This window comes from Ixodes scapularis, unplaced genomic scaffold (assembly GCF_016920785.2).
Source record: "Ixodes scapularis isolate PalLabHiFi unplaced genomic scaffold, ASM1692078v2 PGA_scaffold3__209_contigs__length_174095766, whole genome shotgun sequence".
Lineage (NCBI taxonomy): Eukaryota > Metazoa > Arthropoda > Arachnida > Ixodida > Ixodidae > Ixodes > Ixodes scapularis.
The window spans coordinates 120,594,266-120,655,314 of NW_024609868.1; the positions used below are offsets into that span (position 1 = coordinate 120,594,266).

At 47.0% G+C, this 61,049-nt stretch overlaps 1 protein-coding gene across 2 annotated transcripts; it reads right to left on the bottom strand.

The window, feature by feature from the left end:
* Positions 1-36,283: 36,283 nt before the first annotated feature.
* Positions 36,284-59,649, bottom strand: LOC115329120. 2 transcript variants are annotated; one of them, XM_029990602.4, is made up of 5 exons: positions 59,502-59,649; positions 55,738-55,894; positions 48,279-48,626; positions 46,152-46,350; positions 36,284-36,853 (listed from the first exon to the last, which is right to left on the bottom strand). In XM_029990602.4, exons 1-5 carry the CDS (start codon positions 59,518-59,520, stop codon positions 36,698-36,700), a joined length of 879 nt encoding a protein of 292 aa, XP_029846462.4. In that variant the 5' UTR covers positions 59,521-59,649; the 3' UTR covers positions 36,284-36,697. The 2 variants fall into 2 exon arrangements, with proteins under 2 accessions (XP_029846462.4, XP_040357380.1); XM_040501446.2 differs by lacking the exon at positions 59,502-59,649 and having other exon boundaries at positions 55,738-56,047.
* Between the last annotated feature and the right edge of the window lie 1,400 nt (positions 59,650-61,049).

The following is a 61,049-nucleotide window of genomic DNA, read 5'->3' on the forward strand; positions in this document are numbered from 1 at the left end:
CCACATCAATGGTCCAAAGTAAGGCGCAGCCTGACCCCCTCTTACACAAATATATATCAATTGTGACGCCGGACCTGAATTGCCTTTTGTGGGGAAATGAGGGTTGTGGTCCCGCAGTGATTGCGCGAACGCGTATTGGGAGAGCTGCATGAAGGGCATCCTGGAATTATAAGGATGAAAGAACTCTCACGCAGCTATGTATGGTGGCCTGAGGTCGATGCGGATATGGAGTATCGCGTAAGGTCGTGTGACACCTGCCAACAGCAGCAGAGTCTTCCAGGTCCAGTTCCACCGCATCACTGGTCCTGGTCAACTCGTACGTGGCAAAGGCTGCACTTAGATATTGCGGGACCTTTCCAAGGCCGTCATTTTCTGGTGAGCGTCGACTGCCGCTCAAAGTGGCCCGAGGTTTTTTTGATGAACAGCGCATCGGCTGAAGCAACTATTGATTGAACTATGTGTCCGCCAGATGTTGTTGTCAGTGATAGTGGCCCCCAATATTGTTCTCAAGAATTTCAAATTTTCTTGCAAGAGAACGGTATGGGCACGTCAGGACCGCCCCCTATCATTCGTCAAGTAATGGGCTGGCTGAGCGCTTCATTCGCACCCTGAAGGAGGCCTTACGAAAACAAATGCCGGGCCGGCCTCTGTCCCGTCGACTAACAAGTTTCTTGTTAGCTTACGGGAACACACCGCACGCCAGAACCCTTCAGAGTCCTGTGGAGTTGCTGCTTGGGTGGTGGCTCACTACCCGTCTGGACAGACTGCAATCCTCTGCAGAGGAAACTGTTACCGGAAGCATGGACGTGCTACAGGTGAAGCACGGTGGCAAGCACCGACACTTCAAGTCTCGTGACAAGGTGTACGTCAAGGAGTTCCGGCCGGGTGAGGGGTGGTTGCACAGAGTCGTCATGGCTAGATCGCGTGACCACACCGCGGGGGACTTTCATGCAGCAGCGACACCAAGACCACCTGCGGTTGCGGGAGATCTCTACCCTAGAGGCGGAGGAAGGTGGTTTTCTTATGCCGAATGTCCTGCCATCATCGCCAACCCCAGTGCAAGGGGGCTCGTGAACGAGCTGCCTCCAGTTCGGACATCACACCGGCGGTAGAGGGGCTAGACATCGGATCAACTCCAGTGTCCGGTCCTATTCCAGCCCAGCCGCAAGACACACAGCGCCGGTATTCGAACGGCAAAGGCGTGAGCCTGATAGGTTTGCGCCTTAAAAAAGAAGAGAAAAAAACGATGGCTTTGTATTTTTCAGAACTGTAATTATTTCTCCTGTTTGTACCTTCGAACTTTTCATAACTTCAATTATTCTCGTGTTTTTGTTGAATTGTCATCTCGTGCTAATTTGGGAGCATTGTACTGGAATGCCGTCAAATGGTATTACTGTGCTGAACTAAGTGTGGGGGAGTGTTGAATGGATGATACAATAAGCGGGCAACAGCGAGCCCGCGCTCGTGCGTCTCGCGGCACTGCTCCTGGGAGCCATAGCTATCTGAGCCAGCGTACCGTTCGCACCACCCGCTACTGCCTGCCGCTCTCTCACACCCGTGGCTATGCGCCGTACTCCAGCAGTCCTGCAGTGAAGATCTTCCAGCGAAGAACCCCAACGGCCTGTTTCTCAAGATACTACACTGTTCTGTAGTCGTTACCATGGAATGAATTATTTGCGAGACGAAGTTTTCGTGATTATTTTCAAATCAATAAATTGGCGAAACGTAGGTCTCTAGGAAAACCAAGTTGTTTACCGTTGTCACGTGCCTGTGACGATTATTACGGGAGGAAGAAGAAAAGAAGCGGAAGGGAACGTGCGCGTTCCAGAGAATGGCGAGCGCGAGCAGAGAACGGCGGGCGCGAGAGGAGAAGCAGCAGTGAAAGCCAGGGTCGGGCCGCGACGCACGGCGACGACCAGGGGGGCTATGTTGCGCTTTTTGCACTCCCAGGAGACTAGGGAGAGGGAAGTGACGTCAACAAGACAGCAAACGCAGATTGGGTGTTGATTTCGTTTTCTTCTGTCAACATCCAATCTGCGTTTGCTGTGTCGTTGACGTCACTTCCCTCTTCCAAGTCTCCTGGGGGTGCAAAAAGCGCAACATAGCACTCCAGAGCTCGGAGGGAGGACCAGCCGCTACGGACGGCGACGCCTGCTACGAGGAACTCCAGGGGGAGTACGAGACACCGTCTTCCGCATCATCACATCAAGCGGCGACGCTCCGCAAGGCACCGAGGGGAAAGACTTGAACTTGAGGCAAGGACTGTAGCGGGAACGGGCTATGAGTGTATTGACGTGACTTTATCTGCCTTCAGTGTTTTGCTTTTCTTATTGCTAATTCTTTGCCTATTGTTTTGCTTCTGACACGTTCCTATCTTCCTTCTTGTAAATATACAATTTCATGTGTTTGATCCACTCATGGGCGTCGTTTCTCTCTTTTCCCGATTGACGATGACAACCGTACACACCGTTCCACGTAACTTCGAAGACGACAAAAGCTACGGCTTCTGCGACCCAATGCGCGCTATCAGAGCCAACTTCGTGTCCTCCTGGGGCTGTATTGCGTGTGGACCCGCCTCCCATGTCTTTGGTGTGTAAGAAAAAAACTCCCCTATGATGCAAAAATAATTTAGGTAGTCTTCAAAAAAACTTTCAGTAATGTTATTACGTAAAAATGATTAAAATCATCGACCAACATACCTAGAGGCAAGGACGAGAAATCATTTAAAACATTACTCTTAAATAATTATAATTTGTAATTGAATGCGATGAATTCAGCACACCAGTTTGGGCAACGGAAGCGTAACGATCCCAAAAATAGTCCCGCTTATCGACTTGCGGGCTTAGATCCCTAGGTCATTCGGATAAGTCGCTTAAGGGATTGAAAAAAAATGAAAGACGTTTACAATCACCTGTAATTCCAAATTAGAGCGCAGCTGTTGAGGAGGAAGAGGGAAGGGCACGGAAAGAAGGGTATGCCCCTCCTCTTCCTCCGTAACCTCCCCTTGTCCTCCTCTTCTCCTCCCTCTCCCCATCCTCCTCCTCCCCTTCCCTCCTTTCCCCTCCCTCCCTCCTCCCTCGTAACCATAGTGACCCTTGTGACGTCTTGTGTTGGCCACGTGAAGGTCGTGACCTTCGTCGTGACCTTCATGACGTCATTCATGATGTCACTCGTGACCCTAGTGACCTTTGTGAAGGTCGTGACCTTCACGTGGCCTTCACTGTGAAAGTAGTGACCTTCTTCGTGACCTTTATGACGCCATTCGAGACGTCACTCGTTACCCTAGTGACCCTCGTGACGTCACTCATGGACCGCGTGACGTCACACATGACGCCACGTGTAGCGTCATTATGGAAAACGTCCCATAATGCAACGCGCGGTTACGCCGACGCCGATGGCGACGCCGCTCAAGCCGGAAACGGGCGCCTAAGAGCTGCGCTCTAAAACTCAAAACTCGACGCTTACGTTTTATCAGATTATTCTGCTGAAGACGATAGCGTTTCCTGAATCACCGGTTCGCGAACGCTTGAATTTGTACATTTCGTTGTTGACGCGAAGTTCGTTGAATCCATATCTGGACTCGTTTTTGAGAAGCAGAAAAGCATCGTATTTGACTGTCGCTTCAGGCAGCTTTAGGTGGTGGAACTCATCCTGGACTCTCGGATTTACGCAGCAGCAGTCACGCTCGAAAACAAGTTGCAGCAAGTGAACGGCATCGGTGCACAAGAAATGTTAGTGCTCCGATGGGCCTGAAAAAACGATCCAGAGAAAATACGAAAGAAAGAAGAGAGATAGATATGAAGAGGGAGGTAAGGAACGATATTGCGATTAGAAAGAAGACAGAGATGGAGAGAAGAATGTCAACAATATCTACATGCAGTCTTGTTAATAGGGTTCAGTCAAAACCTCAGCGAATCCAGAGGCTGCTCGTCACGCACCAAGAGGACCCCCTATTTGTTCCACGCAGTCATAGCCGCCCCCGCTTTGTCTAACTTCAATGGGCTATACTGCCCCTTCCTAGTCAAAAAAATAAACAGACTTTTCAAAACAAATATTTTTTTTTGTTTTTGTTTTGCCAAACTTTGAGGTGAGCGACACCCCCAGGAGCCCTAAACTCGTCAAACAAAAAGTTGGAGCCGAAAGTCCGCGGAGAGCGCTGATTGGACTTCGGCGACAAAAACGCGAAGTCATCGTCGTGGTTGTCCAATCAGTGCGCTCAGTCAACTTCGGCCCCAACTTAGTGTTTGACGAGCTTAGGGCCCCTCATGGTGTCTGCGAGCCAAGTTCGAGCTTGCGTTTGACAAAGGAGGACCTATTACCGTGTTTGCCGGGTGATCTTTTGCTTTCAAAGCGATGTCAGAAAGCAGATGTCATTTTTGTCGCGGGATTGCCCGACCGCATGAACCACAGCGTCCAAAAAATCCCCGCTTTTTAGACTTCTAATGTAATAATAATAATAATAACTTTATTCATCACCACAGATACATGTCGTGAATGGGAGGCCAGAGAAAAAGCTGCATGAACGCAGCTTGACGAAGCTCCGGACCCCCCATTTCAGCAGCTGCGACACGACACATAAATGTATTTACAATGAACATTTCATTTTTTGTGCATTTATATATGATCATAAGTAACACATGTACGATCAAGATTTAAGAAAAAAACAATTCGAGGATATTATTCTTCGAAAGCTGAATAACATCTATATTCCGAATAAAATAATCATTTAATAACATAGGTAACGTGCATGCTCATTTTCTGCTTACCATAATTGGTTCTGCATTTGGGAATCTGCCAAGGCTGGCGATGTCTAGATGAGTAATAGTAACTTTTTTCTTTTAAATCAGCGAGTTCAAAAATTATATCGTTAGGTCCATGTGCCGCATACTTATACGAGAGTGTCAGTCGATAATCATGCATTTGATGTATGTTAAGAATTTTGTAAATTTTAAGCAATGGTTGTGTTGGATGTATGTAAAGAACGTTTGCAATTATTCTTACGACCTTTTTCTGGAGTAAATGTATAGCATTTAAATTTGACATGGATGTATTGCCCCACACCAAGTTACAATAGCATAAATGGGAATAGAATAATGAATTGTATAGCACCCTTTTTACAGTCGTGGGAAGAACATGTCTATGTTTATTCATAATTCCTACTACCTTTCCAAGTTTAGCACAAAGACATTTAATGTGATCATTCCATAGCAAGGTTTCAGAAAAAATAATTCCAAGCATTTTTATACTGTGTACAAACTCAATACTTAAAGATCCAAAGTTGAGGGGTGTGGAAAGTCTCTCACCCGAACTACGAGGTCGGAACATGACTGCTTTTGTTTTTGACACATTAATGTTTAAGCAATTTAATTCTGACCATGCCTTCAACTTTAAAAGAAATGCATTGGCTTTATTTCTTAGGCTCTGCTCACAACTGTTTGAAAACAATATGCTAGTGTCATCTGCATAGATGATATATTTGCAGTTTGGATCAATGTTTACTAAGTGATTAATATGTAGTATAAAAAGAAGGGGCCCTAAGATACTTCCTTGTGGAACTCCTGACGATATGTTTGAAAGGGTTGATTTTTGGTCATTAATTACCACAAACTGAGAGCGATATTGTAAATATGATTTTATAAGTGCAAGCGGAAGATCTTGAATACCGTAAGCAAAGAGTTTATCTAGCAAAATAGTGTGATTAATGCAATCAAAAGCTTTGCTGAAATCTATAAATATTCCAAGCGTCAGTTTCTTTTCTTCGAAGTTTCTAAGTATACATTCTTTCTGAACTAATAACGCTGCTTCTGTAGACCGATTTCTCCGGAAGCCAAATTGATAGTCTGTTATAAGAGAATGTTTGTCACAAAAATTTACAATCCGCGAGTGAATTATTTTTTCTAAACCTTTCGAAAATACTGGAAGTATAGATATGGGACGATAATTCCCTAATTTGTTTTTGTTTCCAGTTTTAAACAAAGCTATAACTTTCGCAACTTGCATGCTCTGCGGAAAAGTACCAGATGATAGGGCGAGGTTGTATATAAAAGTTAGGCATGGGGCAATGATATCAATTACGTATTTTACTGGTCTAATTTGTAGATCGTCTGCATCACGGCTCCGACTATAATTGATACACATGATAGAGGAAAAGACCTCACTTTCATCCGTTGGGAATATAAAGGGCGATTCTGGAGTTGATAAGATATTTTTTGACGCTTCTGGGTTTATAGTAACTGCTGCCTATATTAACAAAAAATTGTTGAATACATTTGCAAGATTCGATCTATTAAGAACTTCACCATTATGTTCTATATTTTCAATCGGATTTAATCTGCACGAGGTATTAAAAACGCTCTTTATACGTTCCCATAGTATATCGGCCTTTTTTAGGCAGTCGGCATCAAAAATACTGGAATTATAATTCTTTTTAGTTCTTTTATTTTCCGTGGTTAATTTATTTCTGTAGTCTCTAAATTGGGCTAACACTATTTCATCCCGAGTCGCAAGGAATAAATGATAAAGTTCGTATTTCCTACGTATTTTTTTTTTAAGAGTGCCGATGTCATCCAAGGCTTCCGTCCTTTTCGAGCAAGTTTTACGGTTTTATTTGGAAAACAGTCAAAATATATATGTTTAAACTTTTCTATGAACTTGTTATAGGCACTATGCGCGTTACCAGTATGGAATACATATTCCCAACTTGTGTTAATTAGCTTATTTCGAAACATGTCTAGTGTGGCTGGTGTAATGTTTTGGAATGTTATTGTAGTTGTGTCTTGCTTACGTGGTTCACGTGTTGTGTTGACTAGCATAAATATGGGCAAATGGTCACTTATATCTGAAGCTATTACACCAGCCTTGACCTTTTCCTTTTCATAGTTTGTAATAAACAAATCAATTAATGTTGATGTAGAAGCTGTAATGCCAGTCGGGTAAGTTATAACATTCGAGAAGCTATTTGCCGTTAACAACAACATTAATTCAGCAGTGCTGGGGGTTTCCTCTAAAAGATTAATATTTAAATCTCCGCCTAAAAAGATATAATACTTGCATTCGTTTGCATAACATAATAACCTGTCTAGAAAAGCAAAAAACTTCGCGACATTGCCACTTGGTGGGCGATATACAACCGAAAAAATGTTAAGATTATGTTTTACGCACAGTACTTCGTAATCATCTGTAACCAAGGTATAGTCTTCAATAATTTCACAGTCATGGTTTGCTACTAGCATGGCGACACCACCCCCACGCCCGGATGCCCGGTTATGATAAAAATGTTGATAGTGGGGAAGAATAAAAAAATCTGCTTCGTCTTGGTACCAGGTTTCAGTGAACATTATCACGTCAAACGTGCATTGAAATGATTGAAAAAGAAACATGAGATCGTCAGACTTAGATCTAGCCGATCTAACATTCAAGTGGAACAGTTTCAAAAGGTGACACTTCTTTTTATTTACATCCTTACGGATATCCTCTGGTAAAAACAAGTCAGCTACAGCCATTTCGAATGATTAAAATGCAGTCATACCATATCCGTGAATTTTTACTTTTAACAAATCTTTAGGAGATCGTCTTCGTGTTCAATCGACACAAAGTCGGTAGTTTCTGATTTGCGGGCTAGGATCTTCCCATTCCTTACCCATGCAAATTTCCAGCCAGCATCGCGTTTTTTGGCAATAGTCTTACCAAGCAATTTTTTCAAAGTTGGGCACAAATGTTCGTTTATAAAAACGGGTGAGTCTGCGGAAAGTTCCAGGTCTTCGTTCGTGATTCGTTTTGATCGGGCCTTTGCAAGCACCCTGTCGCGCTTTTCCCTGCGCATGAATTGCACGACAATGCTTTGCTTTCCGCGTTCTCGTGTGCGGACTCGATGACAGATTTCGACGTCCGCCGTATCAATCGGTTCGCCAACTGCTTCTCCGAGCTGACGCAGCGTTTCGTTCAGATTTTCGTTGGCGATTACTGGTACTCCTTTAATTTCAAGGTTGTACGCGCGTGAGTGTTGCTTGCATTGTACAATGCTCATTTGGCTTGTTTTCATTTCTTTTTCAAGTGCTAGACACCTAGCTTTCAGCTCTTCGTTTTCTTTTTTTAGTTCGTTATCAACCGTAGCTCCACTTTCAAGCTTCCTCTTGATACCTTCGAATTCGGCATTTATGAAATCCATACTGGACTTCATTTCCCGTATATCGGTACGGAGTTCACGAATTTCGTTACGGAAGTCTCTCTCTAGTGTCTCTCTCATCAATTTCCATTCGTTTTTCATTTCATCTCTAAGCTCCGCAAAAAGTTTCGTAAGGTCTTTCGTCATTGTTACAATGCACGCCTTGTTATAGAAAACACACAAGTGGCAGCAGCGACGGCAGTTTTGCGAAGACACAAAGATAAATCTCCGAAGTAAAATACGAACCTGCAAAGGAGCGTTGTCTTAGGAAGACGTGCCAGGTGCCGTCGCGGCTGCCAAATGATGCGTGTTGAAAGAACTCTTCTTCTTATAGCGCCAACGGCGGTGGGTGATACTGTAGAGCCAGCCAATCCAGGCGACGCAAACTTCCAAGCCGGGATGCCGTGTAGCCGCGGAAGAGAAGCAGCACTGCCGTGTAGCCGCGGAAGAGAAGCAGCACTGTCGTCCACCGGTGACTTGCAGAACCTGCTGCTACCCAGGCAGTCGATGATCGCAGGGTAGCGGAATAATCTCGATAGATGCCGTCCAAGCAATCTGCAAAAGAGCGTTGTCTTAGGAAGACGTGCCAGGTGCCGTCGCGGCTGCCAAATGATGCGTGTTGAAAGAACTCTTCTTCTTATAGCGCCAACGGTGGTGGGCGATACTGTAGAGCCAGCCAATCCAGGCGACGCAAACTTCCAAGCCGGGATGCCGTGTAGCCGCGGAAGAGAAGCAGCACTGCCGTGTAGCCGCGGAAGAGAAGCAGCACTGTCGTCCACCGGTGACTTGCAGAACCTGCTGCTACCCAGGCAGTCGATGATCGCAGGGTAGCGGAATAATCTCGATAGATGCCGTCCAAGCAATCTGCAAAGGAGCGTTGTCTTAGGAAGACGTGCCAGGTGCCGTCGCGGCTGCCAAATGATGCGTGTTGAAAGAACTCTTCTTCTTATAGCGCCAACGGCGGTGGGTGATACTGTAGAGCCAGCCAATCCAGGCGACGCAAACTTCCAAGCCGGGATGCCGTGTAGCCGCGGAAGAGAAGCAGCACTGCCGTGTAGCCGCGGAAGAGAAGCAGCACTGCCGTGTAGCCGCGGAAGAGAAGCAGCACTTTCGTCCACCGGTGACTTGCAAAACCTGCTGCTACCCAGGCAGTCGATGATCGCAGGGTAGCGGAATAATCTCGATAGATGCCGTCCAAGCAATCTGCAAAAGAGCGTTGTCTTAGGAAGACGTGCCAGGTGCCGTCGCGGCTGCCAAATGATGCGTGTTGAAAGAACTCTTCTTCTTATAGCGCCAACGGTGGTGGGCGATACTGTAGAGCCAGCCAATCCAGGCGACGCAAACTTCCAAGCCGGGATGCCGTGTAGCCGCGGAAGAGAAGCAGCACTGCCGTGTAGCCGCGGAAGAGAAGCAGCACTGCCGTGTAGCCGCGGAAGAGAAGCAGCACTTTCGTCCACCGGTGACTTGCAGAACCTGCTGCTACCCAGGCAGTCGATGATCGCAGGGTAGCGGAATAATCTCGATAGATGCCGTCCAAGCAATCTGCAAAAGAGCGTTGTCTTAGGAAGACGTGCCAGGTGCCGTCGCGGCTGCCAAATGATGCGTGTTGAAAGAACTCTTCTTCTTATAGCGCCAACGGCGGTGGGTGATACTGTAGAGCCAGCCAATCCAGGCGACGCAAACTTCCAAGCCGGGATGCCGTGTAGCCGCGGAAGAGAAGCAGCACTGCCGTGTAGCCGCGGAAGAGAAGCAGCACTGCCGTGTAGCCGCGGAAGAGAAGCAGCACTTTCGTCCACCGGTGACTTGCAGAACCTGCTGCTACCCAGGCAGTCGATGATCGCAGGGTAGCGGAATAATCTCGATAGATGCCGTCCAAGCAATCTGCAAAAGAGCGTTGTCTTAGGAAGACGTGCCAGGTGCCGTCGCGGCTGCCAAATGATGCGTGTTGAAAGAACTCTTCTTCTTATAGCGCCAACGGTGGTGGGCGATACTGTAGAGCCAGCCAATCCAGGCGACGCAAACTTCCAAGCCGGGATGCCGTGTAGCCGCGGAAGAGAAGCAGCACTGCCGTGTAGCCGCGGAAGAGAAGCAGCACTGTCGTCCACCGGTGACTTGCAGAACCTGCTGCTACCCAGGCAGTCGATGATCGCAGGGTAGCGGAATAATCTCGATAGATGCCGTCCAAGCAATCTGCAAAGGAGCGTTGTCTTAGGAAGACGTGCCAGGTGCCGTCGCGGCTGCCAAATGATGCGTGTTGAAAGAACTCTTCTTCTTATAGCGCCAACGGCGGTGGGTGATACTGTAGAGCCAGCCAATCCAGGCGACGCAAACTTCCAAGCCGGGATGCCGTGTAGCCGCGGAAGAGAAGCAGCACTGCCGTGTAGCCGCGGAAGAGAAGCAGCACTGCCGTGTAGCCGCGGAAGAGAAGCAGCACTTTCGTCCACCGGTGACTTGCAAAACCTGCTGCTACCCAGGCAGTCGATGATCGCAGGGTAGCGGAATAATCTCGATAGATGCCGTCCAAGCAATCTGCAAAAGAGCGTTGTCTTAGGAAGACGTGCCAGGTGCCGTCGCGGCTGCCAAATGATGCGTGTTGAAAGAACTCTTCTTCTTATAGCGCCAACGGCGGTGGGTGATACTGTAGAGCCAGCCAATCCAGGCGACGCAAACTTCCAAGCCGGGATGCCGTGTAGCCGCGGAAGAGAAGCAGCACTGCCGTGTAGCCGCGGAAGAGAAGCAGCACTGCCGTGTAGCCGCGGAAGAGAAGCAGCACTTTCGTCCACCGGTGACTTGCAAAACCTGCTGCTACCCAGGCAGTCGATGATCGCAGGGTAGCGGAATAATCTCGATAGATGCCGTCCAAGCAATCTGCAAAAGAGCGTTGTCTTAGGAAGACGTGCCAGGTGCCGTCGCGGCTGCCAAATGATGCGTGTTGAAAGAACTCTTCTTCTTATAGCGCCAACGGCGGTGGGTGATACTGTAGAGCCAGCCAATCCAGGCGACGCAAACTTCCAAGCCGGGATGCCGTGTAGCCGCGGAAGAGAAGCAGCACTGCCGTGTAGCCGCGGAAGAGAAGCAGCACTTTCGTCCACCGGTGACTTGCAAAACCTGCTGCTACCCAGGCAGTCGATGATCGCAGGGTAGCGGAATAATCTCGATAGATGCCGTCCAAGCAATCTGCAAAAGAGCGTTGTCTTAGGAAGACGTGCCAGGTGCCGTCGCGGCTGCCAAATGATGCGTGTTGAAAGAACTCTTCTTCTTATAGCGCCAACGGCGGTGGGTGATACTGTAGAGCCAGCCAATCCAGGCGACGCAAACTTCCAAGCCGGGATGCCGTGTAGCCGCGGAAGAGAAGCAGCACTGCCGTGTAGCCGCGGAAGAGAAGCAGCACTTTCGTCCACCGGTGACTTGCAAAACCTGCTGCTACCCAGGCAGTCGATGATCGCAGGGTAGCGGAATAATCTCGATAGATGCCGTCCAAGCAATCTGCAAAGGAGCGTTGTCTTAGGAAGACGTGCCAGGTGCCGTCGCGGCTGCCAAATGATGCGTGTTGAAAGAACTCTTCTTCTTATAGCGCCAACGGCGGTGGGTGATACTGTAGAGCCAGCCAATCCAGGCGACGCAAACTTCCAAGCCGGGATGCCGTGTAGCCGCGGAAGAGAAGCAGCACTGCCGTGTAGCCGCGGAAGAGAAGCAGCACTTTCGTCCACCGGTGACTTGCAAAACCTGCTGCTACCCAGGCAGTCGATGATCGCAGGGTAGCGGAATAATCTCGATAGATGCCGTCCAAGCAATCTGCAAAAGAGCGTTGTCTTAGGAAGACGTGCCAGGTGCCGTCGCGGCTGCCAAATGATGCGTGTTGAAAGAACTCTTCTTCTTATAGCGCCAACGGCGGTGGGTGATACTGTAGAGCCAGCCAATCCAGGCGACGCAAACTTCCAAGCCGGGATGCCGTGTAGCCGCGGAAGAGAAGCAGCACTGCCGTGTAGCCGCGGAAGAGAAGCAGCACTGCCGTGTAGCCGCGGAAGAGAAGCAGCACTTTCGTCCACCGGTGACTTGCAAAACCTGCTGCTACCCAGGCAGTCGATGATCGCAGGGTAGCGGAATAATCTCGATAGATGCCGTCCAAGCAATCTGCAAAAGAGCGTTGTCTTAGGAAGACGTGCCAGGTGCCGTCGCGGCTGCCAAATGATGCGTGTTGAAAGAACTCTTCTTCTTATAGCGCCAACGGCGGTGGGTGATACTGTAGAGCCAGCCAATCCAGGCGACGCAAACTTCCAAGCCGGGATGCCGTGTAGCCGCGGAAGAGAAGCAGCACTGCCGTGTAGCCGCGGAAGAGAAGCAGCACTTTCGTCCACCGGTGACTTGCAAAACCTGCTGCTACCCAGGCAGTCGATGATCGCAGGGTAGCGGAATAATCTCGATAGATGCCGTCCAAGCAATCTGCAAAAGAGCGTTGTCTTAGGAAGACGTGCCAGGTGCCGTCGCGGCTGCCAAATGATGCGTGTTGAAAGAACTCTTCTTCTTATAGCGCCAACGGCGGTGGGTGATACTGTAGAGCCAGCCAATCCAGGCGACGCAAACTTCCAAGCCGGGATGCCGTGTAGCCGCGGAAGAGAAGCAGCACTGCCGTGTAGCCGCGGAAGAGAAGCAGCACTTTCGTCCACCGGTGACTTGCAAAACCTGCTGCTACCCAGGCAGTCGATGATCGCAGGGTAGCGGAATAATCTCGATAGATGCCGTCCAAGCAATCTGCAAAGGAGCGTTGTCTTAGGAAGACGTGCCAGGTGCCGTCGCGGCTGCCAAATGATGCGTGTTGAAAGAACTCTTCTTCTTATAGCGCCAACGGCGGTGGGTGATACTGTAGAGCCAGCCAATCCAGGCGACGCAAACTTCCAAGCCGGGATGCCGTGTAGCCGCGGAAGAGAAGCAGCACTGCCGTGTAGCCGCGGAAGAGAAGCAGCACTTTCGTCCACCGGTGACTTGCAAAACCTGCTGCTACCCAGGCAGTCGATGATCGCAGGGTAGCGGAATAATCTCGATAGATGCCGTCCAAGCAATCTGCAAAAGAGCGTTGTCTTAGGAAGACGTGCCAGGTGCCGTCGCGGCTGCCAAATGATGCGTGTTGAAAGAACTCTTCTTCTTATAGCGCCAACGGCGGTGGGTGATACTGTAGAGCCAGCCAATCCAGGCGACGCAAACTTCCAAGCCGGGATGCCGTGTAGCCGCGGAAGAGAAGCAGCACTGCCGTGTAGCCGCGGAAGAGAAGCAGCACTTTCGTCCACCGGTGACTTGCAAAACCTGCTGCTACCCAGGCAGTCGATGATCGCAGGGTAGCGGAATAATCTCGATAGATGCCGTCCAAGCAATCTGCAAAAGAGCGTTGTCTTAGGAAGACGTGCCAGGTGCCGTCGCGGCTGCCAAATGATGCGTGTTGAAAGAACTCTTCTTCTTATAGCGCCAACGGCGGTGGGCGATACTGTAGAGTAGGCCAATCCAGGCGACGCAAACTTCCAAGCCGGGATGCCGTGTAGCCGCGGAAGAGAAGCAGCACTGCCGTGTAGCCGCGGAAGAGAAGCAGCACTTTCGTCCACCGGTGACTTGCAAAACCTGCTGCTACCCAGGCAGTCGATGATCGCAGGGTAGCGGAATAATCTCGATAGATGCCGTCCAAGCAATCTGCAAAAGAGCGTTGTCTTAGGAAGACGTGCCAGGTGCCGTCGCGGCTGCCAAATGATGCGTGTTGAAAGAACTCTTCTTCTTATAGCGCCAACGGTGGTGGGCGATACTGTAGAGTAGGCCAATCCAGGCGACGCAAACTTCCAAGCCGGGATGCCGTGTAGCCGCGGAAGAGAAGCAGCACTGCCGTGTAGCCGCGGAAGAGAAGCAGCACTTTCGTCCACCGGTGACTTGCAAAACCTGCTGCTACCCAGGCAGTCGATGATCGCAGGGTAGCGGAATAATCTCGATAGATGCCGTCCAAGCAATCTGCAAAAGAGCGTTGTCTTAGGAAGACGTGCCAGGTGCCGTCGCGGCTGCCAAATGATGCGTGAGTCGCGAACCGTTATGTGCATAACGGTTCGCGACTCGAACATACAGTGTGGACGTATTCCACAGTGACACAAGATTTATTTCATTTAATGAAGCTAGCAGAGTGAAACTGGCCCCCTCCTTCTTAGGAGGCAATTTCTCGGCCTTTTTTCTACGTTGTCGGTAGAGTTCGGCACGAGTACGGGCCAGCCTGTGGGCTCTGGCTTCACGCCCACATTCAAGAAGCGTTCCGGCCGGGCATGGGCTTTGCATTTAAGTCTCTAAGCGGCCCAAGGCGGTTCACAGCGGCCCAGGGCAACCGTTATTATTATTATTTTTTAGCAGCTGCAATGCTTTTAGAAGTTCGTTCGGGGGTTTGGGGGAGAGACAACAGTTTGGTGAGAACCGAATGCTGAAAGCATGTGCGTGTGTATATATATGTGTGTTTGTAGGGTGCTAAATGTGCGCACTGAATGCTCTTCCACGCAGTGCCAGCGGCGAGGCATCAGGGTTGGGCAGTATCGCGATACATGTTTTTCACTAGTATCTGTATTCCTGTATCGAAATACACTTGGTATGTTTCTTTGTATCGCGATACAATCAGGATGAAATGTATTTCGTTACATTTCTTGAGAAATACACCCCCCCCCCCCTCTGAAAAAAAAAAAATCCAGACGCTTTTTTTTTTTTTTCTGAGGGCACCAGGGCCAAGGTGGTACTGGGGCATTGTTAGTGTGCTGACAAAGGCTCCTTTCGATTTTCCGAACTATTTTTATATGCTTCGTCTTCTTTCTTCTGAGAAGTGCTGCGTAGTCGGGGACTCGAACCAGGTGGCGTGCCAGAAGTGGAGTCGGAGCATCTTGTGTTTCAGGTCCTTAGGTAGGGATTTCTTGAGTCATTGTTTGCTGGGATCCAAAGCACGCTGCTAACCGCCTCTCTTGCCTTAGCGTACACAGTTCACCCAGCGGGAAAAGCTGAGTCACAGTCTGTTGCAGCACGAGCCGGGCGGTGGTTGGCTTGAAATAGTAGGATCACTCACGCAGTGAAGTTTAACACATATTCGAATGCGTCTGCGGCTGCGCCCGTAATACTGCACGGCTCAAGGGTACGTGATCAGCCGACGTGAACGTGACCCGCTGCTCTGACGATCCGAAACCCAGGAAGGAGGCCAGACGTGGCCTCGCGGTGCCGACTCAGACTCCGTACAGTTTCGACTCGTCTCAAGCGCGCTGTTTCTCGGAGAGCTCGTACCTGTGCCGGCAGTATAAGGTCGCAATCCATGAGGTCTCTTTGGATGATGCAAGGTGAGACTTGAGGACTGCAATCCATGCGTCGGTGGCGGAGGGTCGGCAGAAAGGGCCTTCGCAACATGGATGCTAACGTATCATTTTTTCTGCCGTAACAGACGATAAGACATGTGTTTCAGGATGCTTCAGGTGGTCCACTATTCTCAAAAATTCCAAATGACACTGCCTGCACAATCTTCAACGAGGTAACCTACAACAAAAGTACGCATCGTCCTTTCATACAACAGCGTGGTAAATTTTCATGTTTAAGACCACACCAACAGATAAAGAATACGAGTTCATTCCGCCGTGACGTCATGTGATCAATGTTGACAGGGACATCCTTATTGGTCAGGGGCGTTGTGACGTTTTGGTGGGATTTAGGGTGACATCGGATTTTAGAGGTCGAAGTCTTTTCGCATCCCTCGTCAGACAGACGAGATGTCAGAGAAGGGATTGCGGCCAGTCCTAGATGGAACGTTTCCTTTGACTCCATTGAAGACTCCTAGCCGTTCGAAACCACTTCCTTCAAGGCATAGTGCCATGCCTACGGGAAAGTAATCTCGGGATCAAAAACTTCCACTTCCAACTTCAAGCTTCACCTCATTTGGCATCTGAAGCAAATTCGAAGAATGTATTGCAATATCAGTATTTCTGTATTTGTATTTCTGCCCTTCCTAAAATGTATTCCTGTATTTGTATTTCCAAATACTTTTTGCCTCTATTTGAAATGTATTTCCGATACGTATCGCGATACATTTTTACAGATATATTTCAGTATCAGTATTTTAGCTACTATTTTAATGTATCCCAGTATTTGTATTTCCAAATACATTTTTGAGTATTTCTGCCCAACCCTGCGAGGCATTCATTTTCAGAAGTGTGTGAAAAAAGGGGAGAGAGGAAAAGCTTGTTTCTTCGTCCGTTTTCTTTTTTTTTTTTCGTACTTTACTTTTGTCGCCGGCGACGCGTCGGCGTACTGTCACTTTTCACCAACAACACAAACACACATGCGCGCCTGCACAATGCGCACCCTCGAAGGAACACACCATCTGCAAGAACGAGTGAGTGCATCCACAATGTGGATGAGGAGGTTCCCCTTAGGGGTGCTTTCCCTAAAAACTTTCTTGCAGACCACCGCAAAAGCCTTCGGTATTTTTTACATACTTTTCTCGGTTGTACACAGCGGGTGCGAGAAATTTATAAATTTACCGGTCTTTTGTTCGAAGCTTGAATTCCTCGTGACTTTCCCTTCCTTTTCAACTTGGGCAGATGAGTTTGTTCACTGTTGTTTGCCATTTCCATTTTTCTGTCATTTTCTATACAAGGTTGGAACGCAAAAAACAAAAATTTAATGTTAAACGGATTTTTCTTTTTTTTTTTCTTTTTAGGTAGAAGCTCTTTCCACTTCAACAGAGCGAACCCCGGAAAGGAGGTCAAATCCATTCCAGCGTTAACTCTGCCGAGGGGAGGAGAGGTGGGAGGAGCTTGCACTTCGTTCCTCACCTGTCACCGACTATAAGCCAGCATATTTGTCTGGCTAATCATAGAAGCAAAAAAGGAAAAAGGATGCTTATTGCATTGATTGTAAGTTCCGCAGTCAACATGTGTAGCAGTGGCAAGCAAGCTGACATATTGAAAATTGAGCGGGCCTCAGCGGGCCTATAAAAATGGGCGTCGCGGGCTGGGCCGGGCTCCTAAATTAGAGCACTGCACGGGCTTAGGCCGGCCCGAAAGCCCGGGCCCAGCCCGGCCCGCGAACCGGGCTCGGGCCGGGTAGCACGTATTTTGTAGGGCCCGGGCCGGGCTCGGGCTTGAAAAAAAATTTCCGGGCCGCGGGCCGTGCTTGGTCAGTCGTGTGCCGTAAATTTTAAATCGCGTCGGCCCGGGTCGTGTGCCGTAAATTTAAATTCAAAGGTATCCATGGCTAAAGTCCGTCTGCTCTCAGTTCGAGGAGATAGAAGCTCTACTGGAGTCAAGGAACAATATATTGATGGAAAGCGTGAACAAGACAACACTCAACGAGTTAATCGTGCTCCTGCAACCCTTCAAAGATGCTACCGACGCGCTCGAAGAGGAAATACGTCCAACACTTCCTCTGGTTGTCCTTTACGCTTCTGCGTTGAAGAAAATCTTAAACCTGGTGCGGCGTAGTCTGCTGTAGAGGCAGTGGAAATCGAGAAGATCAAGTCCCGTGCTCGTCATTTCCTGGACACGAAGCTGAGAATTTTCCTCCTCCACAAGACCACCACATTTCTCCGGCCTCAGTTCTGCCAACTCCGCACGTTGCCCGAGGACGAGCACCTTGAAGTTTACGCGCACGTCAGAAAGCTACTTGCCCGTGTCACCGAAGCAATGACCCAAGATGAAGATGAGACAAGCGATGACGTTCGAGATCCCGCATAAAAAAGAAGGTGCCAGGGTTTGTTTGAAGACTGGTATGACGCGGAGGAGGACAAGGTAGCCACCGACGAATTGGAGGAGTATCTACACGGCAAGAGACTACTCGTGCTCAGGAGTGTCTGAGCTTTGTGACTTCTGGAGAGCGCACGAGAAAGAATTCCCGAAACTGTCCATTCTATCCAAACGCATCCTGTGCATCCCTCTTACAAGTGCTAGCAGCGTACGGAACTTTAGCGCGGCGGGCTACATTATGCAAGCAAAACGGACTTGCCTGAAGAGAGAGTCCATGGACAATTGATTGTTTCTCCCGAAAAATATGTAGGAAGGAAATTTCTCTTAAACGAATTGAATAGAACAACGAAAAGTGCAATATCTCTTCAATAAAATCATAAAAAAAGAATTCCCCACTTTTGTCTCAAGGACTGTCGGTGTGCCATGAGTTCAAAGACTGTCGCGAATGATGCGCATATTTCACCCATAATCTCGACCAAACATGTTCTTGGTCGACATATTTATGATATAAAAAACTCGATCCCAGTTTTCCGGCTCGGGCCGGGCTCGGGCTCATATTTGAAAATGTTATCGGGCTCGGGCCGGGCCCGGGCCGTGTCTCTACCGGGCCGGGTCGGGCCGGGCCTAGAAATAAAATATTCTGTCGGGCTCGGGCCGGGCCCGGGCCGTGTCTCTACCGGGCCGGGTCGGGCCAAGCTTTGAAATTCCGGCCCGTGCAGTGCTCTATGACCTAAATATCGGCCAGTGCAAGCCTCTAGTTGTCGTTATCTTCAAAACAGCTAGCGTCTGATAGCTCTACGCAGGCCACCAATTTGCTTTGGTGATCCCCGCTCCTAGCGACAGCTCTCGCTGTCCACTAAAGGGATTTCAAGAATTGAAACCCTCATCAATTATCAACGTGCTCGTGCGGTCGAACACAGCATTTCTGCCTGCCTCTTTTGTATAGAGTATTATTTCTAGTGCCTGTCATGTTAAAGGAGGGGAAAGTGGAGAATAAATACATGCAAGCCGTAGACAACTCCCGACGAAAAATAAGAACTGAGATGGGAGGTGACTTTTATCAGAAGATATTCCAAACCTAGAACTTTAAGAGACTCCTTTTTGAGTAAGAACTTTTATCTAAAGAAAGCTTTAAATTATTAAATAAAAAAAATATCTGGCACTGTCACCGCACTCGCTTATTCGTCCCCGCCACTCTTATTGAAATTACATTTTATAAACCTCATTCATTCGTAACAGATTAGCAGGTCTCAAATATTTATCCAATAGATAAGCATGCACTGAAACAGTTGCACAGCACAATGAAGCACATGAAATAAACAGTGAGAACCTGAAGGCGGCAAGACTCAATTGAACACCAAATACGCTTTTTAAACAAATTTCGATGTAAATAGGTACAGAGAAACAAAAATCTACAATTTCTATACTCCGATCGCATGTAAACAAGTGATCTTTGGGTTACTGCCGTGTTTATTTTGACTAACTGAAGATGATATATAAGTAAATTTTTCATTCTTTTTTATTACACCATTTTTTTTGGCATTCTTTATAAACACCACGATTGCCCAATATGCCAATTGATGATTTCGCACAAAAAGGCTTAGCGTGTATTCGTTAATAGAAAAAAAAATCTCCAGTTTTTTGTTGCTCTATTTACCTGGGGGAGCTTGTATTTCCATTTAATAAATTCACATTGCTGTATTTTGTTTTCACTGCAAACATTTTTTTTCTACCTTGCACTTGGGACCGGTTGTTCCGAGACCATTTTCTTCTACGCCCGCTTGCAGTGCTACAGTACAAAGTACTACGAATGTATGCTCACTAGCCATAATGTTCTCACAAATGTTCAACACTCTGATGATGATAGCGAGTGAAGTGAGCAGGCTGAATTTCGGAAAGGTTCCAATCCCTCGGGCAAAAATGTTTTTTTTTTTCTCTCATTCCCCCAACCTTGGGCGTTTAAATCCAGACGCAGCCGATGCTACGAGCTAATTGGACCAGTCAAGCAGCGTTAAAAACGCGTCATTGGGCCTTTTCTGTTCATGGTTGGTTCAACGATGATATAACACATAGAGACACATGACGAACACAATGATGGTGTGCCTTTGGCGCAGTCTGATTCGTCCCATCAGCTCGTAGCGTCGGCTGCGTCTGCACTTAAGGTGAAACGAAGTATAGATCCTCTGGTATCAAAACCGGAATCGGCGCGCCACTTGCGGATTCGATTCATACGCCATCTCTCGGCAGCGTCTCCAAGTCAACGAACACCATCTGCGTCGCCCGTAAAATTGCGCCGCACAGTTTCCAAAACAAGATTTTTTTTCTTTTTCTTTTTTTTTTAACGAGGTAAGTTTATCCCTTGATATTTCAACTTTATGATGTTGTTGAAGCGATGTTTATTAGTAAATCGACGTTGTAGTTAGTTGCGCTTTGGGCGCACATGTCACTGTCGATGGGAAAGGAAAATAGGGGAAAAAAAGAGATTGAGGAGTAGAGAGGGGTGAGGGGAAAGCGGATCTTTTCAGAGTGTTAGCTTTCCTACGGCTTTCGGTAGAGATTCGCGACTCCTGGAACTCCTGAAAGCTTCTAGATGTAAGATCTCCAGAAGCCCCAGGAGCCACAAGCTACCCAGATCTCTTGAAAGTCTTAGAGGATCTGGAGGAGTTCCGTGCTCCTTAGGAAGCTGACTACACTCTTGAGTGTCTTGCCTGTAGTAGCTCGTGACGCTCTTGGACGCAGGAGTTCCTCCAAGTTAGTACTAGGTAGCCCTAGGCGGAAAGAGGCATCACGGAAGTTGGTGCGCTTGTCTTCGTGATCAGTGCAGTGCAGGAGGAGATGTTTGGCGTCGGCCATTTCCTCGCAGGTCACGTCAAGGTCACGGTACGTCTTTCCGACAGGGGCGGCGCCAGGAGTTTCGAAGTGGAGAGACAGAGGGGAGGCGCACCAAATATCAGGGTCCTCGGCTGCAGGCACACTTCCAAACAAGGCCAGCACGTCGAGCACGGGGGGAAAATACCTTCAACATATCTAGTGCCCTTTCCCTCTCTCTCTGTTTCCCTCTCTCTCTTTGGGGGTTGTCTGCGAAAAATGTGTGCCCTGAGAGCTCTTAAACGCAGACGTCAAGCAGCCTTCCTCAAGGGTAGCGGATTATTCTTCCTCTCTAGCGGCCGCCTTTTCATCACTTTTCGTTTGATGGTTTCTCCGTGGTTCTGGGCTTGTCTTTTGGCATGTGTTTTTTGGCTTGCTTTGAGATCCTGTCGCCCACGGGCTCACTAAAGGTATCTTATTGGCACGGTGTGCTCAGTGCCAAGGGAAGTGCGGAGGGGACGTACCGGGAGGAGGCGTTATAGGGGGAGGGGGGGGGTGCAGCTTGTACAACCAGGAGACCAATTGGTTTTCTTCTCAACTGAGAGAGGAAGCAAATGCTCTAGGTACAGTGAAGTCTGGGTCTGAGCTTATCCTAAGACGCTCCGGACTTCCCCACGACCTTGGCTTAAACATAAGCCCGCTTTCGCCCTCGCCTCCATCCCTCACTGAGGATCAGCGCCGCAGCGCGGAATACAGAAAGAAGCCGACGAGCGCCAGAAGGGGGAGATGTTTCCACTAATGGGCTTCATACTGCCTGCGGTACGACTTCTCGTGGCGGGAAGCTAATAAAAGAAAGATAAACGGTAAGAGCACTCTAAAGGCTGGAGGCTGCTTACACGGGGTCCTCAAGCTGACGCCGCAGGCATTTATTTGTATACAATGCCGTTTCAATTTAGGGTAGCGCGACGTATTTTAGGAAAGGCGCCCGCTACCCCTTGTCTCCCCTTGGCGCCGTCTTTTCCAGTTAAACGCGGCTTCTACGGATTGACGGCAGAGCTTTCACGCGGCTTTGCAGGAGCGAATATGTGTGTGTCGAACGGTCTTGGGGAAAACGAGGCCCTTTCAAAGATGCGGCTATACATAAATTAAATAGACAGTGCCTGTGCCCGTTCGAGTGAACACCGACTCCCAAACATCCATGCTCCAGTCGTGATCGGCCTTTAGCCCAGTTGAGATTCGCCGACCTTCTCTGCCCTATCATATCTCTGCACCTGTCCTCTCGACGCTGACGAATGAGCTAACTACCCAGAAACAAGTAAGGGTTCCTTTGATACAGAAAATATCCAGACGAAGTGCAATTGAATATAATTTGGAAGGATCCATTGCTGGTTTAAGGTCTTGTCTAAGTTCAAAAGTTATAGTTGCCGAACTGCAACATGCTTTCAAAAATATTCAACAATTATTCGCTTTCGTTCTCTTGAGTTGCATCCAGAACACGTGAAAACACGAGTTTGGGTTGGCAATGCCGCATGTGCTGAGCTCTGGACATTCCAAATATACGGCGAACAACCGACGAACTTGCATGGCAGCGTTCGTTTCGCTCGCTGTGTCAACCGTGTTTTGACGCCGCGAGCAGCGTCGAAGCCGCCGGGACATTTTTGTCGCTTGTTTACGACGTACTCGCTCCGCTGATTTCAGCCGCTCTTCCCGTTGCCGCAGCAGTTGAGCACTAGCTCCAACCACAATGTCTGCCAAGGCAATATCTTTTAGCTGCCCTAAATCGACTGCTACTGCTCACGTAGTGTCGGTCTGAAACCCAAGTTTCAGAAAGGATAGTGTCACCACAATTTTTGAGGTACTTACCTCTAGCGTGGTCACCCGAAAGGTTTTAATTCAAAGAGTTCATCCCCGACAGGTAAACCGATACAAAAGCTCTCAAGATCTCTATTATGTTATCAGAGTTTAGTAAAAACGATAACTCCACAAAAAATATAAACACTCCCCCCTCCCCCCGCCGTTTTACACCGAGGAACCGCCCCCCCCCCCCCCCCCCCTAAAATGGAGGTCTGGATCCGCCCCTGCCCGCCACCACTACCGGGTCCGGGTGCTGTAGGGCGATGGCTCTTCTCACAAGAAGCTTGGCGTCTGAGAAGCGGGGAACGGTTGCGAACGGGCACTCGGGTTCCTTGTGAGCCCGAATCGCCAGAAAATCAACGACTTCATTCCCTCTAATGGCACAGTGGCTTGGAAGCCATTGGAAGGCAATGTCGTTGCCTTCTTGCTGAAGCTCGACCGCATCCTGCGTGATTGAATGGGCCAGGGGCGTGACCCGTTCGAGTCTAGATAGCAGCTCAAGGGCTGATCTTGAGTCGCTCAGGATGACCCAGCGTAGGGCCTGTGTGCAGACTGTCCGAGTTCTCGAGAGGGCGAGCCGTGTGGCTGCTAGCTCTGCCGTTGTGGAGGATTCCTGATGAGCCAGGCACCCACTGGTACCCACAGCGGCTGCCTGAAAGAAAACCGCTGCTGTTGCTGTGCCTCCAGAGGGTTCCACTGATCCGTCGGTGTACACTCGGGTCCACCCATCGTGCTGGGTAACTAAGTGATCTTCCATGAGCTGCCTTGCTACTGCTACATTCTTCTAGGTTCGCAATCCAGGGATATGAAGGCTAATCCGCAGAGGGTGGGGCTCTTTGAGCAGCTCTGGGAGTGGGACGAGAGGTCCTGGTGTGCCAGCTATGTCACCAAGGGTGCAAAGGTACTGTCGTGAGCAAAAGTCTGGATAACACGGGAGCGCCGACCGAATTGCATCGCCGCGCTCCTTGGCGGCGCGGCGCCTGGTGCCGAGACCCGCGCAATGCGCACGCGCGTCCCTTCTTATCTGCTGGCCCACTCGTTCGCTCCCTTCAACGCGTTGCGCTCCTGAGCGATTAAATGGGCGCTAGGTGCCGCCCCGGCAACCAAGATTCCGAGAGCCTCGCTCACCGCTCGGGACGAGCTCGCGTGCTCCGTGGCACGCGCCGTTCGCGCGCGTTCCGGCGACTCGGCGACGCGTTAAAAACTGTCGCTTCTGTTGATGCAGCCGTAATGAATTGTAGAACTTGTATTCGCGTACTCGAGGCAGCCTTGGGCTTCTTTCCGAGTGATCATGCACGCGCGGTAAAGTGGTGAATGACGAGCAAAAAGAAAACGCCAAATAAGAACGAAACTTTTTCAACCACCCTCCCAAGAAAAAACAAGAAACAAAGCGAAAGGAAAAAGAGGCGCTGATTCAGTTTGGGTGGCTTGTAGTTTTTATATTGCTGATAGCGTCAGAAAGAATCGAAAAAGCATCACTTTCCTGCAAAATGTTGCAATTCTGTTGTGTAATCGCAAAGCAGAAATGGAAATATTTCCCCTCTGCAGCCGTGCGCGGTGGCCATGGGAAACGCGCCGTGACAGTGACGCGGGGATCGCTGCAGCTCAACGCTTCACGAAGAGCAGTAGAGAGAGAAAGAGTAAACATCCTTGAGGAGAGCGCTCCGAAACCGGTGCATCCTCACCTCGACGTCACAGAGCACGTCTTTCGGAGAGTTGAGGGGTGCCGGAAACTTGAATCTTTGCCATTGTTTAAAATTATAATTAGGGCACACAGATTAAATCGCTTTTCTGTTCTTTACTTTAGAAGTGTCGGAGAACAACTCCTATAATTATTTGGCCATTGTCCGGAAATCGTTGCATAGCGGCTTTATTTTATGACTTCCGGTACAAGACATCACAGCTCATGTCAAACTGAACATTTTAAGGTCACTTCGCGAACAACCATGCTGAGAATTTGTGGCCCGTACCCTGTTTTTTTTTCTCGTTGTTTTCTTGACTTCTTGACCCTTTACAACGCGTGCATAATAAATTGAGCAGCAGCTGTTTGCATTGTAGCCGGGGTAAATATAGGGGGAAGCTTAAAAATAACGAATGAAGAGAAGCGACAGTTTTTAACGCGTCGCCGAGTCGCGGGGAAGATATGCGCGAACGGCGCGTGCCGCGGAGCACGCGAGCTCGTCCCGAGCGGTGAGCGAGGCTCTCGGAATCTTGGTTGCCGGGGCGGCACCTAGCGCCCATTTAATCGCTCAAGAGCGCATCGTGTAGAAGCGAGCGAACGAGTGGGCCAACAGATAAGAAAGGACGCGCGTGCGCATTGCGCGGGTCTCGGCACCAGGCGCCGCGCCGTCAGGGAGCGCGGCGATGCAATTCGGTCGGCGCTCCCGTGTTATCCAGACTTTTGCTCACGACAGTACGCTCCTAGTCTTGATTTAGTGCGCTCGGCGATCCTCATTAGGAGCGTGATGGTGAAGTCGCAGTTGCTCATTCGCAGACTTGTACACGTTACTGAAAATAGTAAGGAATTACATTTACAATTACTCGAGGCTAAATTGTAATTTATTACAATTACAATTACCCTTCCATGAAAGTAAGTGGCCGTTACCCCAAAAAGTAATCCGTTGCTTTCGTGGCGTTACTTTCAACAGTATTGTCTTCAATTAAGAAACAAAGGGAAGATTGTTATTCATGTTCTTATTGTTGCACCCTGTTCTATTTGCGCACAGGCGGCGGCGGAGTATCATGTATTGTTAATCGAGTCATCGGACCGATCGACTAAAATTCTCCATTCTCGCAATTGCAAAGCTGTAGAAGTCATCATACATCCCATAGTGGCATATATTGCCAGACAATAGCAAAACATAGTTGTAACAGTAAGGCGATAATTAAATAGTAAATAAGGTTTGGCTCGATATTCTCCTTCCTTTGGTTCTGAACAGGTCGAGCCTCACTTGAGACTTTGGTGAATAAAAAAAAAGTTTCCAGTAAATAAATATAAGTAATAAAAAAGGGCACTCATAACAACAATTAATTATAACGTCGGTTAAAGAAAAATGAAATGTAAACGCACGTTTGCCGTGCGTACCTTTTCTGGTGCTGTTCAAAAACGCACGGAGCACGATAATATCAAGTCTACGTCAGCCACTACTATGTTCATTTGTACAAATATCTGCTCCAGATAAGATGCGTCCTGCTTGGAGAAAAACAGGAAGAATAAAGGAAGACTATTTCCGTTTTCGAAGTGCTCGCAAAAAGCTGACTCACAAAAAGGGTGACAGAGATGCAGATAACTTTGCTGGAATTCACAAATAAAGTGGGCCAACTCTAGAAGTTGGACTATAAAAATAAGGTGAAAGAAACCATCATTATTGTGGAGCTCGCTTGCCCCTTTGCATTTAATTGCATTATAATTATAACATTAAATTGCAAGCTTAACCCTTGTTGGTGTTAGACTGGTGGCAGCTGTTAAAACCCGTTCGCTCTACTGACGTCTAACCCCTGGTTAGCTCGGTTGGTAGAGCGCTCCACTTGTAATGGAGAGGTCCCGGGTTCGATACCCGGACCAGGCGGATTTTTTCGGTCGCTCACCAGTCACCTAGCTGTGTTTGGAGATTTATGTTTGTCCCTTGTCCCTCTTGTTCCCCTTCTCCAGGGATCATTTTCATCATTTTCATCATTATTGTCGAGCTCGCTTGCCCCTTTGCATTTAATTGCATTATAATTAGAAAAAGATACATCCTGTTTTTGAGAAGATGATAAGTGTGCAGCAATGAACGAGGATGCTTTTGGCAATAGCACCTTCACATATTATCACATCTCTTTTAGTGGACTTTTGGGGTATACATACAAAGCGTTGTCTGGTGTTGTGACATTATGAAAATGGTCGTACTCATTATAAACGAGAAGGACATTGTTAATTCATGTCTTTGCACTTACCGTCTGGAGCTTCTCGAAGAGGTGCACAATCACTTCGCGTCCTCCTCTCTCCATCTTCGATCACAAAAAGAAAAAAAAGGACTAAAAAAAAAGCGGATACTTGCCGCCCCCCCCCCCCCCCCTTTTTCTTTTTTTGTAAAGTAGTTTATTTAGTTTTTTTTTTTGCATGTTGTTCTAAAAAAATAGATTTAGGGGCTTGGTGTTGCAAACAAAGAAGGTTTGCGGAACAGAAGGGTGTCAGCCTCCCTTTGCGCGTGACAGTGTAACTGCCACTCGACTTTACCAAAATAAAAACAACCCTTCCTCTAGAAAGAAGGGGGGGGGGGGTTGGCCTTAAAAAAAAAGTAACGGATTACAAGGAATTCGTTACTTAAAAAATGTGTGGGAATTACATTAAAATTACTTTAGAAAATATGTAATTATTCCGTTACTAAATTACTGGTAAGTGTAAGGGATTACAAGTAATATCGTTATTTGTAACGGATTACGTACAAGCCTGCTCATTCGAGTCAGATGGCCCAGCGCCCGTTCTTGCATGAGGTTTCCTACAGAGTTAATCGTGGATCCTGTGAGCGTGTGTCGAGACGGGAGGCCGTGCGGGGAACCCCGACGCAAATCCTAAGTGCCACGCGTTGCGCTTGTTCAAGATTTTTTATCTGGTTGGCACTGAGCGTGGCGAACGGTAGGGCGTACTATGGGCGGGCCAGGATGAGCTCCCTATGCAGTTGCAGCATCATGTGAGATGAGGTTCCACAGGTAGTTCCGCCGAGCATCCGAAGGATGTTTGAATGGGTCCGCATCTTTTGGAGCACTTCCTTCATTGCTGGGCCCCAGGATAGCCTCCAGCCCAACGTGACGCCAAGATATGTGGCCGTTTTTGCCAGTTTCACTGGAGTGTCCCCAGTGTGTAGTGTGGGCATAAACTTGGCTTGGCCTCTTTGGAGAATAGCAGAGCGCAATCGTTCTTTCCGCTGATATTGCCAAGCACAGTTGGTGGAGACGATGCACTGTATTTGTCAGGGCTCGCTGGAGAGCGCATACCATATGGTGCCTTCTGTAGCTGGGGGCAATGGACCAGAGTGCCACGTCGTCTGCATAAACGGCCATGCTGATAGGGCACGCCGGTTCTCCAATTCTTGGCGCCGCTGGGAGCGACGCAACGGCCAAAGCAAAGAATAGCGGGCTAACAACGCTTCCTTGGGGAACTCCTCGGATGATTTTCCGGCAGTTGCTCACCGCGCTGCCGGCCTTTACACATATAGTACTTTCACTAAGAAACGCGCAAATGTATTTCAGTGTACGCCCGTTCACCCCGATACGGCGTAGGACTGAAATGATGGTCTTGTGGGGGAGGGCATCAAAAGCTTTGCGGACGTCCAGAAAGACGGCCACCGCAGACCAACCCTGCGCTTTTGCTTCTTCCAATGAGCTGACGATATCTCCCACTGCATCTACCGTGCTCCGATGGTGCCGGAATCCGGAAAAAACAGTCGAGTAAAGCCCTTGCCCCTTCTAGGGGTTAAACAAGACGGCGTAGCAACATGCGCTCCATCACTTTGCCGATGCATGGGGTCAAGGAGATAGGCCTGTATGAGCTTTGTTGGTCGTGGAACTTGCCGGGCTTCAGCAGTGGTATTATGACTGCTACGCTCCAGTCGTCTGGCAGCTCAGCCGTCCTCCGGAGATGGTTAATGAGAGCTAGCATCGCCGGGAGTGCCGACTCGTTGACGTTTCTGAGGGCCTAGTCGATGACTCCATCCAGTCCTGGTGCCGAGCGGTGTCTGGAAAGGGCATCAAGGACGTACTGTAGCTCGTGTAGAGTAAAGTCGGTGTCCGGTTGTTGCATCAGAGGTACCGTGGGATGACGGTACTTGTCCCAATTCTCGGCGGGCGGCTCCACTGTCGGTACCAACGGAACTTCAGTGAAAGTATCCGCGACGAGTTCCACCATATCTGTCGGTCGGAGGTTCATGGCAACGGTCATTCCAAGTACTGGGTTATAGGGAATCGGGCGGCCCGCCAGTGTTCTCGACATCCTTCAAGCCCGGCTTCCTCCTGATGGTCTGTCTAGAGTAGTACACTTTAGACGCCATTGTCGACGCGCCAGTTCCTTTCCGTGTTTCTTAAATCTGGCATCCAATCGCCGATAGGCCAGGATATCCTCCGCTTTTCCGGTGACCCACGACTTTCGCTATGCTTGTCGTTTCTTCGCTCGGAGTTTAATCCATTCGAGGTCGGGGTTAGGGTGCGTTAATGGTACTCTGACTTCACGCGCGACAATGTTTCTCAATTGAAGGGAAATCCCCCCTCTAGTGCCCCTCCAAGCAGTGTCCTGTAGCAGTCCCAGTCGATCTGGCAAGTCCTAAGGGGGATTTCGGCGGCTTTGCAATGACAATTGCAAGGTGATCACTCCCCAGCTGTCCGCTTGAGGGGTTGTACTGAGCCTCAGGGACCAAGTTGTAAAGTAAAATCAATCACGCTTCCCGTCACTGCAGGGCTGATAAACGTTTCACACCCAGTTGTGATGTTTCTCAGGTCAAGTGCTTCGACCGTTGCCTTTAGCTCCCGTCCCCGTGAGGAGTCTTGCTTATGACTTGGAGTGCGCATAGAAGTCTCCGGTTATTATAAGGTCCCCCTGGCTCGCACTCGAATGTCCGCAAGTGCGTGGGTGTCCCAGGGTGCGTTCGGGGCCACGTATGCCAAGACGATGGTGAGTGGGCGTCCTCTTCGTTCCACCGTCGCTGCCACACACTCTGCACTTTCAGTGCATAAACCATTGATGTCCACTTCACTTTGTGGCACCTCTCGACGCACTAGTAGTGCTGCACGCGGAAACTCTCTTGCCACATGCGGTTTGCTGGCGTACACTACATGACCCGGAATGCGTATGTCGCCGGCTATCACTCTGGGTTCCTGGGGTATACTACTGCATTGTAAAAGTTGACCCCGAGGTGGTTGCGGAGCTCATGGAGTCGCGTTTTCAATCCGTTACAGTCCCATTGAAGAACTGAACAGGAGAGCGGTTGAAGGCGCTTGGTGGTCCTCCTATTCACGTCTCCCATCGTGGATGAGTTGGTGTGGGTAGGCGAATGGTGAAAGATTGCTGTCCTGCAGCTTTGAAATGTGTGATTCATACTGGTGTATGAGCTAGGTGTTTGTACTTTAAATGATTTGATGAGTGCGTTTTACGAAGCGTATATCATAAAAGTGGCTAAAGGACTGTTGATAAACAGCTTTTGTCCCACAGCAATGCAACAGGCTGAGTTTCAATTTTATCTGGTTCATTTGTTTGATGCCATTTAGTTTTCGAGCTACTGTGAAGAAAATATTTGTACTGACAAGTAAGACCTTTTTGAAAAAGCTCTAGCATAGCATTGTAATAATGGGCTCTAATGAGAGGACGGCTTTTAGCACTTGATGAGGTGCTGGTGTCTTTAACGTTGTGGCCAGTATCTTGCGAAGAGCGGTGAACATAAGTGGGATTATGACTTCAAACACGAGTCAGTCTTTGTTCCACTTTCTTGGTTGGGTTCTGTCAGGTTCACGTTGGAGGCCTTATGTGAAGTGATCTTTTTGATGTGTGGTTTGTCCCAAAAAGAAGGTTTCCTAGAAACTGTGAGTGCAGTTGTTGCGGTAGATTCAGCGATGACCAGATTTGCAGATGTGCGCTTTACGCCTTTGAGAAGAGGGAAGTCTTCAGCAGTCAGAGAGGGAGTATCGTTTGTGAAGGCGCTAGGTTCTGGCATGTTGTTTGAAGCCATTGTTTTGTTTGCTTGCGTTTTTTCATGCACAGCACTTTTTGCCTCACAAAATGTAGTTTTGTGCTCTAACTTGCCTCACTACTTCTGCCTCCCTTGCCCTCACTGGGCACTCAGGTGCGTTGGAGGCGTGATTTCCGTGACAATCGACGCAGCAGGGCTTGGCTTTGCACTTGTCGTTGTGGCACTGTCCACACCGAGAACATAACTGGGTTTCTTCTGCGCAAGCATCTGCGATGTGGCCAAAATTTTAGCACCTGTAACACTGCAAGGGGCGTGCTCGGCAAGGAATTACTTCCGTTCGTACAGGACCAACATTGACATGTTGAGGAGCTATTTTGTTGCGAACCATACTCGCACAACGGGTGATGTCTTGGGCGCTTCACTTCTGTTATGCAGGCGGTCGACTGTCGTCACGTTTCTATGTCGGATTCTGTGCAATCAGGGTACATCTTTCTAAGGACGCCATAGGAATTTGCGCGGTCGCTAGGTAGAAAGGCCCGCACCGGCAGTGCGCATAGCTTGGTTAGCTTCAGGAGTTCGGCTTTGATTGCAAGCTTTTTAACGTCAACTACAACGATATTACGAGCTTTGTTGACGCGAACTGGTGCGACGTTGTTCAGGTAGTCACTGAGTTTAAATTTGCTGAGCGATCCAACTTTGCTGGTGTCAGTTGGCATGTATAGTACGGTGTATCCGACTTGTAGGTTGGTTTTTTCTTTAGAATGTGATGCTGAGATCCGGCTTGTCTTTCGTCTTTTCTTGCCATGAACGACCTCGTAGTCACCGTCGTCGGAGTGCAACTCGTCGTTAGTAGAGACGATTGTCTATGACAAACTGTTCATTGTTTCAGCGGTGCAGTCTATGGGCGGAAGCACAAAGCCGTATTTGATGATCGTTTATGTGCTTGCCTGAGCTTTATCCGTGTCGATGGACATGGGTGCATTCGATCACTCGATGTCCGAGGTCATATTTGTTGATGTCCTCGCTTCCCTTCAGGAAGTCCTTTGAGTACGAAGACTCTGTGTCTTTCTGTTACTTGGTAATATTCGAAAATACTGTTTAAACACGCAATTTATCGGCTACGTAAGGGAAATTCAGAAACGCAAAAAGGGTTATCAGCATCAGTGTTGTCACCGTCTTCTTCTCTCAACTTTATGTGCGCACCACCTGCCTGCACCCCTCTAGCAAATGTTAGGGCGATACGTTGAGAAGCTGATTTTTGCGGACCGCCCCAAGTGTGGTTCAAGCGTTGGTGTGCATGCTGTATATCGGTGAGGAATACACAGCCGTATCACTTTGTTGATGTCTGCGCTTGTTCCAAAAATCATGTAGCTCTTTGTATTGGCTTTGGTGAAGCGCCAACTTGCAGGTTTGTGCCTTTACGCATAACCAGTAATCGAATTATTAGCTATCATGTCGTATTACACCTGAGACTGCGGTGGAAGAAATCGGAAGAACTTTCAGTAGAAGGAACAGACACAGAGAACGTCTCAATTGAGACGTTCTCTGTGTCTGTTCCTTCTACTGAAAGTTCTTCCGATTTCTTCCACCGCAGTCTCAGGTGTAATACGACATGATTAGCTACCACCAGCTCGCCTGCACTCTCACCGTCTTTTCACTATTAGCTATCAATTACTTTTAGAGCCATTGAGAAATCGATCGAACCCACTTTAAATAAATCACAAAACTTTTTCGGATGCTCAGATACTGTGTTTAGAAAAAAGATTTGACTGGGCAGTGCATTTGTTTTGTGAAATTATGGAAGAGCAATATTTCCTCAAACAAAATTTACAGCAAAAAAAAAAACAAAAAAAACAACGATTTGCTTTGGTTCAATCGGTAGGCAGTTAAGTTTTTTAAGCTAAAAATTAAAAAGAGTTTTTGTGGGACATTCGAGCAATTTATTGGTCAAAAGTGTGAACGAGTGCAAAGTCAGACTTGATTTCTTCTCCGTCGTTTCTTTTTTCTCAAATTCCTAAAATGTTTTTAACTTTTTTTTTTTACTTTGGCACACGAAGGTTAATCCGCGCGCTATATAGAAATTATGTGTTAGTTGTGAAGTCTACGGTTGCAAGCTTGCTTTTTTTATATTTTCAAAAAACAAATGCACCACCCAGTTGCACGTTTGAGCTAAATTACAGCGTCAGAGCGTGAGAAGGCGATTTTTTATACTTACCTGAAAAGAACTGAGTCCTTTAGCTCTCCTTGTATATATTAGACATTCACTGTGTGCATTACCCCGAATGAAGTAAGCATATTGCATTTGTGTATAGAGTAATGTCATAATGTAATTTCTGGTTTTAGTCTTGCATTACGATCTCTGTAATTTTACTTGGCTAATTCACTGTTTTCCTCATTCCATTTGGGATACTCTTCGTGATTATGATAGGGCAAATGACAGGAGATACTCCGAGACTCTGGGAAACCATTTACTGTACAATGAAAAAAAAAGTAAACGAAATGCTGAAGATACAAATGACTATACACAGATGAGTCTAATAAATAACGGACACTTCACACATCGGTAATTATTTAAGTGTGTTGCCGGAGCTCGAAGGTTACAAAGTCCCGGCCGTAGAGTTGATTGTCATCGTGCTAGTAGGCTTGCGAGAAGCTGTGGCACTGGAGGAAGTTGCAAATGACGGTTGCTGAAGCAGCGCCGGGCAATCGATCCACCAGAAGGTCAAGTGGTTGTATCATGGAAGCGATGGCGTTCACTGTGGCTGGTCACCTTCTGAGCTTGCGTCTGACAGGTTGGCAGCTTAGTGCTTCAGGAGGAAGGACCACTTGGAACCAGAGTGTCCCAATAAAAATCGTCCTTCTGCTTCCAGCTTTGTCGCCGACCGATCCCTCAGCGCACTGCACCTGCCACACACCTCCTCACATGGCACTTCGTGTTCTCTGTTTTTTTTTTTTTTTTTTTTTTTTTTTTTACGTATAAAACGATTATGATACAATAGGCCACATTGCATTTCTCAAGCTTTAAACATACTGAATACTTGTATCCGAATAATAAAATATATATTTCTCAAACATTTTCTCCATTGAACACGACTTTTTTTTTTTCTTGTACCATTGTGGAACCGGTTTGGTGCGCATAAAGCCGAACATTCATAAACGTTGGAACAAATGCAATTATTTTGACAACAAAAAATTCCCGGTGAACCAATCGTACTTCGTGGAAATAGGAATACATAGACTCATATACAGACGGACCAATATGTCGAATCCCCTAGAGTATTGTCCCATATAGATCTATGCACCAAGAAATAAATATTCCGATAGACCGGCACGCCGATAGGCCCGCGCGCCGATACATTATTGCTTTTATAGCATGTGCCAATAATCCTAAAATATGGGTTTTCTGTATCGAAAATGTTTTCTTGAGAACCCAGCCCATATCCTCAGCATTTAACGTCAAAAATGTCCGGAGTGTAGGTTATTCTGGTGTATGTGTGAAATGTTTTCGCATTTTTATTTTGGCAGCCGATTCGGCAGGTTGACCCGGACATCACTTTGACCGTTATGGGGGAATTATAGAGCACAATATTATACCTGCCCTACACACAAATCTTAGTTGTCATACTCAAACAGGTGCAAGGTCGTTTTTCATCATTTTTTAAGTATTCGACAATGTCTCCCAGCTGTTTTATCAGTTTATCTTATCGAAGTTTACATTTTGACATTTATACTTCGTTTCAGCTTCGGTCCGAGCGCGGCCAATGTTATGAGCCGAAGGGCCAATCAAACAGCGAAAGAGGCACAACGTCCTGGCGTGCTCTCTGCAGTTGATAGGACCAGCCGGTATTCGCCGTCTCTCTGTGCGTGCTCCTCCGCCGGCTAGTCTTATCAAGGACAGAGAGCACGCCATGACGCTGCGCTTTTTGCTGTGTTTGATTGGCCCTTCGGCTCATAATATCGGCCGCGCTCAGACCGAAGCTGAAACAAAGTATAGTACCAGCTTAATTTGTTATTTCATATTTTTTTGCATGTGGCGCGCAAAGTTAAAAAATCGTCACGACAGATATTGATCAGGGGTCATTATTTAATGCACTCAGCACACTAAATAAAAAATCAGATCTTCCACGCATAACATCACTGAGCATCCGGATCTAGGTAGCATAACAATATAGAAATATTCATTCATAATTACGAGCGTGCCGCTGCCAAACACGAAAGTTACGTTTGATACGCATCTATACGAAGTCTCCCGTCTAACCCATCTGAATAAGTATGTTCTGTTACTGCTGATACTCTCTAAAGCACCCTGTGACATTAAAAAAAAAGGGTCGTTAGATACCGGAACGATTGTAATCTTAGAAGGCTTCGCGACATTTCAGTTCCGTTCGTTCGCTGTCCAGACATGCATACGTTATGAACAATAGCGTTCATACGCGCTTAATAAAACGTACCTTAGCGAATGACTGAAAAAATATATCGTATGCTCGTATCAGGCCGCACAAAAATACGCGAGCAACACGGGTGACTCGGTAATATTCCTAAATAAATATTGCAACCTTCTTTACAAAGTAAAAACAAAAGTAGGCACAACTTTCTTTTTAAGTTCTTGAATGACATTTGACGTATCGCAAAGAGCCTCTGCTTCTAAAATATTTCGCTGGTTTTTAATAACACGTCAGGTTTCCATCTGAAAGTACTGTACTCACTGACAGACTAAAAAAATAGACACGGGGTCTGGTGCGTGTTGTACATCTCATTATATTACTGTCTGCTAATTCCGCATTCTGATCGGTTGCGGAGTACTAATTAGATGTTCAGGACACGCGACGCCCAGCGTTTCTTAAGCCGATATAGTCAAAGAGTGAATGAGAACGACAAAGAGGAGTTTCAGTTTTCCCACGGCTTTCGGTAGAGCTTCCTATCCTCACTTCGGCGTCTGTAAGACTTCGGCGTCAACAAGACTTCGGCGTCTACAAGACTTTGGCGCCTACAAACCTCGGTGTCTACAAGACTTTGGCATCTAAAAGACTTCGGTGTCTACGAGACATCGGAGTCTACCAGACTTCGGCGTCTCGTGAGGATCGAGCGCGCATACAAAGCACTCCGGAGGGCACCGAGGGCGCGCTCGAGGCCAAGCCTTCGAAGGAGACGCCCTGCACTTCCCATCCTGTCTCTGACTATATGACTATAGAAGCGTCAATTATTTTCGCGACCTCTTCAGACACGTTGAGACACATGTTGCACGAAATATCACGAGTATTTAGAACGAAGCTAACACAACAAACAACGCATTTCTGAAAAAAAATGCTTAGTGACTTTCTATTCTACACAATTGAAGCACAACATACATTATCAATACGCAATCTGTTACGAAGTAGCATGCGGGGTGTGTGATATTCATTCCAACATATTAAAAAAAGGTCAGATTTAGATGTGTCGTTATTTTTATCAGGCTCGGCGGGCATTAGATGAGAAAATAATAATCGTGGTATTTTGAAGAAATAACAAAGACTCGTTAATTAACTTTTTAATTATTACTTTTCGGCGCTCCTGTGTTAATTGCAGTACTGACCGAAATTACTATTAGAGTCCAGACCACTGGAAGAAATTTGAGTAAATGTAATTATAGTTGAGCTAGTAATCCATTAATTTCCACGTTTTCCAAGACGATTTTAAATAGTGCGCTAAGAAAAACAAAGAAAAAAAAGCGCCTCAAGCCCGGCCTGCAATGACGATGGCAAGAGTGACGTGTTAGATTCAATCATCTCGTCACTATCTCGGCAGCGTGTCCCTGGTGGGTTCACCGGCAACAGAGGTGACGACGTCAGTGAAAAGGTTACGTCACTCTTCTAAACGTCATTGTGGACAGGGCTTGTAGAGCTCTCTTTTCACGCAATTTTTAGGCAGGGAGAAGAAACGCGAAATTCGGTAGAATATTATCCCACAAATCATTAATTTCTTGATAACTCTTCACAGCGGTCTTGCCTCCCCAATACTAATTACCGTCAATACTGCATTTGCAAAATGAGCCCTAGGAGCGATAATTAAAAGCACATTAACACATTTAATTTAATTTGTTAGCATTCCCTGACGATTTTCTTCTGATTTAATGTTCATGAGCGTAATAAATACATAACAAATACATAAATCTGTTTAAATTAACAAGTCAAACACCTTGTATACACACACATTGTTGTGAAGAGACTTCACACGGGTGATATATCACAGGTCAGGCGTTGATGAACATTACAGTTGTCAGCGGTTTGAAAATGCAAATATTTCCGGGTCCCTTCGACGCCAGCAATCAAATGTACAAGCAGTTGGGAAGCAAACTAGCTGCTGATGGTAGAACATACTATTTTAATACAAAACACCGAGACTGGGGAAATGCGAAGGACAAGCAATAAACACGTAGTCTCACTTTGTGTTGTCGCGTTGTCCTTCGTCTTTGCCAAGTGTCGGCGTTTTGTCTCAAAACATAGTCAAATGTCCTTGCGGCAGATGTAAGGTAGCACAGTGAGTAGCAGAGTATTTTGATTCGTCATGAGGGAATTGACGGTCATGATGTCAGCGTGTTGAACATCCGTGCCGTTCACTTCCACGATCTCGTCATTGACTTCCAATAGTCCTCGCAGCGCCTGTAAAAGATAAAACAACAACAGTTGGAAGTGTTTTTTGTTGCTGAGTTTTTGCTTGTAACGACGGAACGTTACTATGTCGAAACTATAATCTGTTTGTAATAACAAAATTTATTTATTATAAGTTCAAGGCTCAATCATTCACCGAGTTATATTATACCCCTATCTTGCATATTTGTAGATTGTATCTTAAATATATCAAATAAAGTTGCTCAATGTAAACGTAAACTTTTTGTCCTGGCTTATTACACTCTATGGGTACGCTGTATTTTTTTATAATAAATCAAATGGCGAACAAAACTCACTATTAATATTGACCCACCATTAATGCTAAAGAGTGCAATCCAGTACGAGCTTGTGAGCTCCGTGTCTTCTTTTTTTAGGTTCCTCTAAGCGTAGAATCTCCATCTAAATTGCGCCTAACAACGTAACTATCGCGCAAAAAAAAAAAAAAAAAAAAAAAAAAATTCTGAGAAACAATTTTTTTTTTAAGGCGTGTCCTTTGTTGTTGTTGTTTTTTTTAACGTTTTCTTTCTTTATTTCATTGTCATATTAAGTTTAGAGGCAGACGACGCTGCGAGCTTCTAGGATCAATCAAGCGGAGTCAAACGCTCAAGTCACTTGACCTTCTCTGTTTGTGTTTGGTTCGGCGATGATAGGACACGTACAGGTACATGACAAACATCACGTGGGTGCTCTTTTGACGCTGTCTGATCGGTCCCAATAGCTCGTAGCGTCGGCTGTGCCTGGACTTAAAGCGAAACCAAGTGGTGGCGGGACCGCATTTCCGATTGGTGTGTTTAGCGTCCCATCCCCCCCTCCCCCCCCCCCCCCCTTTACATCAGAAGCGGTCCCGCAGTGGCAATAAATGACGTCACGAATGCCGGAGTATCACGCTGTCGGATGTCGCGATCCTGGTGGTTGGGTGTAGACGTCCCGGCGAAAATTACGACAAATGAACGTGGGTGTCGCTGTCGTCGCTGTGTCCCAACTCCTGGCTGTCGAAGCTTTCGTGGTCTTTCAAACTAAAGAGCGACCTGCAGCAGAACAGGCGTCAGCCACATCCACCGCTGCTGCCATGACACCATTAGGATCACAGTCAGCAACAGCGTGACACTTTTGTGACGTCACAAGGCGGATATTGAGGGACCACTTTCTTGAACACGGTAAAGAGATGAGTCGGAGACGCGTTCCAGGCACCACATACTCCTCGATAACAAAGTTGTAGTGCTGAACTTTCGGCGTCACCTAAGGAAAGCCGACACGAGACGGAGGTTTGGCACGAGAGCCGCGTCAGCGTTGGGCTGGGGCTGGCGTCCAATCAGTGAGAACACGAGTCCCAACCGAAGGCTGACGTCACACTCGCGTTCAATGTGTGCCCAGCATAGGTCTTCTTTAGCAAAAGCAATAAGCTCTAGTGTAACGAAAATCGGTTGCGAGCGGGTCGGGACAACATAAAGAACATATATACCATAGAGGGATGTGCATACGCGTACAAAGCATGTAAAAGTAAAATTAGTCATAATTAGTCGACTGTAACCATTGTTAGAGAGATTGAACCGAGCGGCGCAGTGAGAATTAGACTTCAGACCGTGCCATCTGCAACCCGAAGCCTTTGCTCGGTGACATAGTAGGAGGCGAGCTGAAGCACGAGCAACACGACTAGGTGTGACTCGAGAGTGCCTACAAAAGTAGAGGCGAGTGTCGTCGCGAGCAGCTGGATTCCGAATAACGAAGTGTAGCTCTTTAAGCAGCGTTACTAGACTAGCTCGGCTACAGAACGAACAATAGTACCCCCCACCCCCCCTGCGGCTCTCCTCCCATCGTTCGACGCGCCACAGTGTTTGAAGGACGGCTGCTAGGTAACTGCAGAGCGGTTTATAGAGAGAGTTTGACCGTAGTACATTGGGAAGTATAGGAGGCAAATGAGGAGGCGCCATTGGCCGAAAGAGGGCTGGCCGTGTTCCAGGTCGTCTTCACAAATTTGGATGTGGCCAGCCAGAAGCCGCGAATAATAAATACCCTGGCGGTGGTCGCGGGAGACAAAATTAAAAAAAAGTGCGTTGGAGTACCTCTCGGGGACTGAAAATATGGTGGGAGTGATTTTTCAATCACGGTCGTGCAAAATAAAAATGTAGCAAAACGATCGACGTAATCCATACACCAGGCGCTGAGGGCCAAGACACTGCCGTCCGAGGGGTCAGACTCCGTTTGAGCAGAACGGAGTTCGAGCGGCATATTCGATTATTGCATATTTTTGCATGATCATAATCGAAACATTACGTGCACCATATTTTCAACCACGAAAAGTTACTTCCTTTAACTCTTACGCGCTTATTAAAACTGTTTCTAGCTACCACCGCTAGGGGATATTTTTCGACTTCTGGTTGGCCAAGAGAGCTTGCCAAGCCCTCTTTTTGCGTCTGGTGCACGCCCTAGCTCTGCCCACCCCTCCCGTTGACCAAACTCTTTCTATATACGGCTTTGGGTGACTGTTATGTACGTTTCGAAGCACAGCCTATAAAGGTGGTGTTTCACCGCACTCTATGGAACACACACTTTTTAAACAAAAATCTAGATGGCGATTCAAACGACGTAACGCGGGCTGAAGAGAGTAAGGGAGGAGGGGAGGGAGGGGGAGGTGCCCCCCTCCGCGGAAGTTCCACAGCTGAGGTAATCTAATAACGTTGTCTCCCAGTAATTTCATGACGCCAGCGGTCCCGAATAAATTGAAACTGGTCTCAATAATTTATATAAACCCAGGAAGCAAGTGAGTACGTCGTGCGTGTACCGCATCGGAAACCACCCAAAGCATTCCTTAAGCGAATCATAATGCACGGATAATTCAAGCGTGAAACATTCTGTGCTCCCCGGGGTTATCAGAATGATCGAGGCAAGCTTAAAATTTTTGTTCTGGACCCCCGCTTGAAACTCGGGAGTAGCGCCAAGCCGCGCGGTCATGTCGCCTCGTCGGTATTGGTGAGCACCGAACGCGAACTTTTTTCTTTCGGCTGATAATTCGGCGGCGTGGGATGGGAGCTAACTAAACCCCGCAAAGAGTTCGAAAAGAAAGGTTCCCGCAGGGTCTTTGGTTATGGGACGGTACATTGCTCCTTCATAGGCACCGACAGGACTATAACGGCAGGAAGGTCTTTTAGTTGTCCCATCTCCAGCGCGAGCATCTTTCATTCGATAGCGCTTCGGCGTCTCGACAGCGAGCACGGGCAGCCAAAGCACCGTGGAGGGCAATGACGAGTGCTGAAGGCGGAGCATTCTAAAGAGACGCCCCGCCGTTCTCATCTAGTCAATTACTATAGCCGAGGAACCACTATGGTGCCTGGAACGCGTCTTCGACTTGTGTGTTGACTAGCCTCCTCTATACTAACAAAGCCTGGAGGTTCGACGACGGAACCCTAGAGTGCCGAGTAGCAGATTGGGAGCGCGAGGATCTGGTAGCACAGAGCATCAAACAGCCATTCCTTGGGGAACCTGGACGTCAGCGCGCAGCTTTTGCAGCGGCGAGGAGCCGAAACACACTTGTTCGCTCGGGAGAAGTGTGTTTCGGCGTCTCGCCGCAGCGGGGCGCCAGTCACGTGGCTCTCCTGTCATATGTTTTCTGCCGCTCCACCTGTTCCATTTCGACAACCGCTTCTCGCGGCGACCTGCCAGGCTTTGTTAGTATATAGGAGGCTATGGTTGACCCCGTCCAAAAAAGTGCTCCCTCGATTTTCGCCTAACGTCGTCATAGAAGTGTCATGCTGTTGCCGTGCGCGATCTTGGCGGTGTCCCAGCAGCGGCGGTGCATAGATATCATACATACTAACTCTAGAGAAAAAGGTCCGCCATTTTCCCATGCACTCTGGCCGCCGCAAGCGGCGGAGCATGCAGGTAGACCTTCGGGGTCCCACACATGGTTACCAACTGCATTCGAGTTCACGAATATAATCATATCATCACAGCAGTTTCATGAACTTCAACAATCCACGAACTTACCGGTGGAAAGATATTCGCGTTCCTTTCGAAGCTTTCGTTTTGCATAGCGCGCAGATGTACGGCCTCCCGTCAACACTAAACTAAACCAGACAACCGGCTTCGCTGGCTTCGCGGGTGGCCGCGCCCCAGGAATACGAAACCGCGCAACCACCAGATTTCCGAGATTTCGACAGAAGGGAAGTTAATGCAGCGTAATGAGTATACTGCTTTTTATAGGCGTTAGAATAGCTAAGATTTTCGTTTGTAATGTTAAATGATCACTGTTTATATTGCTGAGAGTTTTCAGTCTTCGCGATTACCATTGCGACTGTCGTCCTTCAGCAGGCAACATTGGTTTCTTTCTCTCGTGTTCTGTCGCTCTCTTTCGCGCGATCTTTCACTCGGGACCCAGGATGTAGGCGCGCGGAATTTGCTTCTCCTCCTCACCCACCTTTACCCCGCTGCGGTGGTGCATGTGGCAGAGGCCTCTTCAGCTTGACGGTCCACGGAAGATTCATCAGTCAGTAGCTGGCACGCCGCGACGACAGTGACACTCGCGTTCGCTCGTACTTTTCACCGGGACTTCTAGCACCGACCGCCAGGATCGCGTCAGGCAACAGCATGACACTCCGGCTTCTGTGACGTCACTTTTTGCCACTTCGGAACGGCTTCTGATGTATGGGCGGAATAGGACGCTAAACACACCTGTCGGGGGAGCGTTCCAAGCGCCGTACTCTATAAGGAAAAAAAAAATCCGTGCTTGAAAGGTTTTCTCACGCTGCATGAACTCTTTCAGTATCGCGGAGAGCAGTTTCGCATCGACCACGGTCCCCCCCCCCCCCCCCCCCCCCCCCTCGAAATGCAACTGGGCGACGAAGTCTTTTGCATCGTAAAAGGAGCTTAAAAGAACTCCTCCCAGCTATTTCAGGCAGATTCCTTCGAAGGGGTGCTTAAAAGAACTTTTTTTAGGGTGCAAATTATGATCAAGCCGAAGAACCCTTAAGAGGTATTTTAAGAACAGATTTTTTGTTTTTGGTTTAGAGTATAGCACCGAGCTCGGATATGAGGCGGTTGAAGCGCCACCGTTGATCCAGTGCTCGCGCAGCGGCAAAGCTTACAAGACGGAAGCGCAAACGCGTGTAGTCTTTGCTGCAAGACGAAACGATACGAAAAGCGAGAGGAACGTCTCAACTTCACCCAAAAAGTACACGACCCGAAGTCTTTCCAAAGTTATCGACAGTCGATTTTGAGAATTCGGTACACTAAAAAAAAAAAAAAAGATACTCTTAGCATGACATTGAAAATGAGTTAAAAAATAAGGAATCGCCATTATCCACGCAAGTTTTAGGGATGCATCTCTTTCTGGTGTAACGATCAACCTCTACCGGGGTACATTTAACATAATTTGTCGAGTTGACAAACGTTTTACAAAGAAGGTTCAAACATTCCAAAATCAGTAGTGTGAGGACGAGACGGGCAGATCCAAGGATGGATACCTTGAGCGACTGCTCAATGTGAAAATCCAAGAACAGACGTGAACTCTTGAGCAGGTAAGAAGTGGTAATAATATTGTCGCGCGCCAAGTAGGCAGCGCGGCCATGGACGAACGGTTATCGCGCTTGCCTCCCACGCGAAGTTCGATTCCCGGGAGATACGCGTTCTTTTGTTTATTCTTGCAGTTTAATATTCTGGTGAACTCGGCTTTCGTCCCCCCCCCCCCCCCCCCACTCCCCCGCTTTCCTCCCAATCACAGGAGCACTTTCCCAAAAAAATTAATTAAACGCGTTTTAAATTGAAAGAGAGGTTGCGGTTTGGTAGCCTTGTGCTACTGCTACCTTACGTACAGTTGGACTGCTTTTGACTCAGATATGTTGAAAGTAGTTCGAGTTTCGTTTATTGCTCAGGACAAAAGTTTGCCCCCCCCCCCCCCCCCCCCCTCGGCTCTTGGGAGTTTCGTGGTTTTGTTTGCGGCTCTTAGGACGGGTCAACCTGGCCACCCCTGGCATATAGGATCCCTGCCTGGAGAACACACGATACGCTTGGAACTGGATGCCGTTCCGTACGCCGTGTCCACTCCCCGCTGGATTCCCGTACCAATGAAGGAAACGGTAAAGAAGGAGCTAGACAAGTTATAGCTAGAAGGAATGATCCGAAGGGTTGAAGACTCAACAGAGTGGTGCGCCCCAATCGTGCCGGTGCAGAAGCCTTCAGGTACCGTCAGAATCTGCGTCGACCTGACCCACCTAAACAAGCTCGTACGACGGGAGCGCCACTAGCTTCCAACTGTAGAGGAGCTCATGGGCAGCTTCCAAGAAGCTTGCGTGTTTTCAAAGCTGGACGCAAGTTCTGGATTCTACCAGATCCACCTCTCGGAGGCTTGTCAGGAGCTCACCACTTTAACTTCGCATGGGAGGTATTGCTACCTGAGGCTACCCTTCGGCGTGACTTCAGCCCCAAAAGCTTCCAAAGGAAACTTTTGGGGCTGAAGTCACGCCGAAGGGTAGCCACAGGGAGTTCACGAAGTTTTGGAATTCTTAGAAGGCGTCCGTTCACATGGGTGACATCTTGGTGTATGAAGCGAACAAAATTGAACACGAGAGTTGCCTGCGCAAGGTGCTCGAAAGGCTACAACAAAAGGGCGTGACACAAAACAAAAGAAATGCTGCTTCTCCGTCGAAAAAAATATCCTTTTTTAGCATGATTTTCGACGCCAACGAAGTACGTCCCGACCCCGAAAAAGTTCGGGCAATCAGAGAACTTCCCCATCCGCAAAACGTAGCTGAAGTTCGGTTTCTTCTGGGCATGGTAAACCACCTTGCAAAGTTTCTTCCTGTTGCCGCATCTATGCCAGCACACCTTCGCAGCCCTTTATGCACAGACGATTACTGGTTATGGGGTCCCCAACAAGAACGGGCGTTCGCCAAAATCAAGGACGCCTTATGCTCGGAAAAGTGCTTGCACGCTACAACCCAAGATATCCGACGATTGTCTCTGAAACTTCATCGTACGGCCTCGGCACCATACTGCACCGAAACCAGCCATCGAGGGATGACGAAGACGTAAGAGCGGTACTCCCAGATAGAGAAGGAGGCCCTTGCTCTGACATAGGCAGCAGAACGTTTCGACAAGCTCCTGACAGGTCTCATTTTCTTCTTCGAGACAGATCATAACCTATATTCCGTTGCACCGCCGCGACCCACTCGACTCCCTACCCCCAAGAAATAAGAGGTTTCAAATGCGTCTTATGAGGCCTTCCTACACCCTCACGCACGTCCCAGGTAAAACCATTACCATGGCAGATACACATTCACGAGCAAGAGGCATTCGGTACCATCAAAGGGGATGCTCTCAGAGGAAGAATATCGGCGCACGTCGACGCCCTCATCCGAGGACTGTCAGCATGGAATAGTCTTCTAGACCGTATACGCTAAGAGGAAAGGAACGATCGAGGGTGTTCATCATTACTTGAAGCCTGCCGACAAGGATGGCAAGACAGACACAAATTACCACAGCTACTCAAGCAGTACTGGGCACAATGAGGCAGCATCACGGTTTGCCACGACTTGCTGCTAAAGGACACCAGACTTATCATCCCAAGAAGTCTCCGGAAAGAGATGCTCCAAATGCTTTATGAAGGCAACACGTGCATCGTTCGCTGCAAGGAAAAAGTCAAAACATCGATCTGGTGGCCGGGACTCAGCAAAGACATAGCTAGAGTCGTGTCCGACTGTCGTAAGTTCGCTACTGAACGCGTAAAATTTTCAGAACCGAGGATCCCATCCGAAACAACGTAACGCCCATGGGAGAAACTGAGTGTTGACCTGTTTGAACTAAAGGGAGAGATGCACCTTGCTGTTGTCGAATATCAGTCCAGGCACCCAGAGCTGGCCTTGCTGAAGCGAGGCACGTCATCTGTGGCGGTCATACAACGCTTGAAAAGCATCTTCGCACGGCACAAAATCCCGAAGACCGTGGTTTCGGACAACGGGCCACAGTTTTCCTCGTCCCCTTTCCAAGACTTCGCAAGAAGATACGGGTTCACGAACGTGACATCCAGTCCTCGGTACCCGCAAGCAAACGGTGAAGCTGAACGAATGGTAAGGACTCTCAAGCTCCCCTTGAAAAAAAGCAGAAGACGCTTTCCTTGCTCTGCTAAGCTACAGAAATAACCCAGACCCTACAGGGTTTATCCCGCACAGCTTCTTGTGAGCCGACGATTGCGCTCAAGAAAGCCTTGCGCTCCATCCTAGCTCAAACCGCGCGTGGTAAACTCTTCTTGGAAGAAGAGGGACGAAGAGTATTTGCAGAAGCAGAAAACGTACTTTGACAAGCGTCGTGCTGCTAAACCACTGCCTAGTCTTTCTGCCGGCAACCAGGTGTGGCTGAGAGACCGAGGTGTTGCGGATACTTTCCTTAGCTCCTCGGACGCACCAACGTCCTACTGGGTTAAGACCAGGGACGGAGCCTGAAGAAATTCTGACACGGATTCGACCTTGTCTGAGTCGGCACCTATACCGTCCTTAGAACCAAGGTAACCGAATATCTCAATAGATTTTACTGCGAATGGGTACTTTCTTGTGTTTCGTTATAAGCCGGCGTTAGCGATCGGCAAGAAAGCATTTGTGAAAGTCGCTGCAGATGCTGGTCAAAAGTATCTGAAAATACTGCCGCGTGCTCGGCCGAGAGGGAGAACGCGCGTGGCTTTCCCGCAAGCGCCCGGGGTTCGATGCCTGGCGCCAGACGCTACTTTTATTCATTCGCTCTTCTCCGGACTTCTTGAAGAGTCCTGCTTAGGCATACCCCGAATGTTCGACGCTCCAACATTCTAGGCCGAATGTCTGAGATAAGGGGCCCTGCATGGCCTTACCGAATCAGTATCGAACATTCTAGGCCGAATGTTCGAGATAGCGAGTGTAATAGATAAGAAGCCCAGCATAGCCTTGACGAGTCAGTCTCGATATAGCCAGCTGTAACACCGAAGTAATTAAAAGAAAATATTGCTACCCGTTTCGCCTAAATTAATAAGGAAAAAAACTCATTACTTTTTTAATGAAAGAAAAGTTCGAAAAAAAAATCACGCAAGCAAATCCAAAACACAAAACACGCAAAAAAAAAAGTTAAATAAAACTGAGCATATGTTGGGAGTGGTGTTCTGAGTCCTTGTTGTGTTTGTTTTCTTTTCGTTTTTTTCTTGCCTCGAAGTTTCTTCAGTCTGACCGAGCACTGCAGCTCGTATGCTTACGAGTTCTCATTTCCCAAATTCTTTTTTCCTCCGCGTCTAATTAGCTATAGAGTAGTAAAACGATAACTGTGCAATTTGCCATACCTGTTCTGTGTGGCCGTCGTGCATGCGGGACACGAAGACGCCTTGGTGGTCTCGGATGCGACCCCGGGCTAGGAAGAACCCGAAGGACTGTCCCTGAGGCCGACTCAACTCGACCACGTGGGACCCGTCCGCGTTTCCCTGAAGGAGCTGTCCGCACACATGTGCCGGCTGCCCGCCCGTCCACAGTGGGTCGGTGTCACTTCGGAAGCATGAAAGGCAAGCAAAGAGAGGAATTGATGCGCATCAAATGATTAGGTTACGCCATGGGAAGTCTCAAGGAATCTCGCTTTACTTAATGGTTCCGAGGCCTCAAGATTTTCTTTCTTGGCATTGTCATCAGTCACGAAATAGAGTTAGTATTATCTGAGGTAAAAAAAAAAGATAAAAAAAATACGAAAAACGCAAGTCTAGCTTCGGGTTTAAGTATGGCAGTCAATCACCAAGCTTTCCTACGTTTTTTTTTTTTGTTTTTTTTTTTTTGTAGAATTATGTCACTCGTTGTGGTAAGACGGGGTGGATTTCATATCCGCGTACTGATTATGCCCGTGTCCCACTAGAGCGACAGACAGAAACAAACGACAACGACATGCCTCAAACCAGAGTCTTTCGCGATTTGAGAGGCTTCGTAGAATAAAGGAGGCTATGCTCAATCACGAGCATCATGCACGCGAGGGTACCTTTGGCAGACTCGCAATCGCTCGCGCTTACTTCACGAGCACCGAACGACTAAACGCCTGCCAAAGGTACCATCGCGAGCATGCTGCATGGGTGTGAGGCTTGTCGCTGTCTTTCGTTTCTGTCTGTTGCTCTAGTGGGACACGGGCATTACGGCTTTAGACATTGCAAATACACTTTGACGTATCTATAGTCTAACGTACGAGCTTGATAAAAAAAAGAAAAAGAATATGAACCACACTGGGGTAAAACAAATCTCAACCAAAGCAACATCGTATCACAGAGAGTCTGGTTTTAATTCTGTGTCTTTTCATTGACACTATACCCGTTTTCACCTCAAGAAAAAAGCAAGTTTTGAGCATTGTTCATACGCGGTGCGAAGTAGTTCTCACGAGATTTGGTTGTCAGGGGGAAAAGTGATGCTTTTAGCGTTGGAAACGCTTGCGTCTTGGCAAGATAGCATATATGTAATCTAAAATTCACCTGCATATATCTTAATTATCAAGATAAAGAGGGAAATTAGTAATGCTCCACGTGGAGCCGGACGTTTTTTACTACGGTTTTTGAGGTAAAAACAGGTATAGATTTAAGTGTTTTTTTTTTTTTTTAAATTTAGGTATGTTTATTGTACCTAGTCTTAATAATCCAAATAGTCATACTTTTATATAATTTTTTTTAAATGTTTTACTGGCTCTTCCGGCAAACGTTTTGTCAGGGATCGTAAAACTGCAAAAAAAGCAGCTTGCAGTCCTGGATTTCTCCATTTCTTTTTAATTCCTTGAAGAAAACTAAAACTATTCACATTGAACTTTGCGGCATAGACGTAATATCACTACGGCGTTTCGTTAAATGCCTTTCTGTTATCGAAATTTTAATTACCCTCAAACGAAATGTAAAACGAAATAAGATACCCCACAAGTATTGGATTGCACTTTTTGTCCGCAAAGTGGCGTAAGAAATATTTTTTTCTTTTAATTTACGTGCGTGCGCCCAAAAGTCTAACTTTTGTCAAACCTTTGTCCAACTTCACGTTAGAAGTTTGAAACAGTCGAACTTGGTTAAATTTGAACTTCGGCAGTATCGCTAGCTACATCCCTATTGGCGAGTTGAAGGTGCTGGTTCTCTTGTAAACCTCGTTTTTATTGACGCAGTGTAGGATGCCTGACGTTTCGTTTGCGAACCGAAGCTCGAAAAGACGATGTGCGATCTTGCGAATGATATTTATAGCTACTTCTTTGTTTTTAAAAAAAGAAAATTATCGCTAGCGATCTGGATCTCCTATGACCACAGATGCCTGCCTTTATGTCCTATAGTTCCGAGGCGACCGAAAATCGACGCTAACACTGCGGACATTTTCCTCTAGGTTTAATGCAAGAAGTCTATTGTCGAAAATAAGTAACAGCCAGATGTTAGCGCTAACACACCTGACACCGCAGTCACTGTAAGGCCTACCTGTCTGCACTGATTTGAACAGCGGGTCCCTGGGACGTGAGGTGCCTCTTCTTGCGACGAAAGCTCATCCGCTCCTTGAGCCCAGACACCCGAGATGTGGACTTCGGTCGCGGCGTCGGCTCTTCTCCGTTCTGCCGTTCCTGCTCCGTCGCCACCGCCGCCGAGATCTCGCTCTTCTGCGGCCTGTAGATGCTCTCCGTGCTGAAGGCCCTGAGCAGGGCCGACTGGGCGCCGCGGCGCAGACCCCGGAAGCGTTCCCGAAGCGTCCACGAGCCTTCGGACAGGGACGACGACGCCGCGGAGTTGAGAGAGCAAGTGGATCTCGTGCCGCGGTACAGGACGGAGTCGCTGGATTGGGAAGAGAGCGTGTCAGACAAATTAAAGTAGTTACTTCCGCATGCCTGTTAAGTATAGTCACTGAGGGGATTAGAACTGAAAGTTAAGTTTCAGTTGCCTCACCTCCAGCGCGAGCTTCCTAGCTTGGATAACGTCCCCTAGCCTTTGAACGGGCATGGACATCCAAAGCACGGTGGAAAGCAACATGCGTGTGCTGGAGACCGGCTAACCGAAAGATACGCCCAGCCGTTCTCATCCTGCCAGTGACAATAGCGCAACGTGCCTCTAAAAACAGAAAATTAATTTTTTTTATACGCAAAAATAATTTTTTTATTCGCCGATCGCCCAGTGTCCGCCCTAATGTATCGCTATAGCGGTCAGGACCAGATACTAAAGTTTCATTACTAACCGTTATCTGATTCAAAAGTTACGTGATATTCTCTTAAACTTTGATTGGAAAAAGGCGTCCCGTTTTCGGCAGCTGACGCCATTCAGCTTTATGCATTCCTGGACTTCATCGGCCGTCATTTTCCCATTAAATTTTTTTTAATTGCTCATAACTTGGAAACTAGATAACAATAAGCTCTAAAACTCTCGCATCTGGTCCGGACCACCGCCGCTACATTTAAGCGGAAACTAAACAATCGGCGACACATATCTTTCTCCTAATTTGTGCACGAAAGAAAAATTTTTCCTTTGTGGCGCGGAAAAGGGGGGGGGCGGAAGGACATTGCATATAAAATTTTATCACTAGGCTTTCACTAAAATCGGTCGGAAAACTCAGCGGCTACGCGTAAATATTTCCAATTCTCATCGAGGGTGTATTTACTGGAGCACTTTAGCTTGAGAAATTTCAAGGCCCATCTTCCTTCTTGTGAAAAATGGGACGAACATCCTTGCCACGGTAAACTGCGGACGACAACGCAGGTGGCCGAATTGACAAGGGTAGGGAGGCTCAAGTGAGGGTGGGTGGAACTGCTAGACCGGGGATCACGGTACATGGACGCCATTTAATTGCTAAATTTTGCTGCGAGTCTATGGGGCAAAGGGTCGTTTTATTTCCTAACTCAGGTCATAAGAGCCCATTAAGGTGCTTGAATAATATACACAAGGTATAAATTATTACTTTTCCATAGCCACCAGTTTTGTTGCGAAAGGTTAAGTATTTTTTAACGCAAAACTGGTAAATTCCGCCATCTTAGACGTTGCTGCTTGTCTGGCAACTTTGCTTTCTCCGCTCGTCGTTTGCAATTCTCGGAGCGAGAAGGAAGCGAGAGAGGCTGCGCCAAGGCGCTCGTTGCTTGCAATGGGAGACGAGAGGAGGAAAGGCGCATGGAGCAACAGAGTTACAACAGAGCGGGCGTCTGCTCTCCTGCAGGCAACATTGGCGCATACCTTTCTCGAATCCACTGATCTCTATGGCAATTGCTGGATCGCGCTTCCCTGCTTGTTCGCTGCAGCGCGAGTGAAGCCACCGGACTTCACTCGCTTGGGATACGATTTGCCGTTTTTGCTAGCCTTTGCTGCGGTTTTCCAGCGTGCTGTGGCCACGTTTTCTACTCGTTCGTCGTCATTCGCCGAAGAAGTTTTTTGAAGACTCTGTATATTGTTGAGACTTGCCGTTGTGAACACGTGGCAAATTTTACGAAAGTGCAGTGTCGCAGGAAAAAGGCGCAACGCGTCGAAAGGAAGGGCTGGCGGCGTGTTCAAAGTTTCCTTGGCACGCCGAAGTGCCGTGTCTCTGTGCCTTCGCACGCTTGGATACCGACCAAGAACCGACGCCGTGTGTATGTGTCTAGCGAGTGCAATGTGCGTGAAGCTGTTCGTGCCTCTGAATCAGCGTCTTTTCCCCTCGCGGTTTAGGAACGAGCTTAATCCAGCGTCCACTAGCGACGGAAGATGGGGGGAAGGTAAGTCTTTTTTTCGTCCTTAGACGATTTACACAATACCGTGCACAACAGCTCCTCATCACTGATCAGTGCTGGCTTATTATCAACCTACTTAATTGCACTTGACGTTTGAGCGCGGCTCGCCTAATTGTAATTGGTCAGCAGATTGCACACGACCATATCGGCCGCGCTTCGAAGATTTTCATTCTCGCTGTCTTGTACTTTTGCTTTCGAAAACCCCCCTGGCTCCACAACGTTGCCCTATTCGTGCTCCCACGGAATCTATTAGAGTAGATTTGGGACATAGCCATGGTTAATATAGTACATAAGAACACGTACAGATCTCTCCATTTTATTGATAGCAACTCACCGGAACAGCTGGACGATCCAGAACTCCGTGGCCGATATATATAAATGATCTAAAGGCTTCTACGCGCGACACACGTTCAAAACTTTGGCGCGGCGTCAATTCTTGACCGGTATCCAAGCGTGCGAAGGCACAAAGATGCATCACTCGGCGTGCCAAGGAAGCTTTGATCACGCCGCGACACCGGCGACACTGGTTTTCGACGAGTTGTACCTTTTGATACGGCTTCACGCACATTGCACTCGCAAAACACATCCACACGGCGTCGATTCTTGGTCGGTATCCAAGCGTGCGAAGGCACAGAGACACGGCACTTCGGCGTGCCAAGGAAGCTTTGAACACGCCGCCAGCCCTTCCTTTCGACGCGTTGTGCCTTTTTCCTGCGACACTGCACTTTCGTAAAATTTGCCACGTGTTCACGACGGAAAGTCTCAACAATACACAGAGTCTTCAAAAGCTTCTTCGGCGAATGACGACGAACGAGTAGAAAACGTGTCGTCAGCACGCTGGAAAACCGCAGCAAAGGCTAGCAAAAACGGCAAATCGTATCCCAAGCGAGTGAAGTCCGGTGGCTTCACTTGCGGGAGCGGCAAGCGCGATCCAGCAATTGTCATTGAGATCAGTGCTCGAATCCCCTGTCTCAGGCGCCGCCATTAAATTGCAAACGCTCTCCAGGTTTTGAGTTGCACCCACCCTCATTAGAGCCTCCCTAAACAAGGGTTGTGCTTGTGGCGCCATCTCCCGATAGACACAGTGGGCGTACGACGCACTCAGTCGAAAGCAGACGGCGCCGTCGTCTGCTCGCCGCACGTATCAGGAGATGGCGCCACAAACACAACCCTCGAATCGCCGCTCTCTCCCATCTGGGTCGCCGTCTGCCGTTCAGCATGACAAGGCACTGTTTCATTCACGGGGACGACGTGTTGATATGAGAAAAGGTAAAACGCCCTACCAAGAAACCCTTTTTAGGTTAGTTTGAGAGTGCTACGAGCAGGCACCAAGTTTTCCGGCCAATTTTAGAGCCAGCCTAAATTTTCAAGCGTTGGCGGCAACAAGTTACGAGTAAAAGCGTTACAGGTAGCCCGTGTTTCTTTTTTATATATATATATATAACGCAGTAACGCACTCGTTACTTTTTTTTCTTCAAAACAGTAAAGGGTAGCGCGTTTGCATTGTCTATCTTGAGTAACTGGTAACGAAGTTACGTTGCTTTTTACATCTTCCCAAGAGTTAAAAAAAATACACTTCAATTTTTCCGTGTTGCTAGGCGCCAAGTTATGTCAATTCTTTCACTTATCGCACATAACTTCAAAATCAAAACCGTTCGAAAAATAAGAGAATTATATTAGGTTTCTGCATGGACATAATGTTTCTTGAAATATGGCGCTTATGCATACTAGGTAACCTCAAACTAATAAACCGTTTTAATTTTATAAATTAGAAATAACACAAAAGTAACGTGCGTTACTTTTTATTTGTGACAGTTACTGTTACACGTTCCTTTTATTCTCGAGTAAGATAGGTCCGCAACTCATTTCTTTTATTTGCAATAGCGAGTAGCATAATTTGTTACATTTTAGCGGTAACGCCTAAAACGACGAAAACACCGCATAGATTGCAAGCGTACAAAGTCGGAAAGCGCACGCTGGGGCATTTTAATGGTGTTGGAAGTAACGCGTTACAAGTAATGAAGGTACTGATGACGTTTTGGTGTTCCGGTAACGTACAAACTTGCTTGTCGGAATCCGAAATGGCTAACGAGTAAGTAGTTTCGTTACTCTTTTACAGCGTTGTCTACCACAATTACGTTCCTCGCTACTTTTGATTAAAATTAGTCACGTTTTCTATCCCTTTAGAGGTAAATGCGCCATCGAGGCCTCGCTGCGTTCTATAAATTTGATAAACAAAGAATTCAACTAGGAAATCGCTCTGTGAATCTTTAATTGTTGTCCAAGTTCGTATGAGCGGCTTATTGCTGCCAACTTCTGAAATCTAAAGTTATACAAAAGTGCTGTAAAGTTGTTATATTTCCTGAACGATAAGGAATTTCAGTAACGCGTCAACTTTTCACGAACTGACCATTAATGCTATTTCGTTACATATTTCCGGTAATAGACACAGCACTGCATTTTTAGTACACCTACGTCCACCCAAAAAAAAAGCTGCACGTGGGCAGTGGCGTAAGTTGCAAAACCTGGCCTCAATGAGTTCAAGAAACAAAACATGCGTTTTTACTTGCGATAATAACGTGATACATACATTTAACACTTATATACTTACTAGGGGTTATTATTTTATTTCAATGCCGAAATTAATATTCACGACTAAAAACGCACTACCTTCAACAAAATAGTGTAACATTGAAACCACACACACACAAAAAAAAAGAAAAACACTTGAGTATATATTTTTACTTTATTTAGTTATTTCATTTTATTTCATCTTAAAGGCCCCCTGAAGAGACGGCATAGCTGGAGGGACAACGTACTAGCAGTCAATTAGACGACTGCACACAAAATACACACAGAAATAAAGTTAAAAAGAATCTGCCGAATAAGTGGACAACTAAATTTCGCGGCGGCTATTAAGTGATCATGCAGCTCAAACATTTCTGAACCTATAACGGCATCTTCGACAAGGTCCTTGTCTCTTAGTTGTACTGTTAAATTAAACTTTTTTTTTTTTTTAACGCAGCTTTTGGGCGTTTATTTCTGGCTTGAACGGGAATTTCCCGCTAAATTTTGCAGAAATATTTCGCCGCTAAATTTAGTGGGCAAACGTTACTGGGAAGTTACTGGGAAGGTACTGAGAGGGAGGAGGGGCATACCCTCCCCTCCGTACCCTCCCCTCCTCCTCCTCAAGAGTTACGCTCTAATTCGGCATTACAAAAAATTGTAAACGTCTTTACTTTTTTTTTTTGTTTTATCGTTCGTTCTTTCAGTAAGAAAAAAAAAAACGGGGAGAGTGTTTCTTCTTTTGGGCGAGATAATGAACCTGGCATTGCATTGTTCCATTCTTCTTATGACGTGAAAAAGGTGAACGTTGCATGATGTCCACTGTGCTCTTTAAATTCACCTCCACCAGCCCGCACCAGTACAGAAAAGTGTAGCGCGGTACAGAAAGGAAAACGGAAATGTACTTCCGGTTATGTTTTCAGATAGGCTGCACTCGTAAATCGAATATACGGCGGTCTGCACCGAGTACACATGGTGCAAATAAATCGAACGAGTTAGGGGACAGCGTGTAGTAATATCACCGAAACAGTGATAGCTGGTTCAAGCGAGCATGTCGTAATTATGAATACTTAAAACAGAAAGGATAAAAACACGGAGGACGTTCACAGCGAACCACACTCTTTCAGATACCAACGACGAATGTTTATTTACGGACACGAAAAATTCGCGCGTCGACCAGGCCGACACAGGCGAATTATTCGTGTCCAAAAATAAACATTCGTCGACGCGCGTCGACCTGGTTGACACGCGAATTTTTCGTGCCCGAAAATAAGCATTCGTCGTTCCTAACTGAATGAGTGTGGCTGTCTGTGGACGTCATCCGGGTTTTTATTCTTTCTATTTTAGGTAGTGATATTCAGACAAGATTTCCTGGGTGACTAATCGGAGGGAGAGCGGTGCACTTCTAAAAACGCCACTGACAACCCCAAGACCCTTACCGTTTATTGTTTCAAACGCTTTAGAATGGTGTCACATAATAAAAGAAAAAAATTGTTAGGAACAAAAGGACTTCCATGGTGCGCCAACGCGCCTTTCATAGCACCCCTTCACCGGGCTGGTTTATTTCGCGGTCTTTCCGATGACATACAGGGCGAAGGAATTTAGAAGCTCGCACGAAACTTCGCAGCTGCACGATTTCAACACGCGTAACTTTCTTTTTATATAATTCGCTTTTTCATTTTCATTTATGTTTTTATAAATTAGTGTGAAGAATATTTTTTCTTATTTTAAAATAATATACATATGTATATTAAAAAATTGTTTAAATTATAGGCTAAATTCCTATCCATGTTGCGCATATGAATGAACCGATACAGGTCTTCAGCTATCTCAATTGAAAAAAAGTAAATATTGCTTGTCTAGACATCTCTGTCATTTGCAAGTGCCGAAGTGTAGTACTAATAATAGAAAAGAGTGAATTCGTTATGCTTCATCTTTCCTATCCAATGAGTATTTTAATCACTATATGGAAGCAGTAGGAACAAAATGTTTTCTCAATGTTAATATTTTACTTTGCCTTTGTTCCTTGATGGCATGGTTGGCGTACTCATGTATACCTGACTCGCAATCACGTCGAACTACTTTTCTGAACCCATCAGATTTTTCTACCGTGTCGTAGCTAGAGAAAAGCTAATTTTCTGCTATCTTTTCTCTGGCCATTACTCGCATGCTTATGTAGAAAAAAGAAGTTACGTAATGCACAGTATTGAGATGTATCGCATCGTGTATTTAAGCATCTCAGGATTATGTCAAACAGCAATTTTTAACACACTCTTTCTTGAGCCTCGACTTCATCAAATATTTTATCGAACTTACAATTTCAGATAATATTTGTTATCGTCTCACATATAACCTCTCTGTTTTCGGCCGTTTCTACAAATCAGATCTAAGGTCATTATCCACCCTATTCCCTCCTATGTTAACATTTTCACTGCATATAAACAACAGAAACAACGCACTACAGTCTCACGTGCTCCGTGTCGATTATATTCCATGTCTTACACGCCACTTCCTCATATACCGCCCTTTCAACATCTCGAACAAAATCGAATGACGATGTTTATGATAATAGTAATTCAATCTCGAGATTGCGAACCTCAACATACTCCCTGCTCGTCACAGGTATTTCTTACCTGGTGTGAAACGAATTCGCAGACGGCAAAGACGACTTGAAATTATCCTCCATAATACACGGCGTGCTTTTGATGCGTAGAATCGTTGATGAGACGTCACATTTTTTCTTCCTGACCCGCGCTGGATTCACACCGCCCATGCCCAGCTTGTCAGGACCTGTTGCATGGAAAATCATCACATACACTTTGGCACGATGCATGACGTGTTTCGCGGGGATCCCGCCTGAGGCATGTCGCATTTCGCTTCACAATTGTATCTTATCGAGGTACTCGACCACGTCCAAGCCGCAGAGCTGGACAATCGACAATTGAGATAACTTGAGGTTGGAGCGTGGCGCTCACCTCTGGGTAGCCCTTTCTAGATAATCGAGACAACAGCACTGTTTTCTCCCGGTGGCACGCTGTAATTCACTGAAATTATTTATGCGTTGAGGTGCATACGAATAGCTTTTCTAGCATAAATAGTATAACAAAATATTTTCTAGCATGTTCTATAGAACAGGCAATGTCAACCAGGGGGATCGGTAGCTGATGTGTCGACGCGCCGCACCGATCCCCATAGTGACGACGTTTGGGAGGAGAGAAGGGGGGGGGGGGGGGGTATTGTCTTAACTCCCACCCTGTCAGTTTTAAATTGGATATGCATTCTTCCGGCAAGCAGTCGTGTACACGCTACTGCATGGTGAAGGTTGAGGACCCCAGGCTAGGAGCGGCACTGCACTCACCAAATTTCTCATCAACAGCAGAGACGCCAGACGCCCATTAGGGCTGATAAACCTCCTGCTGTTTCAACAAACACGCAACACAATTAAAAACGCGCTAAGTTTGTGTTTCTTTTTTCTGTTTTTCTTTAGATAATTCCCCGTGACTTCACAAAGCTCGTTTACCGAAATAAAGGGCTTTGTATGACACCATAGAAGGGGGCGTGAGTTGAAAAGGGTGAACCAGATTTTTTATGATTGTGCCGCAATGTAATGATTCGGTGCCAATTGCCTTAGCATTCCTTTTCAAAGACAAACAGGACTAATACGAACCTTCATAGTATCATATTTATTTACCGTCTCTCCAATAGGCTGGTTGTTAACGTCAGATTATCTGTTAAATTGGTGAATACGTTGCGTTTTTAACAATACAAAGTGTGCTTTAGCATCGTAACAGTAAAGGCTCTCCTTGGGCATGTCCCGTTGTCCCCAATTTTGCCCTGCCAGTTTTAATACAAATGATAGTCAAATGGGTGTGTCTTCGAGGATGTATACTGCTTGATGCACGTTAAAGAGTTAGCAGTCGTACTGCGCTGGATAAATGTTGCCCCCCTAACTTGAACCACGCAGTAGGTTCGTTTGATTTACCCTCACCTTCTGCACAAGTGAACAAAAAAAAGTGTAAGGAAGTGGATTTTTTGGTCGAACATTGAGGCTTAATACTAAAACCACGCTGAGGTCATACTTTTGAATCATTGTATATGACGCGTAATGAAGCGATTGTTTTCTGTCGACATTTGCGAAATCACTGACCGAAGTAACCCGCGGTCGAAATTTAAATGTATCACGCACGATAGACGCCCGTTTACACACCTGTGTTTGCTTGCGACCGAGTTCTTGTGATCTCTAAGAGAGAAAACACGACTACGCTGGCGCCATCTATGAAGAGACTGTGGAACTGCCTTCACTAGATGAAAGGTTTGGCGGTATTTGCGAGATGAAATATACGTCATATCTATGCGAAATGATTGTTTTGTACACCGTTAAAATGCTTTCAAGACAAAAAATAAAAAAATCATGTGCGAAAAAGTTGGGAAATTACGGAAATCCCATGTGCAGATGGCACCGTAATTGATAGTCGTAATGGACCTTTTTCGCATAAAGACGGCACCAAGCGGCTAAAAGTCCAACTACGGTTGGTGGATGAAATGAGAGCTGTGATACCTTCCCTGCTTTCTCTGCGGCTGATTGGAGTCCCGGAAGAGGCAGGAGAGGTAGTGCAACCGTTCTTCCTGACGCCAACCGAAGGTTAAACTTTCGCCGTTGTGAGAGGAATGCCTGCGCCTGTGCAGAACCGTTCTTGAAAAGGGTCCATTGATTACAAGCACTAGATCATAAGCCGTCACGTTGTGTGAACCAGCTTTTAGAATGGCGCATCAAGATCGAACGGAGCAAAATAGATGTTTTGGAAAATCCAACGTCCCACGGGGAATTAATGGAGAAATTCTGCATTATGTCTTTTCAAGGAAGGGGTGCTTTGAGTTCTCGCTACCTAAGTAAATCCTGATCAAGCTTTAAGGTTTGTTTATATGATAACTGCTGTCTTTGGTGTAATGGTATACTGAGCTGTATTGATATTATTCCATTAGTTATTTCAACTGTGCAAGACTGTCTAAGCCTGTAATCTGTGTAAGCAGTGTAAGTTTTATGCTGTATATGGCTGCCTGTGTAAGACTCACCTTTAAAAGTGTGCTTAAGATGCCACTTAGGAAAGCCAGCTAACATAACCGATGTATTGTTAGTTGGCTCCTTTAAGTGGCATCGCAAGCACACTCCCAAAGGTGAGGTTTACACAGGCAGCGAACTTGAGCGACACAGTAGCAACATTCCTACACTCCTAGAGTGTTAGACTGTTTAGGCTCTAAAATGACGTTCTTGAGTGTTCGGGCTCCAAAATGGTAATTCACTAGAGCCGTAAAAAACAGCCCACACAGCATATAAAATGTACGTACTACATAGCCCCTGCTGAACCAACGTGGGCTATATCCAAAGCAATTATAGGCAGCTAAGTATCGGTTTCCAACGCTTTACAACCTGTGGTCCTTATTTGAGAAATGGGCGGTAAAGTAGGCTTAGTGTCCCTCTGGGTTCACTGTGGGACGTACCCGGGCTTGACAATGTACATATATGTGTATTTAGCCCTTCGTTATTACAGCAATGGCAGCTTTGGTTTGAACATTGACAACTAGGATATTGTTTTACGTTATAATAACGCCGGCTTCATTTCTAGGCTACGGATGAGCAGAATGGGTTGAACTTTACTCCGGGATTTTCACATTACACCCAACTGGTTAACAAGTGTTAGAAACGGGCTCAAAGCTCCCTTACGTGAACAGAATTGGCCCAAAATGATTCACTTACTAGTAACCGCATTCCGGACTTCGGATTTCTTTTTTTTTTTTTTTCAGAATGGTACATGCATAGACAAAGCCATTGCAACTGAAGTAACGTACTTATTTGGGGCTTACGTATAAGTACTTGGCGAACATTTAAGTGCGATATATGGAGGAGGCAGGCGCAGCTTTCTTAGTGCGCCGGAAAGGTAGGTGAAATATAAATTAATGATATCTTCCCTTTGTTGAATCCTGTCAGCCTTGCGGAGCTAAGATATGAAATGAACTAGTGGAGACCCGCCCAAAGATGGCGTGATGCAAAGGTATCAAATTGTGTGCTTAGTGGAATGTCCGGAGTAGGTTATTTATTACATACATGGATTATAAATGGCAGATCCGGAAAACAATACTATGTCACTAGTTATTTGGTACTGTCATGTACTTCGATTATACAAAACAATATAAATATTTGGCGACGGACTTAAAACCCTCTACCAAAGTTTGACACTGACAGTTTCGAATGGGGTGACCAAATTGTTGTGAAATGCGCTTGTACAGTGCTAGACTTTTGTTATAAAATAAAATTTACGCGCTCATGGGAGATACCTTTCAGTCACACATCTTTGACCACTTTTTTAACAATTATCACATTTGTAACGCACGACTTTACCTTTGAAAAGAGTTGGCATGCTGCTGCTCCTCGGCGATGACGGATCTTGAGAAAAGGCCCCACCTAGAACACTCCACCGATTGAGAATGCTGGACTTGATTGCGATGCGGCTGACATCTTTCACAACTTCTGTTTTTGGGGAGAGAGCACGTTGATGTCCGGATTCCGTCTTTAATTTAGTAGAGTTTGCTTTGTTGGTTGTACCACTCTGGACAGAAGCATGTGGCAGAGATGGATGAAAAACAGTAGGCGAGATGACTCGAGGGTGGCAGCTTTCGACTGGTTTGTGAGTTTTCTTGTAGCGAATAGAAGATTGCGTCGAAAGTTTCTCACACACCATGGATTCAGGGTAGACAAACATCCTTGAGACTTGTCCTTCACCGCTGCCAGGATGAACACTGGCTGCTGAATCCAACCCGAACCTTAGAGGACATACGTCACCAGACACGGGGAGTGACAGCGGGGACATCTTCGGTGGGAAAGCAGTCTTTGGTTTCGCTAACTGAAGACTCTGAATGACTTGTGATGACGTAGATACGCAAAGAGAAGATCTAGGTTTATGTGCGACGTCAACCCTAGTGCTTAGCACACCTGCTTCTCGAACTCGGATATGATCGGGTACATACTTATCATGTCTCACTGTTGGAAGATGTTGTCTAAATTCGGTCGTATGCGGCACCTTACACTCAACTGCTCGCGAACGCTTTTCTTTTAGATTGCCGTGGTTCGATATGTTGGTTGATCCGCCGGAGGCTGATGCTACGTTCGAGAGTGTTGAACTCAATTCTGGATTGTGTCTGCAGTGGTTGTCACATCGCGGTGCGGGAACGGAGACTTGGGTCGATCCTAAGCTAGGCCTCGGTTCCACGCCGTGCGAAGGCGGTGTCGAAAATGACAGTCGCTTGACCAGCGTCGATGGCCTGTTGCAAACAGGCGCCGAAGATCTTCGGAAGCGGACGCTTTCTTGCCGGCTGTGTCCGTGTACTGAATACAAGTTGGCCAGCAAGTCGTGGCAAGTGCGCCTCATATTTTTCTCGAAATCGGAGGTCTTGTTATTCAAGTGTCCTTTCGGATGACTCCAGGACAGCTCAGCATGCGAAGGATGTCTTTCCACGTTCCTGTAGCAAGAAAAATTGAACGATCATTTAGTGAACACATGCCGCTTGAAAAACTATACTGAAAGCGATAGCTTTATACGGGAACCCTCCACGGCGGGCCCTTTTACTTTTCTTAATCTGACTTCGTGACGGAACAAAGTCACGTGACGTCAAGGTATCACCTGACTTTAATTTCCCCGCGAAATTTGGCGGCAAGATTGACATCGCCGTTTCAAGTCGTGCTGACCCGTGGTACCATGACGTACGTTAATTTCCCTCCTACATTTAGCCGATAACTTGTGATGCCATGTGTAACTGAGGCGTCACGGGACACTATGATTATTTTCCCACTAAATTTAAAGCGGAAATTGGCGCCAATCTGATGTTATGTGGAGGTATTGTCACATAACATCAATTTCCCATCAAACTCCCCATCAAATGCTATCGCATC

What these genes read in the sequence shown, in the direction of transcription:
- LOC115329120 (XM_040501446.2), bottom strand. Translation starts at nt 55,976, where the DNA reads ATGCGACATGCCTCAGGCGGGATCCCCGCGAAACACGTCATGCATCGT. An exon ending in GTTCAAATCAGTGCAGACAG is followed by an intron (nt 46,351 to 48,278) that starts GTAGGCCTTACA and finishes ATGCTTCCGAAG; the next exon opens with TGACACCGACCCACTGTGGA. An exon ending in ACGACGGCCACACAGAACAG is followed by an intron (nt 36,854 to 46,151) that starts GTATGGCAAATT and finishes TATCTTTTACAG; the next exon opens with GCGCTGCGAGGACTATTGGA.